The sequence below is a fragment of the Bubalus kerabau genome, chromosome 3, assembly GCF_029407905.1.
Source record: "Bubalus kerabau isolate K-KA32 ecotype Philippines breed swamp buffalo chromosome 3, PCC_UOA_SB_1v2, whole genome shotgun sequence".
Classification (NCBI taxonomy): domain Eukaryota; kingdom Metazoa; phylum Chordata; class Mammalia; order Artiodactyla; family Bovidae; genus Bubalus; species Bubalus kerabau.
In genome coordinates this window covers 3,759,158-3,831,246 of record NC_073626.1, presented here as the reverse complement: position 1 = coordinate 3,831,246, position 72,089 = coordinate 3,759,158, and the positions used below count along the sequence as shown (strand labels likewise).

Sequence of the window (72,089 nt, the reverse complement as noted above, 5' to 3'; positions counted from 1 at the left end):
TGGGAGAGTTGATTTTCAAACCGTAACGTTTCCCCCGAGAGCTGACATCCATGGGAGACAATAGACGAGGGTGTCACAGAGGAGCCGACAGAAGGTGGCCCTTGGGTCCTCTGCTGTGCTATGAGTTCTCCATCCTGCAGTCTTCGTCCTGAAGCCACAGGCTGCAAAGCCAAGGAGCAGCCGGTGCCCCGTGTCCTGCATTGCACGGACCTTCAACAGATTAATTACAGCCATTATTACAGGGCACACCAGCTACACAGGAGTTTTTCCCTTTAGGATGAAAGAGATGTTAAGAAACTTTAAATTCAGCTCTAATAAATGACTCAATTTGGGCATAGTGGAGATGAGAATGGAGGAGAATTTGTCTCTGTGCATTTCAGCCTTTTTCAGGGTTGAACTACAGGGAACAAAACAAAGGATCTTTCCGGACTGGCCTCTTTTTTCTTCCCAACCCTGTAGCATATCTGTCCAGTGCATTCTTCACCCTGAGCCATCCAGGTGCCCCCCAACTCCAACCACATTTACCCACCTGCATTTACCAAGGTGAGGACCCTCCCTGAGGGTGGGGGAGGCTGGCAGGTGGGCAGTGGGGAGGAGCCCATGCTCTGCCCAGGCCCCATACAGGACTAGAGATGAGTCCCCATGGGCAGGGTGAGAGGAAGGACCTGGCCAATCCTGCTCATGTAGGACACTTCATCCCTGCTTTTTTCAGAGAATGTTTAGAGTTTTCTCACACTTGGAGTTTTGGCTTTCCATGCGGTGCTGGAGGTAAAGAACCTGCCTGCCAAGGCAGGAGATGCAAGAGCTGCAGGTTTGATCCCTGGGTTGGGAAGACCTCCTGGAAGAGGAAAATGACAGCTCACTCCAGTATTCTTGCCTGAAAATTCCATGGACAAAAGAAGCCCAGCGGGCTACAGGACACGGGGTTGCCAAGAGTCAGGCATGACTGAGCGACTGAGTGTGCACACTTGGATGCTGCCAAGTCTGAACGAGGGAGAGAGTTCTGAAAGTGGGACGCAAGGCCAATTTAGCTCCATTGCTAAGAGGTGTGTGTAAAAAAAAAAAAAAAAAATTAGAGGTCTGGACCCATGGGGACGTGAGTTCTTGGGACAGGCAGACCCATTTCCAAGGCCCAGCTTTGACCTCCCTGAGCCTCAGTTTCCCTGTCTGTAAACAGTGAAGCCGGATAATGATAATCCCTTCTCCCTAGCTTGACCCGTCTGATGCTTTCATGGTTCATGTGTTTATCACAATAGCCCATAGGTCACACTGTGCCATTTGGCCATTGAAAGTGAAGGTGAAGTTGCTCAGTCACGTCCGACTCTTTGCAACCCCATGGACTGTAGCCTACCAGCCTCCTCCGTCCACGGGATATTCCAGGCAAGAGTCCTGGAGTGGGTTGCCGTTTCCTTCTCCAGGGGATCTTCCTGACCCAGGGATAGAACCCAGGTCTCCTGCATTGCAGGCAGATGCTTTACCGTCTGAGCCACCAGGGAAGCATTTTGGCCATTGGACCACGTCTAAGTCCTCTCTTTCCCCAAGCTCGCCTCTTCCAAGCGTGGCCACAGCCCCCTGCATCTGCACAAGTACAGCGGTTCTTCACACCTGTAGACCCTCAAGCTGACTTTGGGGCATCCCTGCTCAGCCCTCTGTAGGCTTCCCAGACTGGGGAGGGGGCACTTCAAGGACTAGCTAGACTCTCTTTTCTCTGTGCTCCTCCTCACGGAAGCACAGCTAGGAACCCTGGGAATACTGCAACAGAAAACTACAGGAAAACCCTGAAAGGAAGAAGAAGACAAATCTGTTCGGGGTCCTGTGACTGGAGGAGTAACAGGGGTAGACATCTTATGTCCCTTCCACCCAGACCTGGCATTTCCCATCTCAGCCCAGCAGTGAAGGCAGCCCTGGGAGGGCTGACCCCTCCCCTACACCCAACAGGGGTCCAAGTGACGACACCCACCATCCTCAGCGGACCCCTGGGAGTCCTTCCAAAAAGCAGTAGGGGAACACTTCCCTGACAGAGGAATCAGTGAACTTGAACACAGAATAATAAAACTCATCCATATAAATGACAGAAAGAAAAACAGGCAGAAAATAAATGAACAGAGCTTCAGGGACTACGGGGTAGTAAAAAGGATTCAACATCTGTATCATCAGAGTCTGAGAGAAGAGCAAGAGTGTGGGCTGAAAGAGGGTTTGAAGAAATAATGCCTGAAAACTCCTTCCATTTGGCATAAGACACAAAAATAACAGACCCATGAAGATAAGAGAACCCCAAACAAGATAAGCCCAAAGGAATCCATACAGAGATACGTCATAATTAAACTCTGAAAATGAAAGACAAACGCTTGGAAGCAGTCAGAGATGAACAGCATGTTATCTGTGGGGGAAACTTGGTTCAGATAAGAGTGGGTTTCTCCTCGGAAACCTCAGAGGCCAGAAGGAAGTGGCATCATATTTTTCAAGTGCTGAGTGAAAAGAACTGTCAATCAAATTCTTTATCAGGTGATACTGTCCTTCAGGGATGAAGAGGAAATAAAGACATTCTGAGACAAAGGAGCATGTTGCTACTGACCCACCCTTAAAGGCTGACTAATGGAAATGCTTTCAACAAAAATGATACAAAGGAGAATCAAAGACCAACAGGAAGGAAGTGGGAGTAATGGAAAGAGTAGAAATACAGATACATACATGGACTATCCTTTTCAATTTGCAAACTGTGGCGTGAAGAATGAAGCTCACGGAAAGAAAGGTCTGGCCTTTGCCCTTGGCTCCTGGGAGGTAAACTCTATGCTCTTGGAATAGCTTCTCTGATAGAAGCGGCTTGGTTTACTGGGGACCTTGAGTCACATCAGAGAGTCTATGCTGGCAGTGGCTTATGGTGGGGGCTCTGGGTCACCTGGGCTTCCCAGGTGGTGCTAGTGGGAAAGCACCCGCCTGCCAATGCAGGTTAGACATAAGAGAGGCAGGTTCAATCCCTGGGTCAGGAAGATCCCCTGGAGGAGGGCATGGCAACCCACTCCAGTATGCTTGCCTGGAGAATCCCATGGACAGAGGAGCCTGGTGGGTTACGGTCCATAGCGTTGCACAGAGTCAGACACGACAGAAGAGACTTAGCATGCAGACAAGCACTGGGTCACCTGCTCTCAGCGCAACAAAAGTGGCAAATTTAAACACTAACGTATCAGTAATTACCTCAGCTGTAAATGACCTGGATGCACCAGTCCGTAGGTCAGAGGCTGGTGAGGATATATATATATATATCCAATCTATATGTTACTTCCAAAAATAGCACTTCAAACTTGATGGCGTAGGGTGAAATGAAACCGATAGGAAAAAATATATCATAGAAATATTAGTAAAGAAATCACAAGTAGTTACATTACTTTCTGATAAAGTGAACTTCAGAGCAAGAAGAAATTACTAGAGAAAAAGAATACATTGCTTAATGATAAACGATCAATCCACCAGGGAGGCATTATGATCTCAAAGGGGTCTGCACCAAGAATAGCATTTCAAAATACGAGTCAAAACTGACAGAGCTGAATGGAGAAACAGAGAAATCTGCGATTATAGTTGAAGACTTCACCTTCTCAGCAACAGATAGAAATGAGTGGACAGAAAATCATCAGGGGAACAGAACATCTGGTCAATGCCATCAATCAACAGACCCACATACATGGAACACTCTATCCACAGACTAGAGATTACATATAGACTTTTAAATGCCCCTAGAATATTCACCAAGATATATCATACTCTGGGTCATGAACCAGACCTCAGAAAATTTGTTTCTAATTTTGGATGAGCCACACTGCTTGTGGGATCTTAGTTTCCTGACCAGGGATTGAGCCTGGGCCCTTGGCAGTCCTAACCTAACAGAGTACTAACCACTGGACTGTGAATTTAAAAGAATTGAAATTATACAGAGTGTGTTTTCTGACCCTAATAGAATCAAACCAGAAGTCGATACCTGAATGACAACAGGAAAATCTCTAGACACGTGGAGATGAAGCAACACCCTTCTAAATAATCCATTGTCAAAGAAGATGCCTCGGAGGAAGTTTAAGAAACAACACAGGACTGAATTAAAACGAAACCCAGGAACCAAAACACGTGACGTGCAGCTAAGGCAGTGCGGAGAGGGGAATTATAGCATGAAGCGTTCACAGGAGAAACGGGAAACGTCTCAAATCAGTGATCTACATGCACAGTGCAAGAAACCAGAAAAAGAGTAGAAAAATAAACCCAAGGATAACGAAGGAAATAACGAAGAACAGAAACGGAAAAGAGGACAATAGAGCACATCTGTGAAAGAAAAAACTTGTTCTTTGAAAAAAAATCAATGAAATGGAAAAACCTGTAGCAAGACTGACAAAAATAAAAAGAGTGAAGACACGCAGCACCGACACAAGGAACCGAATAGAGAGCGTTGCTGCGGATCCGCCAACCATTGGAAAGACAGCAAATGAGCACCATGAACAATGTTATGCTTGCACATTTGAAAACTTGAAAGAAACGCACGATTTCCTTGAAAATAATGAACCACCAAAACACAGGCAAGAAAAAATAGATAACTTGAATATACTTATAACCATTAAAAAAGCTGAGTTTCCCAAATTTTCTGGCATACTGAGTGCAGCACTTTCACGGCATCATCTTTCAGGATTTGGAATAGCTCAACTGGAATTCCACCACCTCCACTAGCTTTGTTCGTAGTGATGCTTCCTAAGGCCCACTTGACTACGCATTCCAGGATGTCTGGCTCTAGGTCAGTGATCCCATCATTGTGATTTCTGGGTCGTGAAGATTTTTTAGTATAGTTCTTCTGTGTATTCTTGCCACCTCTTCTTAATATCTTCTGCTTCTGTTAGGTCCATACCATTTCTGTCCTTTATTGTGCCCAACTTTGCATGAACAGTTTCCTTGGTATCTCTAATTTCCTTGAAAGAGATGGGCATCCCAGACTACCTGACCTGCCTCCTGAGAAATCTGTATGCAGATCAAGAAGCAACAGTTAGAACTGGACATGGAACAACAGACTGGTTCCAAATTGGGAAAGGAATATGTCGAGGCTGTATATTGTCATCCTGCTTATTTAACTTATATGTAGAGTACATCATGAGAAACCCTGGGCTGGATGGAGCACAAGCTGGAATCAAGATTGCCGGGAGAAATATCAATAACCTCAGATATGCAGATGACACCACAATTACGGCAGAAAGCTAAGAAGAACTAAAGAGCCTCTTGATTAAAGTAAAAGAAGAGAGTGAAAAAGTTGGCTTAAAACTCAACATTCAGAAAACTAAGATCATGGCATCTGGTCCCATCACTTCATGGCAAATAGATGGGGAAACAGTGGAAACAGTGTCAGACTTTATTTTTTGGGGCTCCAAAATCACTGCAGATGGTGAGAGCAGCCATGAAATTAAAAGACACTTACTCCTTGGAAAGAAAGTTATGACCAACCTAGACAGCATATTAAAAAGCAAAGATATTACTTTGCCAACAAAGGTCCATCTAGTCAAAGCTATGGTTTTTCCAGTGGTCATGTATGGATGTGAGAGTTGGACTATAAAGAAAGCTGAGTGCCAAAGAATTGATGCTTTTGAACTGTGGTGTTGGAGAAGACTCTTGAGAGTCCCTTGGACTGCAAGGAGATCCCACCAGTCCATCCTAAAGGAGACCAGTCCTGGGTGTTCATTGGAAGGACAGATGTTGAAGCTTAAACTCCAGTACTTTGGCCACCTGATGCAAAGAGCTGACTCATTGGAAAAGACCCTGGTGCTGGGCAAGGTTGAAGGGAGGAGGAGAAGGGGACGACAGAGGATGAGATGGTTGGATGGCATCACTGACTCAATAGACGTGAGTTTGAGTAAATTCCGGGAGTTGATGATGGACAGGGAAGCCTGACAAGCTGCAGTCGATGGGGTCGCAAAGAGTCAGACATGACTGAGTGACTGAACTGAACTGATTAAAGAAACTGAATTTGCCATAAAAACTATTCTGAAAAAGAATACATATGTCCTGTGGTAAGTTGCTTTGGTCGTGTCTGACTGTACTCAAAATGCAACAGTCAAAAAAACCCAAACAACCCAATTAGAAAATGGGCATAAGACAAGAAGAGTTACTTCACCAAAGAGGATTTACAATTAGATAGCGAGTGTTAGGCGCTCGGTCGTGTCTGACTCTTGGCGAACCCATTGACTGTAGCCCATGGGATTCTCCAGGCAAGAATACTGGAGCGGGTTGCCATTTCCTTCTCCAGGGGATTAGATAGGAAGCACGTGAAAATGTTCAACATCAGCAGCCAGCAGGGTGAACAACACTGCACCAACGGTCACGGAAACTTCATTTAAGGGCTGAATCTTAAATCAATCCAGATGTTCTTCGGTAGGTGAATGGTTTAAGCAGACTAGTGCATGCAAACTGTGACTTGGATAAATCTCCAGGGAATTATACTCAGCAAAAAAAAACAACAACAACCCAGTCCTCAAAATATACATACTATATTATTCCATTCATTTCATATTCTTTGAAATGACAAAATTTTAGAAACGAAGGACAGATTATCGGTTGCTGGAGGCTTGGGAGCGAGTTGATTTGGTTATAAAAGGGCCTGGTGTCTTGAGTGGTTGTGGATTTCTAAATCTACAGGTGATAAAATTGCATAAACATACACACACAGACACACAGGAGTACCAGCAAAATTGGGGAACTCTAAATAGGACCAGTAGGTTGTATTAAAGTCAGTATTCTGGTTGCTATATTGTACTACAGTTTAGAAAAATGTTACCATTAGGGAGACTCCATTAAGCAAATGTGAAACAGTCAACATTACTTCTCACAGCTGCGTGTGAATCTGCACTTACCGCAATAAAAATTTCAAAAGGAGAAGGAGGAGACCTAACCTTCCCGAGAGGAACGATGTTCTCGGGAGGCGCTAACGAGATTCCTGCATCTCCTAGGGCAGAGGCGCCCAGGACTCTCCGGTTCTGGGTCGAGGGGCCGCCCTCCTGCCTTTCTCCGGAGGTTCGCCCGCTGGGAGGTCCCTTGCTGCCACCCACCCACACCCCGGTGGCATACTGTGGGCAACAGTAAGTTCAGTTCCTTTCCAAAAGCAAATGAACGTTAAACGATGACTATTCCTCTTCGCTTGGCATCGTCACATTATTACTGCTTTCTAAACATCTGCAGAAGGAGAAAATAAACAGTTTGATAAATTCTGTGGAATTTACCAGAAATCGTCAGGGACTAAGCCCTCTGGCGCTGGCAGATGCCAACAGGGAGCCCCCTAGTGGCCATCAGGCTGCTCTGCAGCTTCTCACATGGCTCCTGGCTATGGGTTTTCCAGTAGTCGTGTATGGGTGAGAGAGTTGGATCATAAAGAAAGCTGAGCGCCGAAGAATTGATGCTTTTGAACTGTGGTGTTGGAGAAGACTTTTGAGAGTCCCTTGGACTGCAAGGAGATCCAACCAGTCCATCCTAAAGGAAATCAGTCCTGAATATTCACTGTTGAAGCTGAAACTCTAATACTTGGGCCACCTGATGTGAAGAGCGGATTCATTGGAAAAGACCCTGATGCTGGGAAAGATTGAAGGTGGGAGAGAAGGGGATGACAAGAGGATGAGATTGTTGGATGGCATCACTGACTCAATGGACATGAGTTTGAGTAAACTCCAGGAGTTGGTGATACACAGGGAGCCCCTGGAGTGCTGCAGTCCATGGGGTTGCAAAGAGTCTGACACGACTGAGCGACTGAACTGAACTGAAATGACTGAAGTCAAGAGGCTTCCCAAGTGGCACAGTGGTAAGGAGTCTGCCTGCCAATGCAGGAGACACAGGAGACGTGGGTTTGATTCCTGGGTCAGGAAGATCCCCTGGAGAAGGAAATGGCAACCCGCTCCAGTATGCCTGCCTGGAGAATCCCATTGACAGAGGAGCCTGGAGGGCTACAGGTCATGGGGGCGCAGAGAGTCGGACACGACTGAGCGCAGAGCATGCCTGAGTCAAGAGGCAGGTTTCCTGGGCTTCCCTCTGCACAGACATCATGAGGTGGAGCCTGCTCTGTTCTTTGGCACCTGGTCTGTGCAGGCTGGGCACTTCCAGACCCTGGGGCTCCAGGGTATAAGCGTCCTCAGTCGGGGGACCAGCGTGGGAATGAGAAGCCATGCAGCTATGCTCTTCGTGGGGGTGTCTCTTCACCATGCTGCATGGTGGCAATCCACTCAGCCTTGGAGAGGGGCGCTCGGGGAGGCAGGCTGAAGTCCCTGAGCAATGCCACATCTGTTGGACATACGGCAGAGTTTACTGTTACCAGAAAACAATGCACCTGGAAGGACTTGGCAGAGCAGATGGCGTGAGTGGAGGACCTTTGGTACCCAGGGTCAAGCAAAGGATGCCGGTGCAGAAAAGAACTGCTGATGCGTTCTGTTCCAGAAAATCATCCGAGGGCCTCTGGAGAGGCTTCGCCATCCTGTCTATCCATTCTGGTACGCGCTGGGACAGTCATCTCAGGATGCTATTTTGGCCCTGGGAAGCCAGATGGACGCAGCACAGGATGGCGAGCTGGAGGTGTTGGAGGGGAGCGGATGAGTCACTCCGTGTTTCCTCAGGAATAGTCAGGAGTGCTCACATCAAGGAGCCCTCCCTCAGAGCTGGTGTTTTTCTAACAGCTTGGGGCATAGCTGGCTGTGTCTGGTGCTGTGTGTGTGGGCCACAGTCTGCTGTTATGATGCTGAATGAATCATAATTAGTGTACTATAAATTTGAAGTGGAGACCAAATAGCCCAGAAACTTTAATACAAAAGTCTGGAATTACTTTTTTTTTTCCTAGTCACCAGGCAGTGCATCACATCCCCATGACTTATTTATTTTATAACCCAAAATTTGTACCTTTCAACACCCTTTCCCCATTTCACCCACACCCCATCTCCTGGAGTTACATTAAAAAATTTTTTTAAACAAGATTTCCACTCCTGCCCTGCCCTTCCATGAGCTCCCACAAGGATGAAACTGCACTCCATTGGGAAGCGCTTAGTAGAACCAGGTTCTACCATGGATTCCGCAGAAGTTAAAAAAAAAAAATCCAAAAGAAACAGGTGAGCCATGGGTTCTGCAATCAGACTGTTACAATGTACTTGAGATGAAGCATCAAGAAACAAGTTAGCTAAAAATACAGGGGTGTGGAAATTTGAGGTATATTGTTGGGTATTTGTTGAGATGCTGTTTTACAGAAACATTGAGCATTCCTTTCTCACAGCAGTTTTTTCCTCTGTTGGGGGAAACAAACATATCTCTCATTCATTTCAGTCTGATGTTGTGCTTGGCTCAACATGCTGAACTCAGCAGGCTTTGAATTAATGTTATTGATTGATTGATTGAAATGTTTGACTCAGTCTAAACAGTCTAACCCCTCTTATTCTGTTCCCTTGGTGGGCTGTCAGCTAGAACACAAGGGATGCTCCTTTACGGGCCCAGTTCCCTCCCTGGTGAGTTAATGTCACACAGACCCAAGATTCGTCACGTGACCACCTGCCTCCTCCTCCTCCTCCTCCTCCTCCTCCTCCTCCTGTGACCACCTTAAAGAAAGTCATCCTAGGAGCCTCAGCGGGGCGGGATGCGGGGAGTGCAATGGGACTCAGCCTAGACCCATTGCTCCCATTAGAAACATGCCTTAAATACATGGGGTGATGGATTTATGATGGTGGATTAGAAAGTGATATCTATAAACAGTGTATCAAAGAACATTGTGTAAGATAGACTGGACTGTTTCAGTAACACATGCATGCTGAAATCTTAAGGGGTAAAAACAGTAACAGCTTATTTCTCAATCACATAAGGAGCACTGGATGATGAGTGACTCTCAGGGTATCCACTCTCCCTGGGTTGACTCAGCAACCCAGGAGGCAGCCACCACCTTGGAATGCTCTTCTCCACAATCACCAAGGTTAGGGACAGAGGGCTGGCAAGTTGAACCCTGGTTCCTAAGTGCTTTCCTTCAGAAGGGACTCAAATCACTCCCACGCATAGCCTATTGGCCAGAATGTCACACGGACCTACCTGATTATAAGAGGTGGACATTTGGTGATGGGTAAATGTCATCCTCCAGATAAAATTTAGTGTCAAAGAATTAACATAGATTTCAAAGTCACCTAATTAACAATCTTGTCATGGCAAGGTAGTCTGAAACAGAACGCTGCTTATTTGGAATCTCCGTTGCTCACCCAAAGTACGACTAAGCTGATATGAATTTATGGTAAAGAATACTGGCTAAAGATAATAATTAGTTCCTGTCCAGTCAACTTTCCTTCCATAAATAAATCATGCCATTCAGGGCTGTCAAGCATTGCTTTACTCTGACAGTAATTGCATTTTCTTTTCATCATTACCATAAATTTGTGTGTACAATGCATACTCTATGAGACGTGAAGGGTTGGGGGTGGGGAGGTTTCCTTACATATGAAATCAAAAACTTGCTACATTTTGTTTTTTAAAGGAAAACGAATGATATGATTCACAAGAGCTTCTCACCCCAAAGGACACTGTCACTGCCCCACCCCATTTAGATCCCATTCCCTGTTCTAACTGTTCAGTTGTCTCCTTGAGGACAGAGCTTCAGACACACACATGCCCACCTTATACTGCTACATCTTGCTTTTCTCTCCTAGGTTTTAATTTATGTGTTGAATTTCTACCATGGAGGGATGAAGATGTGGAGCTCAAACTCACACCTGCCTATTTGACATGCCCCATCATCCCAATACAATTATATATATATTTTTTGTAAATTCATATTAGAAGTTTATATTATTCTGACCACAGACGCATAATTCACAGTTGAACCCAGTCAAGCCCAGTGATTTTATTTCCTTTATTGTCGAAACTTTTGCTTCTCCTGGAGTTCATAGTTGACGTATTTTCACATTGTGATCGCTCTCTTAGTTTTCCGTGTCACTATCAATAAGACTACTCTGTCACTATCAATAGGACTCTCAGACTCGGGAGAGTCCCTTGGATTGCAAGATCAAACCAGTCAATCCTTAAAGAAATCAACCCTGAATATTCATTGAAAGGACTGTGGCTGAAGCTGAAACTCCAGTACTTTGGCCTCCTGATGCTAAGAGCCAACTCATTGAAAAAGACCCTGATGCTGGGAAAGATTGAGGGCAGGAGGAGAAGTGGGTGGCAGAGGACAAGACGGCTGGATGGCATCACCGACTCAATGGACACGAATTTGAGCAAACTCTGGGAGATGCGAAGGATGGGGAAGCCTGTGTCCTGCCGTCCATGGGGTCTCAAAGAGTTGGACATGACTTATCGACTGAACAACAACAGCATCAGTGATTCATTCCCATTCAGCCAAAGACTTTCCTCCCAGCACATTCCATCACATTTGCCAGTTTCAGCTTCTGGAAGAGATTCTATAGGAAATCTCTGTGCCTTGGTCTACCTTCCTTTCCTTCTCACCTCCAGGACTGGAAGCTTGCAAACCACCTTTTTCAGACTGTGTTACCAGCTGAATGCTACTTAAGTCTGACAGTTGGAGGCATCTGCAGAAGCTAGAAGGAGTGAAAAGATGGAGGCCGTTATGTTTCTGGCAGGCCCTGTCTCGGCAACAGCATCAGGCCCTCCGGCTCAGCGATGGTGGAGGGTGCCTGCTGGCTGTTGCATTGCCAATGGCTGCCTCTCCAGCGTCTCCAGGTGGGCAGGCTCTGGCCCTGGGTGGCCTGAGCTTGACCGTGAGCTCTCAGGGCTGCTGAACAGCAGAGCGGGTGAGTGCAGTGGGCTCACCTGAGCTTTGGCTCCTGTAGAGGGGGGCGGCAGCTTTCTGCAGCTTTGAATTACAGGACCCACCACCTTCCTGCTTTGCTCTTCCGGTCTTTATAACAATCTGGCAACCAAACTCCCCATATCAAATCTCCAGCCTTTCAAAATACCTAATGTGATTTCTGTTTTCTATTTTGGATGCTGAAAGATACAGCCAGGGCCAAGCCTGCTGTCCTGAAGCCTTGTGATAAGAAAGAAAGAAACAAAACATAGAAGTAACTAGGTTAGTGACTGGCTCAGTAATAAATCTCTTTAGACCAGTGCCATCCAATAAAAATACAGCACGAGCTACGTTTACATGCTTTTCTAGCCACTACATGGTACAAGGGCTCCCGAGGTGGTGCTAGTGACGAAGAACCTGGCTGCCAATGCAGGGGATGTGAGAGACGCCAAGGGTTCCACCTCTGGGTCGGCGAGATCTGTTGGAAAAGGAAATGGCGACTCACTCCAGTGTTCTTGCCTGGGAAATCCCATGGACAGAGGAGCCTGGTGGGCTACAGTCCCTGGGCTCACAAAGAGTTGGATATGACTGAGCGACTGAACAGCAACAAGACTGCTGTGTTGGATAACTCAGCTTTGGGCCCCCAGGGCCGATATGGTGCTCTTGCCTTCCGCCAACCCCTAAACAGTCTAACAGGCAGTGGTCTCATGGTTCAGAGTTCTGATCAGAACTCCTCACATCACAGGTTCCTGAAATCCCTGAACTGAGGAACGGGGAAGGGTCCAGAGGACCGTGTCCACTGGGCCTGACCCAGGTCTGCTTTAACACTCTTGAAAATCCTAGTCACTTTTAAACAAGGGAACCCACATTATCATTTTGCACTGAGCCTTTCAAATCGTGTCGCTGATTTTGCCTCTGACTTATGTGGTTGCTATCTTTCTAATTTTTAATCATATATCTTTCTGTCTTTTTGTCCAACTTTCTGGGGCCTCCCTAGAGTTTGATTTGAACTCCTCCTTTGAATATGTCATTGTTTCAATCATACTTTTTAATTTCCAAGAGGCTTTTTTCCCCTTTCCTCCTAACATTCCTTTTCTTGTGGCATCCTTTTCTCAGGTATGCAATATCTTTTTTTCCCATGCACCTGGGAATATTACTGATAGTTTCTTAAAGTTTCCTTCAGCTTCTTGATTTTTTCTCTTTTGAGTTATTTTTCCTTCCTGTTTTGTTTGGGCTCAGTATTTTATGTTAGAGGTAAAAGTAGATATTTGGTTTGGAAAAAGACAAAGGACTTTTTTTCCCCCCTTGACATACAGGAGAAAGAGAAGATAGGAGATGACATAAATATTTTAAAGGCAAAAGAGGCACCATGGAGAAAGCTCCCATGCGGGGAACTTCATCTCTGGAAGATGGGAGAATTTGTTTTTCACATGGTGAAGTACTGTAAGGGCAAGAGCTGAAGATCAGAAGGAAACATTTGGCGTGTCTGCACTGCAGGAATCAACAGAACTGCAGGGAGGGCTCCCAAGTCCAATCACCTAAATTTGCCTCCGGCCAATCAGTCCCCATTCAGAAAACGAAGATCATGGCATCCGGTTCCATCACTTCATGGGAAATAGATGGGGAAACAGTGGAAACAGTGTCAGACTTTATTTTTCTGGGCTCCAAAATCACTACAGATGGTGACTGCAGCCATGAAATTAAAAGATGCTTACTCCTTGGAAGAAAAGTTATGACCAACCTAGACAGCATATTCAAAAGCAGAGACATTACTTTGCCAACAAAGGTCTGTCTAGTCAAGGCTATGGTTTTTCCAGTGGTCATGTATGGATGTGAGAGTTGGACTGTGAAGAAGGCTGAGCACTGAAGAATTGATGCTTTTGAACTGTGGTGTTGGAGAAGACTCTTGAGAGTCCCTTGGACTGCAAGGAGATCCAACCAGTCCATTCTGAAGGAGATCAGCCCTGGGTGTTCATTGGAAGGAATGATGCTAAAGCTGAAACTCCAGTACTTTGGCCACCTCATGCGAAGAGTTGACTCATTGGAAAAGACTCTGATGCTGGGAGGGATTGGGGGCAAGAGGAGAAGGGGACGACAGAGGATGAGATGGCTGGATGGCATCACTGACTCGTTGGACGTGAGTCTCAGTGAACTCCGGGAGTTGGTGATGGACAGGGAGGCCTGGCGTGCTGCGATTCATGGGGTCGCAAAGAGTCGGACACGACTGAGCGACTGATCTGATCTGATCTGAATCAGTCCCCAGAATGGTGGTGACCTTCTCATTGAATGAAAGTGAAAGTCGATCAGTCTTGTCAGACTCTTTGGAGACCCCATGGACTATACAGTCCACGGAATTCTCCAGGCCAGAATACTAGAATGGGTAGCCCACCCCTTCTCCAGTAGATCTTCCCAACCCAGGGTAGAACCCAGGTCTCCACATTGCACGTGGATTCTTTACTGTCTGAGCCACCACGGAAGCTCAAGAATACTGGAAAGTGCAAGTCACTCAGACGTGTCCAACTCTTTGCAACCCAATGGACTATATAGTCCATGGAATTCTCCATGCCAGAATACTAGAGTGGGTAGCCTTTCCCTTCTCCAGGGGATCTTCGCAACCAAGGGATCGATCTCAGGTCTCCTGCATTTCAGGCAGATTCTTTACCAGCTGAGCCACCAGGGAAGCCCAAGAATGCTGGAGTGGGTAGCCTATCCCTTCTGCAGGGGATCTTCCCTACCCAGGAATTGAGCCGGGTTCTCCTGCCTTGCAGAGGGATTCTTTACCAACTGAGCTACCAGGGAAGCTATTAGGGAAGACATTCTCCTTGAGCCTTGGCCGAATTGGGTGCCAGACATGAAGCAGCTGAGGATGTCAGCTGGGGTTCTGGTCAGGGGCAAAGAGGGGGAAAGCAGTGGAGGGGTCAGAATGCTCCGGAGGGAGACCCTGCCCCCAGCGTTTCAGGTGAGCTCCCTGCCCTGCAGTCCTGGGAGAAGGAAAAAACTGGCTGGGGTCAAGGGATCAGGATTCCCTGTGGTCTCTTCTCCTCTCCGCCCCTTCCCCCAGCCCCAGCTGACACCCTCAGCTGCTTCCTTTTCTGGCACCCGATTCGGCCCAGGCCCGATGAGAAGGTCACCACGCGGGGGACTGACAGGCCTGTGCCCGGGAGATCAGCGGGCTTCAGAGCTGTGAGTCAAGGTTAGTTTTTCATCTCTCTGTCCCTTTCAGTTTCAAATCCAGCAGCCCTAGAAGAGACTGCAGTCAAAGAGGGAAGTTTCAGTGGCGATATATATAACCTGGGTCCTATGGAGAAGCCTCTGGCACGATGACTCGTTTACAAGACAAACTGCGGTAAAACCTCCGGGCGACGCGGGCCCTGCCGCAGAGCCCGCTCCGGAGCAAACGCGGACCCTGACGTCACCCGGCCGGTCTCCCGGCAAGGCCCGCACATGCTGACCACGAGCACCAGATGGCGGTGTTGGTCCGCGAGCCAGCGCCCTGCGGGCCCGGAGGGGCCGGGCGAGCCCGACCAGAATCCGAAACATCCCGGATCGCCGCCGCGGATTCCACCGCGAAACGGCGGAGACACGTGGCGCATCCCACGGAGGCCAGGGAGTCGCATCCCACGGCGCTGCGCGGCCCGCAGCAGATCAGCAGTGTAAAGCCTGATTTTAGGAAATGACTTGAAAATGCCGAGTCTGGGGGGGCAGCGAGCCCGGAGAGGGGCCCCTCCCCGCATCCCCGACGTGGAGCCGGCCCGCAGCGCGCGGGGGAGGCCGGCGCCGGGGGCCCACGCAGCGGCTGTCCGCGCGGTGCGCAGATGGCAAGGGCAGCGGCGGCCTCCGGAAACCTGCGGCGCTGGGCCCCGCGCCCCCTCGCCACCCCGGCCCCGGGGGCTGCAGCACCCGCCGGGCTCCGGCCACCCCCGCGCCCCGAGGGGCCGTGCTCTCCGGCTGCGGGAGCTGGTGGCCAGCGAACAGGCCCTGGTCGGGGGCCCAGTTACACACTTCAGGGTCTTGGGGTGCAGGGAGCGCTTCCCACGGTCCTTTGAAGAAGAAACTGTCGGGTGGGCCTACACCTCCCCGCCCCCGCCCCCACCCTGAGCGTCGCGGGGCGCGGCCCGGGCCTGTGCTCCGCGCCAACCTGGGCCGGGACGAGCGGAGGCCGAGGATGCATTCTTCATCGCAGTCCACTTGGCTGCGGATCTGAAGGCGTCTCGGGTGGGGGCAGTTGGGGGGCGCTGGGACGTCGACTGCGGGTCCTCGACCCTGGACCGGGCCGCGCCAGCGGCTGCCGCTCTCCGCCCCGCCGCGCTGCTGCTGAGCCGGGAGAGCCACTGCGTTTCCTCGCCCCTTTCCTCCTCTGCTGTCCCGGGACAGCTGGGGGCCGGGGCTTCCCGGATCGGGGCGGCCGGGGGGCAGGCGGGTGGCCGGGGAGGGTGAGCAGGGGCGCGGGGAGCGGGGCGCCTGTCAGTTGAGTCGCGATGGCGCCAAGCGCATCCCAGGCGCACCTCGAGCTCGGCCTGGGGTCACACCCCCGCGCTGCGGGCGCTGCGGGCTGCAGGCGAGACCGGACCGCAAAGCAGGGGCCCGACAGGTGGGCGACAGTGTGCGAGGATGCCAGCAAAGGCCAGCTAAGTGCGGCTTGGGGGTTCAGGGGAGAGGCGGTGGGGTGCGTGGGGACGGAAGGAGGGGGAAGCAAGGGGCGGGATGAAGGGGGTCTCACCTGGAGAGGGGCGGGGGAGAACGCGGCAGATGCTCCTCAGACCCCCTGACGCGCAGGTAGACCCACCGGAGGCATGGAACCGGTGTTTTCCTGATGCACTCCCCCGCCTCCTATTACATAAAAATACAGATATATACGGAGAAATCACTATCCAGAGAACATCACCGTTTTTGAGGGCAGAAGTTCTGTCCGGGGTTGTTTTTTTTGCCATATGAATAATTTTTACATGATTGTGTATTAAAGATGCATACATACATAGCATTCATGGTGTATGGTAGATTTTTTTTTTTGTATTTAGATATTTAAAAACATGATTTCTAATTATAAAAACTTGTATGTACATGTTTTGGAAAATAAGGAAGTAAATGAAGACAAAAATAAAAATCCCCCAGACTCCAAGCACATTATAATCCTTTGCTATGATTTCTTAAAATATTTTTACTGTGCATGCTTCATTTAGTTGAAACCATATGATATGAATTTTTAGACACGGTCAATATACAAACATTTATGGAAGGCGATGTGGAAAGTGTTGCCTAATCTCAAGATAGGTGGCATCTCGGTGGTTTTGAGGGTTCCATTGAGCTCCCCCAATGACTCACACTTGAGGTGAGGAGTGTGGAACTCACACACTCCAAAGGCACCTCCCCCGACCCCTATCCCCCACACAAATGTCCTCCTTTCAATTCATCCCAACTTCCTATCCTGTTTGTGGGAGGCTCCAGTTGTGAAATTCCTTATTATCTACCCACTCGGAAAATCTATGCAGCCATTGCCTTGTAACTGATACCATTCTTTTTGATGTCTTGCCAGAAACATTAATTTAATTAATACTTGTTACAAAGGAACAAAAATCAGACTCACCTAAGCGTTTTCCTCTGACACATTAAATGCAAAAAGAATATGGAGCAACATCTACAGAATTTTGAGGAGAAGGTGTTTGTGAACCAAAAATTTTGTTCTGTGTCAAATTATCTTTCACGTTTAAAGCCAACAGAAAGACATTTCCATTAAGTAAGAAAATATGCCACCTGGTACATTTCTAGGGGGAAAAAAAATCCTTGAAGGGGATTTCCATTTTTGGCAGTGAAGAAGTATTTTATACCAGGATAACCTTGTGTGGGGAGGAACTGTGAAGCTGGATAAAATACGATGTAAAGGAGTCTAAGAGCCTTGGAGATTCAAAATTGCTAGGATTCGAAGGGCCAAGCGGTCAGGAGAGAAATGCACTGCCGAGTCCTTTCTCTCCAGCTGCTGTTTTCCCCCTGGGCTATCTGCTGACTCAGGCCCTGTCACCACGGGGTGCGGACGCCGACAGAAAGTGGCCGCTCAAGGCGTGCCACAGGCGGGACAGTTGGTGTTCAGAGTGCAGAGCTGGCTAGGACTTGAAGGGCCGTTAACGCAGAGAAAGCAGAACCAAAGGGAGTGGAAGCTGAGTTGGCATGCAGTTTCTCCTCAAGGTGTTTCCTCATTTCTGAGAAAAACATTGAGACTATCTCCACAGATGCAGATTCCCTCAAGATCTCTTCATGATTAACAGTATTGCGTGAGTACTCGGTAACTCAGTTGTGTCCAACTTTGCAACCCCATGGACTGTAGCCCGCCAGGCTCCTCTGTCCCTGGGGTTCTCCAGGCAAGAAGACTGGAGTGGGTTGCCATTTCCTCCTCCAGGGGATCGTCCCAACCCAGGAATTGAACCCGCGTCTCCTGTGTCTCCAGCATTAGCAGGCAGATTCTCTACCACTGAGCCATCTGGGAAGCCAAATTATTAGGAAACCAGAAGCCATTATTCTGATACAGTGGATCTACTGCAAATCTTCCACAAATGCGATATGGAATGGTGAAATATTAGAAGTGTCCTTCAACATCATGTTTCACACAGCGCTGCATATTGTAACCGCTTCTGGTCTTTAACCTCCTTCTGGAGATCCTGGCTGGTTCAGGAAAAGGAGTGGGGAGGGGGGAAGAGGGAGGGGCGGAGATGGCAAGACGAGAGAGGTGGATGAAAGGAGAAAGAGAAAACAGGAAGAGCCGAAAAGGAGGGAAGAAGTGACACCCGCATTATTTCCACATAGTATAATTTCTTACAGGGTAATTTGAAAAGAAACAACTGGGCAAATTATGAGATCTGAAAATATGTCAAAAACTGGGTAGATTTAAAATCAACATAAAGAAGCCAGTGGTAAACACCTTGAAGACACGTTAAAATGATAATACTTTTAATAGCTATAAAATCTTGTCAGCCAATGATTTTGTTGTTGTTGTTCAGTCGCTAAGTCTTGTCCAACTCTTTGCAACCCCATGGACTGCAGCACGCTAGGCTTCCCTGTCCTTCACCAACTCCCAGAGCTTGCTCAAACTCATGTCCATTGAGTCGGTGATGCCATCCAACCATCTCATCCTCTGTCACCTCCTTCTCCTCTTGCCTTCAGTCCTTCCCAACATCAAGGTCTTTTCCAATGAGTCAGCTCTAGTGATAAATCTGTCAAAAGATTATGGGAGAAATTATAAAACTATACAGAGAGTTATTAACTAGGAGAAGCAAATTGAGAGGTATACCATATTTATGAATAGGAAGACCCAATTTGTAAAGATACCAGCTTACAACCAATATAATTTGTAAATTCAATGCAGTCCTATGGTTTGAATCAGTGCTGATTTACAATCAATACCAATTCTGAAATGTGTGTGAAAAAGCAAAGATTCAACAATAACCAAGACATCCCTGCAGAAGAAAAAGATATGGGGGAAACTGCCTTATCATACTCCAGGGTTACTGTAAAGCTATCATCATTAATACAGCGCAGTGTTTGTTCAGATCAATAGAAGAGCAGACCAGTGAAACAGAATTGAGAGCCAGAAATGAACCCATTCACAGAAATGCGATTTCCAGTGGGGGTCAATACCAATTAATGGGATCGAGGTGATTTTCATCTATGCGGAAAAGACGAAGTTGAATACTTTCATCACACCATATGCCGAAATCAATTGCATTTGGATTAGAAAAAAATTGAAGAGGATGTCCATATGTTCTTGCAATAGGAAGAACTTATTAATCAAGGCTGTAAAGGAATACATAAAATAAAAACCGTAAAGGAAGAGATTGATATCTTTAATCACAAAGAGACAGGCAGGGGCCAATCAGGCAGAGCATCGTGGCCTCTAGAAGGAAAGCTGGTGGTTCTACTGAGCCTTGTGGGAAGATACTGAAGGGTTTTGAGTAGGAGATTATTACCATGTGATTTATATTGAAAAAATCCCACTGGCTGGTTTGTGGAAAATAGACCATAGAGGGCAGGAGTGGAGGAGGGGAGCTGGTGAGAAGATTATTAGAGCGGTCTTTGTCAGGAGTGACTGTGGGAGTGATGGGGTGACTGTGGTGGAGACAGAAGGGAAGAGATTCAGACATACTTAGGGAGAAAAGTGGAGAGAGTAGGCGTAGGTTATAATTGAATGAGCCAAACAGAAGCAAATTCTGAGGGTTCTGGGCCTGAGCAACTGGGCAGCTGTGATGCTATTTACTGAGACGGAGAACCCAAGGAAAGAACTATTTAAGGAGTGGCTGAGAAACAATTTGAGAGTTCTGTTTTGCCGATTAGTCAACCAGACAGCTGGGTAAAGAAGGCATTTAGGTGTACAAACACGGCGCTTGCCGCTGAGGTCAGGAGTGGAGAGACCGAAATTCAGAATCATCAGCATACAGACGGCATTTATAGCCAAGGGTAAGGGAAGGTAGTTCGGGGTCGCGACACAGGGTATCTAGATGCCCCAGGGATCGAATCTGGGTCTCATGCATTGCAGACAAATTCTTTACCGTCTGAGCCACCAGGGAAGCACCTATCTAGATGCCAGACAAAGACATTATACTCAGTCTTGGCTCCATCATGCCTGCGTTGATGTTTAGCACAAATGTGAGCTCAGAAATATTTGATGATGAAAAGTCTCTTGGACTGGTTTTGCATTAGTCATCCTACTTTCTTATAATGCATAAAACAAACAGGATTTTAGGCTTTCCCTACTGGTTAATATCAGCCAGTATTGGAAGGTTTTGTATTTGTATTTAGTAATAACAAACGTCAGACAGAATTCAGAAGAGTAGGGTTTCCCTGTTAACTCTGCTACTACTACTAAGATATAAGACCTTGGGGTTAAGTCATTTATTTAGTCTTTATTTTTTAGGTATTTCTCACCTTTTAAGACAAGGGTCTTGGCCCAACTGATTCCTAAGATTCTGTGATTACAATGAAGTTCAGTTCAGTTCAGTTGCTCAGTTGTGTCTGACTCTTTGCAACCCCATGGACTGCAGCATGCCAGGCTTCCCTGTCCATCACTACTCCCAGAGCTTGCTCAAACTCATGTCCATTGAGTCGGTGATGCCATCCAACCATCTCATCCTCTGTCACCCCTTCTCCTCCCGCCTTCAATCTTTCCTAGCATCAGGCACTTTTCCAATGAGTCAGTTCTTCGCATCAGGTGGCCAAAGTATTACAATGAACGTTGCATAAAGACATTTATTAATAGCAATAGCATTCCTGTTAGGGGCAAATGTCTTTGCTTTAAACAATAACATCATAAATCACATGGGGTTAGCAGGAGAAAAGGAGAGAGGGAGCTAAATGTGCTGTGCTAGAAATAAACCATTCTTGGTACCAATGCTGTGAGAGAGGGGCTGGGAGGAGGGGCGGAGGACGGGGGGAAGCTGGAGGGATGCTGAGGGTGGAGATTTGCTTGTGTTGCTGTGACTGGTGAGCTTTCCATAAGCAAGTGGTTTGGGAACAGGCTTATACTCGGTTTGGTTTCTGTTGTTTGCCTTGCTGTGGTGTAAATTTCTTTTAGCTTTCCTAACTTTGGGTAAAGTCTGCCGGGTTGAGTATTGTTGTGAGCCAGGCTTTCACTTTATTGCTTGCTTGGTGAATTTCATTTTTTTGTGAAAAGGAAGGAAGGCACCATTTCTATATCTGGAATAATTTCAGGCAGAACAGAAAGAGGATGTAGGACACTGTGATATGATTCACATTTACAACTAATTCAGTAGGAATGAGGGGCTTATGGCCAAGAGTAACCATGGGAAGACAGGGCTCCCCTGGGAAGTCACATAAATCTTTGGCAGAACATCACCGTCTACAAATCATGATATTGTTCAAGCCAAAGGAATGAAAAGATCAGGGTGACCCCAGGTTCTTGCCAGCTCTCACAGCCTCTCTATTCATCAAACTTGCTGATTTCTGGAGGATTACTCAGTAAACAGAAGAGTACTTCATATAATATTTATTTTGCGATGAAAAAACATTTTTGCAGTATTTGAAGCAATTCCACATATGTATTTTTAACATTTCTGATTGGTGTTAATAAAGAGATTTATAAAATCTTTCACGGGGTCATTTATGTTTTTGTATAGGTCTTAACGGAGTTTGTGGAGAAAAATAGCCTGAGTTTAAAATGCGTGCTTGTACGTACAAGTGAGTCAAATGTTAACACAAGTTTTCCAATACAGAGGAAGCAGCAGCAGCACTTGTGGTTTTTGCCATCCAAGGTGTTTCTTTGTTTTTCTCTCCAGCAAACAAAGACCTCTTCAGAATCAAGAGGAAAGAAGTGAAAAGGCTGACCTCGTTTGAAAGGTGCTCCCGTGTGACCTAAGTTGTTTTCGAATTTCCTCTTAGTAATTATATCTGCCATCCAATTTTCCCCTAATTACTCCAAAATGAAAAGGAAAAAAATAACTGACTTTTGAATTCATGTAAAAACAAAAATACTTCTGCTAGTAACTTCTACCCACTGATTCTGCGGAACAATGGAAGTTGAAAGAGGAGAGTGAAAAGTGATGATGGTGAGCAAGCTCTTAGCGGCTCCAGTGGCTGAGCCTCTGGGCTGGGAGCGCTCAGTCTGCAGGAGCTGAGGGGTGGGCATCAGGGTGAGGAGGGGCCAGAGACCGGAGCTGGGCAGGGGAATTCTTCAGAGTCCTCCCAAAAGGGGCGGAGACGGATGCCTAACCCTGCCAGTGAGCTCATCACAGTCCTTTCTCCTTCCATTTTGGAACACATTAGTCCATACCATGACATCCATGACTTTTAGAGTCTTTTCCCACATAGGTTATTATAGAGCTTGGAGCAGAGTTTCCTGTGCTACACAGCAGGTCCTTATGTTAAGCGTTAATCACTCACTTGTGCCCGACTCTGCGACCCCATGGACTGCAGCCCACCAGGTTCTTCTGTCCAGGGGATTCTCCAGGCAAGGATACTGGAGTGGCTTGCTATTTCCTTCTCCAGGGGATCTTCCCAACCCAGGAATCAAACCTGGGTCTCCTGCACTGCAGGCAGATTCCCTACCAACTGAGCCACCAGGGAAGCCCAGTTAGAGAGAAAGGGGGATAAACTGGGATCGACAAAGACACATACTATATCTCAAAAAGATAATAAAGACCTATTGTGTAGAACAAGGAGCTCTACTCAATACTCTGGTTTAGGCCTATATAGGAAAAGAATCTAAAAAAAGAGTGGATATACATATAACTAATTCACTTTCCTGTGCGCCTGAAATTAACACAACAGTGTCAACCAACTATGCTCCAAATAAAAAAAAAGCACCTGCGCTTTAAAAATGGATGAGGTAGGATTTCCACCTTCTTAAAAATACTACTAGAGTTACTAAAGAACTTGCATTTACAAAATAATTGATAAAAATATTCCTCTGGATTGTATGAGAGTATAGACAGGGACTGCTGATAGACTCGGGTGTGTGATATTAATCACACATAACTTCTTCCTTTCCTGCTCCATCAGAGGCTGGGCTCTCCTTGTTTTCAGTCTCTCCATTTGATGTAGGTAAATCTTTAGTCTCTTGGTTGGTTGGCCAAGAGTCTCTTGATCAAACCCAGGTCTCTGCCTTGCAGGCAGATTCTTTACCATCTGAACCACCAGGGAAGCCCAGTAAGTCCTTAATAGTTATCTATTTTATCAGGAAGATCCCCTGGGTAAGGGCATGGTAACCCACTCCAGTACTCCTGCCTGGAGAATCCCATGGACAGAGGAGCCTGGCGGGCTATAGTCCATAGGGTTGCAAAGAGTTGGACGTGACTGAGTGGCTGAGCACATCCGCAGGCACTCAGCGTGGTGGCTACGAGTGCAGAGGGGGGGCCGGGCTGATAATTGTGGAATTTTTGCTCTACCACGTGCTGTCTGTCAGACCTTAAGCAAAGCAACATCTTTGCACTTGAAGTTCTTCATTTATAAAATGTGGATAATAACATCCCCTTCATAGGGCTATGGAGGGGATTACACATGCTACGAGAAAAATATTTAGCAGTGTCCTGCTCATTGTAAATATTGTAATTATTAGTGTGTATGCATGCCTGCTGAGTCACTTCAGTCATGTCCGACTCTTTTTGAGCCCACGGACTGTAGGCTGCCAGGCTCCTCCGTCCATGGGATTCTCCAGGCAAGAATACTGGAGTGGGTTGCCATGCCCTCCTCCAGGGGATCTTCTCAACCCAGGGGTTGAACCCTTGGTTCTTATGTCTCCTGCATTGGCAGGCAAGTTCTTTACCACTAGCACCACCTGGGCAGCCCAATTATTAGTGTAGCTAACTCCAAGATTTTTATTGGGTACGTAGGTATTGCTGCAGTCCATGGGGTAGAAAAGAATCAGACACAACTGAGCGACTGAACAACAGCAACAAGATATTGCTTCCATTTTTCTGTGAGCATAATTAATATTCTGATGAACATTCATTTACAAAAGTCTTTGAAGACATTTCTGGTTATTTCCTCAAGGTAAATTCTTAGATATGAAAACATTTGGTTAAAAAAGTCTGTGCAGTTTCAAAGCTTTTGATTCTTATTTCCAAACTATGAGAAAAGCTTTTCTCACCTCTCCTACCAGCAAAACACTAGGCCTTTCCACTGAAAAATAAATATATGTGTGTGTATATCCCAGTTTGCCGAGGTACAGGAATGAGGAAATAGTATTTCACTGTTGTTTTTATTTGCATTTCTTTGACTAGGTCTCTTTTCTTGATTCACGGTCTAGCCCACTCTTCTATAATTCTAGTCCCACTTGCTAGTCATCCCTATTATTTCAGGTAGCTATCTTATTCCCTACCTGGTGGATATAGATCACCAGTTCTTTCAACCATTCATCATATGAAATAGTTTCCAGAATAGTTTGTCCTATTCGGAATATTCCAGTTTGTCCTTGTTCCTCTTAAAAGATGGCACCAGAATCAAGCACAATCTTCCACGTGTGGTCAGACTGGCTGCTACGTGTGCCAAGGAATAAGATGGTTCAATTACAATGTGCTTTTCTTTCACAAACCCCTTACTGTGAAGTTCCCTTTCAGTTCCTATCGAGTCTTGTTGTGACTTAGAATGAATCTGGACCAGAGTAGTTTTTGGCTGACGGATTACTTTTGAAAGTTGTTATTTTAAATGACTTTTTCTCCCGTTTTCTGCTGCTTTAAGATCATGTGGTGTAACTGTTATCTTTAAGGCTCTGGATTCTATGCCTCTTCTAGGGTAGCACTGGGTTGTATTAGCTATGTTAGCATCCTTCCTATATTTTGCATCATCTTGTAAAGTGGATAGTCAATGCATTCTTTGTAGAATGACTGAGGCATGCATTGGAGAAGGAAATGGCAACCCACTCCAGTATTCTTGCCTGGAGAATCCCAGGGACGGGGGAGCCAGTGGGCTGCTGTCTATGGGGTCGCACAGAGTCAGACACGACTGAAGTGACTTAGCAGCAGCAGCAGCAGAGGCAGGCATGAGATGAATGGAGGTAGGTGGATCTGATTCTGAGAGATTTGATTCAGCCAACAAACCACCTTGGAAAGGGGGAGAGGAGACTTTCTGAAGTTTCTCTTATTGCTCTTTGGGCTTATCAAAGAGGCTTTTCAAAATGCATATTCAGTTCAGTTCAGTCACTCAGTTGTGTCCAACTCTGCAACCCCGTGAACCACAGCCTGCCAGGCCTCCCTGTCCATCAACAACTCCCAGAGTCCACCCAAACCCATGTCCATTGAGTCGATGATGCCATCAAACCATCTCATCCTCTGTCGCCCCTTCTCCTCCTGCCTTCAATCTTTCCCAGCATCAGGGTCTTTTCCAATGAGTCAGCTCTTTGCACCAGGTGGCCAAAGTATTGGCGTTTCAGCTTCAGCATCATTCCTTCCAATGAACACCCAGGACTGATCTCCTATAGGATGGACTAGTTGGATCTCCTTGCAGTTCAAGGGACTCTCAGGAGTCTTCTCCAACACCACAGTTCAAAAGCATCAATTCTTCAGTGCTCAGCTTTCTTTATAGTCCAACTCTCACATCCATACCTGACCACTGGAAAAACTGCAGTCTTGACTAGACGGACCTTTGTTGGCAAAGTAATGTCTCTGCTTTTGAATATGCTATCTAGGTTATAACTTTCCTTCCAAGGAGTAAGTGTCTTTTAATTTCATGGCTGCAATCACCATCTGCAGTGATTTTGGAGCCCAGAAAAATAAAGTCTGACACTGTTTCCACTGTTTCCCTATCAATTTGCCATGAAGTGATGGGACCGGATGCCATGATCTTTGTTTTCTGAATGTTGAGCTTTAAGCCAACTTTTGTACTCTCCTCTTTCACTTTCATCGAGAAGCTCTTTAGTTCTTCTTCACTTTCTGCCATAAGGGTAGTGTCAGCTGCATATCTGAGGTTATTGATATTTCTCCCAGCAATCTTGATTGCAGCTTATGCTTCTTCCAGCCCAGCGTTTCTCATGATGTACTCTGCCTATAAGTTAAATAAGCAAGGTGACAATATACAGCCTTGACGTACTCCTTTTCCTATTTGGAACCAGTCTGTTGTTCCATGTCCAGTTCTCACTGTCGCTTCCTGACCTGCATACAGGTTTCTCTGTGAAATTAATGTCTTATGCTCATTCATTTTACTACCTGCAAAGCGTAAGGAAGGAAGTGGTGGGTTACTGAAATCTTGAGAGAAGGTAACATTGCACGTTTATGTGTGAAGGTGCTTTACAAATTCCAATAGGTTTTATCCTATTCATTCTAAGGTCTGGGAGTTATTATGACCTCTGTGACTGTGTTAAAGGAAGAGCCCATGTGTCAGAACCAAGAACTGACTGTTTCATTTGAGTGTTGTTTTGGGAACTGAATAATGAGACACAAGATACCAAACATGGGGTAGTGTAAAGGTAGGGATTGTGGAGTGACAGGCTATTTACTCAACTGAGTATCTGGCTTGATTCCGAAAACTAAGGTTTTAAGAGCTGTCTGGACTGTTGAATCTCAAAGGGGAAGAAGAAATAGAGAGAGAGCCCAGTGGGCTCAAGTGCTGAAGAATAAGAGAAACACACACAGGCATTTGAAACACAGATTCTCTCACCAAGGTTTTCCGTGGTCAACTGGTGTCAGTCTCCTAAGACCATGCCCTCCTCTACCTTAAAGCCGTGGAGTCACGTGGTGGTTTTGTGATTTTATGAGATGACTGAGGTATAACAGGTTCAGACCTGGAATGAGAGACGTCAAGAAGCCTAGGATAGGGGAGGGAAGAGGGACGAGCGTGATAAGGGAGAACTGTGATTGAATTCAGCCGTGGGACCAAAACTCACCAAGTGAGGTCCAGTGGGGTTACTTACGTATCATGTACATAGGGATTATTTCATAACATGATATACTTATGACTTTATATAATCAGTTCCGCGGCAAAAAATCCTAATCCAAATGGTTATTTGTGACTGGGAATAGAAACAGCCTGGTACTTTGAACTAAAATACAAAAAAATAATTTTAACTTTTAAGAAATGCAATTTTAATTTCTATTAAACGCTGCAGTAACCATGCTCTCTGGTGAGAACTTTAATAACATGGCGTGCTCTTGCATCTGCTTCCTCCACTGCATGCTTTCTAGTTGATGCTAATATTTTAAACTTTTTAGTGTGAACAAAATGTCTTACCAATAAAACCAATTTTTTTTTTTTAGCACCTGCAAATGCCATTTTGCTGGTAGAATTTGGACTTTAAGTCCTCAGCTTTCGGTGGAGTCCTAAAAAGTATAATGGCTTGTCCATTGTTACAGTGCTTTACCTTAATTTTGCAAACTCATAGATCTAAACTATGCTATCGTACGAAAAGAACTCCATTAAGAACAGTAGAGGAAAAGGAAATCTAATCTCATTGCCTCAGCCTTGGTGACACGCTCACTCTGGGGAGACTCTTGCTAACACACTGTGCCTTTCGAAGGCAGATCTGCTTGGAGATGCATCTCCTGGTGCTGGGTTTGCCAGAACATTCTTATAAAAGGAGCAAGCTTCCCCGCTGAACAGGGGTGTTAATTTTTCATGGACTTACACTGTGGTGAGGAGCTTGAAAAAGATGAGAGAGCTTTAGGAAACCAGTGTTGAAACAAAATAAAGGGAGTCTTGCTCTGGCCCAAGAAAGAACATGGACACTGCCTCGAAAGTTTGCTTGTTAGCAGAGATGGAAGTTAAATACAGAACATTTTAATGCAATTAGCTCTTCGGTGAGAATTTCCTGGGAAAGGCAGGAAGGCTGTGCCAAGTCTAGCCCACTTAGGATCAGACCAGCAGCTCCTTGGAGATGGGAATGATCACTTTTATACTCTGGCAGGAGAATCTGCTGGATAGAGTTTGTTGACCAAAGGCAGAGGTGCCTGCCATGCCCTGAGCTAAGTCACTGGCCATCCGGGCCTCTGATCACCCACCTGTTAAGTGAGGACATGTTGAAAGTCTTCTCCTATTTTAAAATTACCCAAACCTACATCAGAGAAGTTTAGCACACAGTATTTTTTTACTTTAAATCTAAATCGGAGCTGTTTTGTTAAATAGAGTCTATATTATTATTCATCTAAAAAAAAGCCATGATTTTTCCTGTTTCTTAATATTTGCATGTGCGCTCTAAGTCACTTCAATCATGTCCGACTCTTTGCAACCCCATGCACTGTAGCCTTCCAGGCTCCTCTGCCCATGGAATTTCCCAGGCAAGAATACTGGAGTGAGTTGGCATTTCCTCCTCCAGGGCATCTTCCCAACTCAGGGGTTGAACCCACATCTCCTGTGGCTTCTGCATTGCAGGCAGATTCTTTACCACTGCGCCACTGGGAAGCCCTAATATTTACATACTTAAAAGAGAAAAAAGTGGCCTACATAATTGTCTGTTAGTATTATTTACTGTCAATTAACTACCACTTGACCAACGAATAAAAAAATACTTGGTGGCTCAGATGGTAAAGCGTCTGTCTACAATGCAGGAGACTCAGGTTTGATCCCTGGGTCGGGAAGATTTCCTTGGAGAAGGAAATGGCAATCCACTCCAGTACTATTGCCTGGAAAATCCCATGGACAGAGGAGCCTGGTAGGCTACAGTCCATAGGGTTGAAAAGAGTCGGACACGACTGAGAGACTTCATTTTCACTTTGACCAACAAATACGTAATGGTGAAAGGTGTATGGGTACTCCTTGCCACTTGGTCTTATTTTCAAGTTTTGGACCTCTGTTATGTATAGTCTGTTACACAAGGTTGAATTAATGGTACTGCTCGCCTGGTGGTAACTGACCGTTGTGGGTCATGGTGTTGATGACAACGTGGAAGGGCACTTCTAAGATGCTCCCCACCCACCTCCTGGGCCTCACGCCCTTGTGGACTGGACCTAGTGAAGCCTAATCCCTAACAAATAGGATGTGCAAAAGTGACTGCCGACGGTAGACACTCTCTGTCCCTCTGCTCCGAGGGGATCAAGTTGCCGTGCCGTAAGCTGTCCTGGAGAGCGCCCCGAGTGGAAGGAGCTGGGGGGGCCCCTGTGGCCAGCAGCCAGGGAAGAGCTGAGACCCTCAGTCCAACATCCCGCAAGGAGCTGACCCTGCTGGTCACCACGTGAAGGAGCTTGAAAGTGGACCCCCCGCCTGAGCACGTGCAGTGACGCTGTCGGCACTTTCCCTTGGATATGTGTGAGTTGTTGGAAAATTTTCCAGTTGGCCAAACCAGATCTTATGGCCATGTTTAAAGGCCAGGGGCAGGGAAGGGCCCAGGAAGCCACTGTGAGACCAAACTGAGTCACATGGCCAAGTCCAAGGGGAGACAAAACATATCTGCTTGTGGAAGTGGTGGAGAGGCGGCAGATACGTTGGAGTGATGGTCTGGCATGGGCTCCCTGGCAGCCTGCTGCAGCGTTCCTGCCTGGGAAAGCCATGGACAGAGGTGCCTGGTGGGCTACAGTCCATGCGGTGGAAAAGAGCCGGGCGATACCGAGCAACCAAACCACCATCACCACCAGTCTAACACTAAAATCAATATTCTCTCACACCGGTACTGCATGAGTTTCTTATATGGCAACATACTAACACTTGATGGCCACATTTTTGCCAACAGAATGGGCATAAATTCATTTTAATGTTATGTGTCTCTGATTATTGGTGAATGAAGTTGAATATTTCTTAATATTCTTATTAGATTTTGAGTTTCCTCCTCTAATTACCTGTTTATATCCATTGGGCATTTCAAAATTGTTTCCTATATTTTTCTTGTTAATTTGTAGGAATTGCTTCTATACTACTGGTACTAACCCCAATTCATTTTAGATGCTGCCTTTCTCTTCTCCCATCCTGTCCCCTGTAAATATACTTTGTGGTATTCCACATTGAACAGAAATCTTCAATTTTCTTGTCTTTGCCATCTTTTTCACCTTATGTCTTTGGAGTGTGAGTGTTAGAACTTCTCCCACACACCCTAATGTCACAATATTTTTAAAAATATTGCTCTACTGTTTTGCTTTTCGCATCTAGCTTTTCAATGAATTTAGGTTTGTATTTTTACATTTCATTACGTAGACATATTTCTTCATGCTGTGAACCAGTTTTCTTGACATCAGTTACTAAAAATCCCATCCTTCCCTACAGATTTATAAGGCTATCTCTATCATAGAATGAGTTCCCACACTTCTTCTGGTTTGTTTCTGAGATCCTTATTCTATTTCATTGATCTGTCTTTTCTGATACCAATATTACCCTTTTTCTTTCCAAGTACTTCATCTTTGAGGTAAAACAATATCTGGTTGCGCAAGTTCCCCTGCTTTGTTCTGCCAGATAACTTTTCAGATGAATTTGTCAAGGTCATCCAAAATCCTATTGGAATTTTGATTGGAACTGAACTTGATTTATAAATTTAATTTATAGATCGATTTGGGAAGAATTGTTTTGTTGAAACAAACTCTTTGAAAACAACAACAGCAACAGCAAACAAGTCTGTTGAAAATGTGTGAAGAATGAACAGTATCTGAAATCAACATATTGGAGCAAACTTCTTTGGGTTGAATTGGATAGTCTTTCCTATTTGTCTGGAATAAGCCTGAGACCTCTCAATGGACTTGACTTGGATTACCTTGATAGAAGCAAAACACCCAAGAAGGCATGTATATATTTTGGAATTGTTCATTAGTGGTTCAGTTCAGTTCAGTTGCTCAGTCATGTCTGACTCTTTGCGACCCCATGAATCGCAGCACGCCAGGCCTCCCTGTCCATCACCATCTCCCAGAGTTCACTCAAACTCATGTCCATGGAGTCGGTGATGCCATCCAGCCATCTCATCCTCTGTCATCCCCTTCTCCTCCTGTCCCCAATCCCTCCCAGCATCAGAGTCTTTTCCAATGAGTCAACTCTTCACATGAGGTGGCCACAGTACTGGAGTTTCAGTTTCAGCATCATTCCTTCCAAAGAACACCCAGGACTGATCTTTAGAATGGATTGGTTGGATCTCCTTGCAGTTCAAGGGACTCTCAGGAGTCTTCTCCAACACCACAGTTCAAAAGCATCAATTCTTCAGTGCTCAGCTTTTTTCACAGTCCAACTCTCACATCCATACATGACCACAGGAAAAACTAAACTTGACTAGATGGACCTTTGTTGACAAAATAATGTCTCTGTTTTTTAATATGCTATCTAGGTTGGTCATAACTTTTCTTCCAAGGAGTAAGCGTCTTTTAATTTCATGGCTGCAATCTCCATCTGCAGTGATTTTGGAGCCCAGAAAAATAAAGTCTGACATCGTTTCCACTGTTTCCCCATCTATTTCCCATGAAGTGATGGGACCAGATGCCATGATCTTCGTTTTCTGAATGTTGAGCTTTAAGCCAACTTTTTCACTCTCCTCTTTCACTCTCATCAAGAGGCTCTTTAGCTCCTCTTCACTTTCTGCCGTAAGGGTGGTGTCATTGGTGGTAGGTGGCAATAATTCCTTAGCACGGACACTCGCTGTCTTTACAGTCTCTGATTATGAGTGAAGTGCTTATCCCGTTCAATGGTTTGTTTAGTTCTTCAAAGCTGGATACCACATCTAGTTTTGTATTTATCATTTAGTGGAGCTGGTTATATCTCTTCAGACTTGCTCAGTGTTGCCTGTGCCTGGTGAGGTTACTGAATTATCTCGCCGTGTTAATGAGACCAAAGCTCATTAGAATCATCTCTTCTGGAATCTCTTCACTTCCCACTAACCCTGGCCAACCATCTTGCAAATGTGCTTTCTGAGGACCAGGGAAACTTAAAGTGTGTGCTTGAAAAAGTTCAAATTCTTCACCAGTCTTGGAAAACACCTCAAGAGTCACAGGCTCACTAATGGCCTAATTTTCATATGTAAAGGACAGGACCTGATCATTAGCTGTAGCTCATTTAAGGGAGTTAATGAGGAGTAGAAAAATGAAGAAGCTAGAAAAATATAGCACAAGGGTAGTCGTAAATTGGCTTACTCATCTTTGTCCAGTAAGAGTCTATTCATTTTCTTTAACCCTCCAAAGAGTGTCAAAGGAGTGAACCATTTGAATATTTAGCAACATGTTAAATTCAGTTCACATTCAGTATTGTAGGTTTAAAAAAAAAAAACTGTTTAATGAGTGCATTTTGAACATATAACTCACTGAGAGGATAAACATGCCTATTCAATGTGCTATTTAAGAAAGAAATGTCTTAAATGAGCCCAGAATTGTTAAACTTAGCTCCATAAATGTTCAGCAGTTTTATACTTTTCCCTTGCTTTGTCTGCATATCTCCCTTTTCTTTCCAGACTCAGTAGGGTTCTTTTTAAAGTCACTGTCTCCTAAATCATGTAATTTTAAGTAACAAGACAGCTAGGTGACATATTGCAATACAGGAATTGTTGAGTCAGGTCTTCTTCATAATTTCACAACTGTTAAAGTCCCCATTGGAAATATGACTAATTCTCTCTAATTCTCAAAATTCTTCTCCAGAGAAAAATCACATTTCGTGCTACTCAGATGTCAAAAACAGCTCCCTCGTGGCTCATAACTTCGCTCATTGTGGCCTAGTCTAATAGTACATTGATGCTCCAAACCTACGGAACTAAAAGCTCTCCTTATAATTGTGTTTGAGAGATGAACAGGGCAGAAAGCACCGTACAGACCCAAAGGTGAATTTTAGCTAAAGGAATGCTTTGTGTGCAATCCAAACAAGTGGGTTTCTTCTTTTCAATGTGCTTTTAAAACTCCTCATAGAGGTTGTCCACGTTCATTTCACCTAATGCTGCTGCTAAATCACTTCAGTCGTGTCCGACTCTGTGTGACCCCATGGACTGCAGCCCACCAGGCTCCCCTGTCCCTGGGATTCTCCAGGTAAGAACAATGGAGTGGGTTGCCATTGCCTTCTCCAGGGCATGAAAGTGAAAAGTGAAAGTGAAGTCACTCAGTCATGTCCGACTCTTAGTGACCCCATGGACTGCAGCCCACCAGGCTCCTCTGTCCACGGGATTTTCCAGGCAAGAGCACTGGAGTGGGGTGCCATTGCCTTCACCTAATGGAGACCTATAATTTCCAGGTGAGTCAGATTCCATTGCCACGTTGCTGAGAGATGGCAGAGATCTCTGAGACCTTTGGATACACATGTTTTAGTTGTTTTTTTTTTTTTTTTTTTTTTTTGCAAAACCTAACCAGAGCCACATGCCCAGTTAGAATTACTGTTATACTTGTCTCTAAATAATTGCAATAGCTGATCTTTCTCAATGCCTGGTATGTGTTGTCTATTTCATCCTTACAATAACCCAATAAAGCAGGTATGATAACATTCCCTATTTTACAGGTAAGGAATCAGGGGTGCAGAGCAGTTGAGTAGCCTAATTTTGGGTATTGGGAGCCAAGTCTCTAACTAGAGTCTCTGCTCCTTGTGGCAAATGATGTCAAGGCTTCGCTCAGATCACCCCTACTCTTTCTGGTGTGTCTGTTGGTTACAGGGTGCTTCCTGGCCCACACAGTTTGGAACCAGGAAGTGCTGGGGGGATTTGTGGCCTCACTGAGGGGCAGGTGGGTACAGAAGAATAAAAGCGCAAGCTCCCTCGTCTTGTTGACTGATCCCTGCTCCCAAGCTCCCTGCAGGACCCTGCCCGCATCTGCCTTAACTGCCCTCTTCCCTTCCTGTCCTGGTTCTACACCCAACCCCCTACCAGCCTCCACCGGGAGCCCTTTCTCAGAGTCATCTGTACCTGAATCCTCATCTCAGGGTCTGTTTCTGGGAAGCTCAGTTAGAACTCTCCTCTTTCCCATGGTTTCACAGAACAAACTTTTCTTGGAGTATGAAAATGGAATTTAGGTTAGTATGTGCTCAGTCGTGTCCATCTCTTTGCAGCCCCATGGACTGTAGCCCACCAAGCTTCTCTGTCCATGGAATTCTCCAGGCAAGAATACTAGAGTGGGTTGACATTCCCTACTCAAGGAGATCTTCCCAACCCAAACAATAAACCCGCATCTCTTGTGTCTCCTGCCTTGGTAGGAGGATTCTTTACTACCAGCACCACCTGGGATGCCCAGGTTAATATGTTCAAACTGAATTACAGAGTGTGAGTTTCAACTTGGAAAAAAGAGAGAAAACTAATCTTGATCTTTAGATACCTTTCCATCAGTGTGTAGCTTACATGGAGACACCAGATGGTTTTGTCTAACCTCCCACGTCCGTCATTCCAGGAAATAGTCAGGTACCATGTGGTTCTCAGTTGAATTGTTCAGGAAAGGAAAGCCAGATCTCTGTATTCTTAGGGCATCTTTTTCTTCAGTTCAGCCAGCTCATCCTTTAATACTCTGTCACCCAAACTCTGCTCCATCCTTTCAGGCCTTCTGATGTTTCTCTCTGATGTAAAAGACCTGTCTACCTTTGAAAGCAGGATGAAACCTGTTAGAATGTGGAGCTTTTCCTGAGAGAAATATGACTTATCCTAGGGCAAGAAGTGGTTAACTTTCAATGTTAGAAGGAAAAAGCCTCAGCTTCTGAAATTCTGGAGATGTGGAAGCTGGGGGACAGGGAGGCAGGTCTTGGGGAAAAATGTGTGTGTCTGAGTCTGTGTATATTAACACAGCCCTAACATTGTGAGCCCAAATCAGCTTGGTGTGGAGTAAAGAGAGAGCGAGCATCTGTCCTCTTCCACCCAACCCTGGGGAAGAGTGATGCTGGAGCGGTTTCTTGATGGCCAGGGACAGGACCTGCAAGGGTTCATTCTGGTGGGAATATCTGCCCAGGGACTGGTGATCACAGATCCTAACAGTGAGGCAAGAAGATTCAAGAACAGATGCTCTGTGATTCAAGACCTACTCCATGCAGTAGCCACAACAAGGGCCCCACGAGCAAACCGTGCTCCCTTCTGAGGATGCTGAGGGAGGCGGGGTGAAATTTTAGGTTTTGACGTTTGAACAGGTTCAGTTCAGTTCAGTCACTCAGTCATGTCCGACTCTTCTCGACCCCATGAATCGCAGCACACCAGGCCTCCCTATCCATTACCAACTCCCGGAGTTTACTCAAACTCATGTCCATCGAGTCAGTGATGCCATCCAGCCATCTCATCCTCTGTCATCCCCTTCTCCTCCTGCCCCCAATCCCTCCCAGCATCAGGGTCTTTTCCAATGAGTCAACTCTTCACATGAGGTGGCCAAAGTACTGGAGTTTCAGCTTCAACATCAGTCCTTCCAATGAACACCCAGACTGATCTCCTTTAGGATGGACTGGTTGGATCTCCTTGCAGTCCAAGGGACTCTCAAGAGTCTTCTCCAACACCACAGTTCAATTCTTCGGCGCTCAGCTTTCTTCACAGTCCAACTCTCACATCCATACATGACCACAGGAAAAACCATAGCCTTGACTAGACGAACCTTTGTTGGCAAAGTAATGTCTCTGCTTTTGAATATGCTGTCTAGGTTGGTCATAACTTTCCTTCCAAGGAGTAAGCGTCTTTTAATTTCCTGGCTACAATCACCATCTGCAGTAATATTGGAGCCCCCCAAAATAGAGTCTGACACTGTTTCCCCTGTTTCCCCATCTATTTCCCATGAAGTGATGGGACCAGATGCCATGATCTTCGTTTTCTGAATGTTGAGCTTTAAGCCAACTGTTTCACTCTCTTCTTTCATCAAGAGGCTTTTTAGTTCCTCTTCACTTTCTGCCATAAGGGTGGTGTCATCTGCATATCTGAGGTTACTGATATTTCTCCCAGCAATCTTGATTCTAGCTTGTGCTTCTTCCAGCCCAGCATTTCTCATGATGTACTCTGCATAGAAGTTAAATAAGCAGGGTGACAATATACAGCCTTGACGTACTTCTTTTCCTATTTGGAACCAGTCTGTTGTTCCATGTCCAGTTCTAACTGTTGCTTCCTGACCTGCATATAGGTTTCTCAAGAGGCAGGTCAGGTGGTCTGGTATTCCCATCTTTCAGAATTTTCCACAGTTTATTGTGATCCACACAGTCAAAGGCTTTGGCATAGTCAATAAAGCAGAAATAGATGTTTTTCTGGAACTCTTTTGCCTTTTCGATGATCCAGCAGATGTTGTTAATTTGACATATGGTTCCTCTGCCTTTTCTAAAACCAGCCTGAACATCTGGAAGTTCATGGTTCATGTACTGCTGAAGCCTGGCTTGGAGAATTTTGAGCATTACTTTACTAGCATGTGAGATGAGTGAAATTGTGCAGTAGTTTGAACATTCTTTGGCATTGATTTCTTTTGGATTGGAATGAAAACTGACCTTTTTCAGTCCTGTGGCCACTGCTGAGTTTTCCAAATTTGCTGGCATATTGAGTGCAGCACTTTCACAGCATCATCTTCCAGGATTTGAAAAAGCTCCACTGGAATTCCATCACCTCCACTAGCTTTGTTCGTAGTGATGCTTTCTAAGGCCCACTTGACTTCACATTCCAGAATGTCTGGCTATAGGTGAGTGATCACACCATCATGATTGTCTGGGTCATGAAGATCTTTTTTGTATAGCTCTTCTGTGTATTCTTGCCACCTCTTCTTAATATCTTCTGCTTCTGTTAGGTCCATACCATTTCTGTCCTTTATCAAGCCCATCTTTGCATGAAATGTTCCCTTGGTATCTCTAATTTTCTTGAAGAGATCTCTAGTCTTTCCCATTCTGTTGTTTTCCTCTATTTCTTTGCATTGATCGCTGAGGAAGGCTTTCTTATCTCTCCTTGTTATTCTTTGGAACTCTGCATTCAGATGCTTATATCTTTCCTTTTCTCCTTTGCTTTTCGCTTCTCTTCTTTTCACAGCTATTTGTAAGGCCTCCCCAGACAGCCATTTTGCTTTTTTGCATTTCTTTTCCATGGGGATGGTCTTGATCCCTATCTCCTGTACAGTGTCACAAACCTCCATCCACAGTTCATCAGGCACTCTTATCTATCAGATCTAGTCCCTTAAATCTATTTCTCACTTCCACTGTATAATCATAAGGGATTTGATTTAGGTCATACCTGAATGGTCTAGTGGTTTTCCCTACTTTCTTCAATTTCAGTCTGAATTTGGCAATAAGGAGTTCATGGTCTGAGCCACAGTCAGCTCCTGGTCTTGTTTTTGCTGACTGTATAGAGCTTCTCCATCTTTGGCTGCAAAGAATATAATCAATCTGATTTCAGTGTTGACCATCTGTTGATGTCCATGTGTGGAGTCTTCTCTTGTGTTGTTGGAAGAGGGTGTTTGCTATGTCCAGTGTGTTCTCTTGGCAAACTCTATTAGCCTTTGTCCTGCTTCATTCCGTACTCCAAGGCCAAATTTGCCTGTTACTCCAGGTGTTTCTTGACTTCTTACTTTTGCAGTCCAGTACCCTATAATGAAAAGGACATCTTTTTTGGGTGTTAGTTCTAAAAGGTCTTGTAGGTCTTCCTAGAACCGTTCAACTTCAGCTTCTTCAGCGTTAGTGGTTGGGGTATAGGCTTGGATTACTGTGATATTGAATGGTTTGCCTTGGAAACGAACAGAGATAATTCTGTCGTTTTTGAGATTGCATCCAAGTACTGCATTTCAGACTTTTTTGTTGACCATGGTGGCTACTCCATTTCTCCTAAGGGATTCCTGCCCACAGTAGTAGATATAATGGTCATCTGAGTTAAATTCACCCATTCCAGTCCATTTTAGTTCCCTGATTCCTAGAATGTCAATGTTCACTCTTGCCATCTCCTGTTTGACCACTTTCAGTTTGCCTTGATTCATGGACCTAACATTCCAGGTTCCTATGCAATATTGCTCTTTACAGCATCGGACCTTGCTTCTATCACCAGTCACACCCACAACTGGGTATTGTTTTTGCTTTGGCTCCTTCCCTTCATTCTTTCTGGAGTTATTTCTTCACTGATCTCCAGTAGCATACTGGGCACCTACCAACCTGGGGAGTTCCTCTTTCAATATCCTATCATTTTGCCTTTTCATTCAGTTCATGGGGTTCTCAAGGCAAGAATACTGAAGTGGTTTGCCATTCCCTTCTCCAGTGGACCACATTATGTCCGACCTCTCCACCATGACCCGTCCGTCTTGGGTGGCCCCACATGGCATGTCTTAGTTTCATTGAGTTAGACAAGGCTGTGGTCCATGTGATCAAATTGGCTAGTTTTCTGTTATTATGGTTTCAGTGTGTCTACCCTCTGATGCCCTCTAGCAACACCTACCTTCTTTCTTGGATTTCTCTTACTTTGAATGTGGAGTAGCTCCTCTTGGCCCTCCTGAGTCCACACAGCCACTGCTGCTTACCTTGGACGAGGGATATCTCCTCGCAGCCACCCTTCCTGAGCTCCTCGAACAGGTTAGGGCTTATCGTCTGTCTGTAACCTGTACCTTGCTCACCACTGTCGTGGTGGAGTCTCTGATTTCTCTGACCTTTTTACGTAGAGTGTATAAGTAAAATGCCAAAGGCAGGACCGCCTTGCTCCACCGGACTGGAGTTTCCCTGTCCTCAGCACACTCTGTGTAAAAAGGAATGATTGTCAGCCTGTAGCACAGAGGCAGTTCCATAAGTATTTTTAAAATTTTAAAAAGGAGGAGATGCAAATGAAGCAATGGGGCTGGTCTTCCACTCGTGGGAATTCCACGGAAGTTGGCGATATGTGCAGAAGCAAGAGGAGAGCCTCAGGATCTGTTTGGGCAGGCGAAGTGATGCGGCAGCTCCCAGAACCCGGGCACAAGGCAGAAAGCATTGTGCCTCCAAAAAAAGCCACTTTTGGAGTCTCTTGGAAAAGACATCAAGAAAGGTGAACAGGAAGAGCTGCTGCTTGCCTGAAGGACCTTCCCCTGTTGCCTCCTGTGTGTGGCAGGAGAAGGCACTCTGGCTGGGCTCAGGCAGAGCTGGTTGCAGTGTGGGGACCAGTGATTGGAGCCCAAGGACTGCAGAGACCAGGCCAGCCAGCAGGCATCATGCAGACCTAAGCAGGGATGGCATTGGGCCTGGGGAGACTTCCCAGAGGTTCCCGGGGAAGGTGACTTTGCCTGGAATCCTGACGCCTTTGCCCCTAACACTCTAAGGCAAGACTCACATTCAGAGGGGTCGCACCCTGGTAAAAACTGAATCTGTGCTGTATTCCCTGAGATAAAATGTTGGAAACCACAGACTTTCCTGGTGGCTCATGGAAAATAATCTGCCTGCAATGCAGGAGATGCAAGGTTGATCCCTGGGTTAGGAAGGTTCTCAGGAGAAGGGAATGGCAACCCACTCCAGTATTTTGCCTGGAGAATCCCCTGGACAGAGGAGCCTTGTGGGCTACAGTCCATGGTGTTGCAACGAATCAGACATGATGGAGTGACTAACAGCTACAAACCCAAATCTAAAAAACCCAAAGTTAGACAGGGGAAGCAAGCATGGTCTCTACGATCTTTGGCTGATGAGCTGGGCTTGTGAAATTTCTCACATCTTGAAGAGTCAAAGGCTGCCCACAGCTCTCCTGGCAACCCAACAGGTATGAGAAGGAGCAGAGCGAGAGCAGGGGCAGTGGGCTGACCTTGTGAATCCCCGAGGCAGGGCAGAGATGCTCCTGGTTTCCAGCCCCTTGCTCTGTTCCCTGCCAGACCTGCTGAAGCCTTCAGATCTTCTAAACCCTCTCTGCTAAGTGAGCAGGACCACCCGTTCCCATTTAGAGATGAGGAAACAGAGAGGAGAAGAACTGATCCTGGATCTCCCCACTCGCTGCCCAAACTCTTCACTGCGTCTCCCAGGGTTTTATCAGGAGCAGAGGGCTGTGAGTTACAAAAGTTGAGACATCCACTGAGGGATGCAGTGGAAAGTAGGCTGGTTTTGATGCTCAGTTTCACTGCTGGAGGGGAGAGAACTGCTTCCTGAGCTGGTCTCCCCGAGATGTTGACCCTCTTTTCTTCCCTGGGACATGGACATTCTGGATTTCTAGGGTTTGGAGATGGGTGGGAGGGAGGTGCCCTCTTCTGTTGGGTGTTGCGAGGGAATCTATGGCTCTGACCTGGATGCTGTGTGTTCTCCTTCATCAATGTGGGGTCCCTAGTCTCTGCAGGCACAGCTCACGGCCTGAGAGTTTGTGTTTCTCTAGAGCTCATTCAGGAATGGACTCAGGTTTGGAGAGGCAGCACCCTGGTAAAACTGCTAAGATCAATTTTGCAGAGCCAAACCGTAGCACCATCTCAGGCTGTGAAGTTTCTCAGCTGCTTCTAATCCAAAATTCTTCTGCTAATGACATCAGTCTTAGGCAAAGGTTTTGTGTGGTTTGATATTACAGATAAATATCACAGTGAAAACAAAGGATGATTTTAGAACTTTTTTTTTTCTGATCAGCAAGCTCCCCCCCATTCTCTTAGGCCTTGCCAAGCAAATTTCTTTCTTGTGCAACTATTGAAAATACCTGGATATTTCTTACAGAGCATGAGTGGAATGCTTGAAGGCAGTGATTCCTGAAGAAAGGGTCTTTGAATAGGATGCCCAGTGAGACTGTTGAAAATCAGATCCCTGGGTACTCTTTCCTGAGGTTCTAATTGAGTTGGGCTGGCTGGTCTAAGCAATCTGTTTAAGAAAAGAGCTTCCCAAGGTGATCTGCCCAGATGTGAGAGCCAGTGGTCTCAGTAGTGCAGAGAACTCTGGAGAAAATGTGACCTTCGCTCCCAGGGGCCCTTCCTCGGTTTGCCTCCTGTAGGCCCAGCCTTGCCCTCTAGGGAAAGTCCGCCCTGGTACCAGCCATTCTCCTCCACCTGGCAGAGTCCCTGTTAGTGAAATAAAATGTAGCACTTTAAGAAAAAGTTCATTTTGCAGAAGCCCAGCAGAGGAGAATTGAATTAATGTGAAAGTGTGTTCATGTGACTCACCATCCATTTTACTAAGCTGCTTCCAGACCTGTCATCTGAGGCCGGAAGAGCTTCTGGCAGGCAGAGAGAAACTGGGTCACCAGGTGTGAGAGCTTAGTGGCTTCTCCAGCACCTCTTAGCTCCCATCTGCAGGGAGGAAACTGCTGGAAAATCACCCACATGCTGCTGGGATCCTGCAGAGTGCATTGGCCTTTGGGAGACACACTCGGTCTTGGGTGAGCTGTTCCCCTTGTGGTCGGCTCACCAGGGTGAGGTCCTGCCGTCCCCAGACCAACAGTAGCACCGGTTAGAGAGGGGATGGGAGGCTGAAGTCGGACCTGAGGTTCCCTACTCTCTCCTCTCATTGTCGCATGGTCGGGACTCATCTCTTCCTGGGTCGTGATAACCCTTGAGTCTCTGGCCTTCATCCGTTTGGAGAGCCCCCTGCCCCCCACCTGAATTTCTCACTGCCTGCTGCCGCTACTGCTGCTGCTAAGTCACTTCAGTCGTGTCCGACTCTGTGTGACCCCAGAGACAGCAGCCCACCAGGCTCCCCCAACCCTGGGATTCTCCAGGCAAGAACACTGGAGTGGGATGCCATTTCCTTCTCCAATGCATGAAAGTTAAAAAGTGAAAGTGAAGTTGCTCAGTTATGTCCGACCCTTAGTGACCCCATGGACTGCAGCCCACCAGGCTCCTCCATCCATGGGATTTTCCAGGCAAGAGTACTGGAGTGGGGTGCCATTGCCTTCTCCGCACTGCCTACTGAACACATCTTAAAGTAGAACACGTAGCCTGCAGCCCTAAACTGTTCTTCACTCTGAACTTTCTTCTCCCACCATGCTTCCTTCCCCTGCCACCTTCCTCTCCAGCTCGGCTCCCATCACAATTATTCCCAGACTGCAGAGAATCCTCCCGTCACAGGCACGGGCCCCTGTCTGCCCTCAGCGCCATCCTCACGGTCAGAATCTTCACCCTCGACTACCGACACGAGGGTTGACTGTCGCTGCTCCAGCCAGCCCCATCCCTTCTCACAGATGCTGCTTTCCTCCCAGGAAAGCTCCCCTCTGCCTGCTCCTCATTTCCATGTTCACAACGTGGCTCTTCAAGATGTCAGATGTCCTCAGTATTTCTCAAGCCTTATCCCCCTCTTCTCCTGGGCGTCTCTATGACCAGTCATGCATCCCGTAACCCTCCAGCTCTGTGCTTCTGTGAGTGCTGCCTCTTTCTTTTGGGGTGCCCTTCCTCCAGTCTTTGCTTCCTGAAACCTAACAAATGCCACTGGAGATTTCCCCAATGTCCTTTTTTTTTTTTTTTTTTCATCTGAATAAAGGATTGCCACCTCCTTGGTTAAATCTGACAAACAGAATTTAAGGGGGAAATGTGATGAACTGTTTGCAGAATTGCACATGAGCCCACAGACATACTAATCTAACCTACGCATAAATCCATACAGCATCCCATTCTTCAAATCCACACTTCTCCTTGATTGCTGGGACAGGGTGGCAGAGATGTAGTGATGATTTCAGCTAGTTGGCAAGGCCATCGAGAACATGCGGGGTGGTTAATAGGGGGGAGGGAGGGGGCGGCAGATCGAACATTTCTAGATTTAATCTCGTTCTTGTTGCCTTAACAACTTGATGTAGATTTCAGAGATGGCCTTTTTTCCCCCCTTCCCAATAATCCTTTTGGAAGTCAGTTGTCATAACAATAGCACTGAAAATAGCCAACCCTCTGTCAAGTGGCTTTTGTTGCTGGTTTTTCTTTTCATGAAAGGCCAGTAGAACTTTCGGATTAAGATCCAATAAGGCAAAAGAGAAGAGGTCACTTGTGCTAAATGGAAAGATCGCATGTCTGTGTGTATAATCTAATTCCAAACCCTGAACATGGAGATGGATTTATACTGCTCACACTTCTTCAGTCTATTCCACCAGCAGCTTTTCACAATGAAGCAGAGTCTTGGAGGTGTTTTTTTCACTTATATATCATGCTTAAACAAAAGGTTAACTGTATGGAAATGATTTTTTTCTTAAAAGTAAATTTTTAGTCCTGTGTTTCCCACCCACCCACTGGTCCCTGGGCCGATGAGATAAATTTGCAGTACCCTGCTTGCCTAGACACCTCACTTCCTAGCTGTAACACAGTCCTTCTTGGCTTCCCTCCCTGTTTTCCTCAGCTCCCATGGTCTTCAGTAAGGGATTTATACTGTTACAAGAGTGCGAGTGTGATTTGTTTTGCAATTTGCTGGATTATAAATGCTCCGTGATCCAAACGTCTCTCTTCCTCCTGCCCTTGCTGTTATGTGCTCCGTCTTAGTCTGTTCTGGCTGCTACAACAAAACACCACAGACCAGGGAGCTTGTAAACAGCAGAGATGTGTTGCTCCCGGTTCTGGAGTCTGAGATCAGGGTGCGGGCACAGCACCCTGAGGGCTCTCTTCTGGGCCACGGGCTTCTGGTCTGTCCTCCCATGGAAGGAGGGCCTGTTCCCGGACAGCACTGATTCCGTTCAGGAGGGCTCCACCTTCATGACCTGATCACCTCCCAAAGGCCCCGCCTCCTCATCCCATCACATCGGAGGTCAGGCTTTCAACAGGAGAATGTGGGCAGGGGACACGCACATTCAGACAGCAGCTGGCTCAGTCAAGGCAGAGTGAGCGGTAATCATGCAGGGTGTGCACAGAGTGTGCTCAGCGCTGCAGTGTGCTTGCCCCGACCACTTCCCCTGCAGGGCGCATCATTTTTTGTGGATCGTTTCTCAGGGAAACAGTGATGGAATATATTCTGCCATGTCCTTGACATTCAACCAGTGTTGACTTGGATCCTGTTTCAGAGCAGTTAAGCCAGTTGGCTGGGGTGTGGAAAACCTTTGGTGGTGCTTGCGCTAGGAGGAACGGCATAGTGTGTTCCCCTGTGCTCTGGGCAGACGCCCGATCCCATTAGCTGTCTCCACAGGAGTGTAAGCACATCTCAGACCCCTGCATCCTCCAGACCGTGGGTGCTGACGTCCTCGTGGGCTGTGAATATAGAGAGGAAACGCTCTTGCATTAAGAAACCCCCATGAATCTTCCCTGTTTCTCAGATTCCCCTTGGGAGTCATTGTTGGTCATTTCATTTTTCTTACTCGACTTTTAAGATACTTGGGGAAGGAAAAAAAGAAATTTTTTTTTTCCTTCCTTTTTGGGTTACTTCCCAGTGGCAAAGCTTACAAGGAAATAATGGGGCTGAAAAATGTGGAGTGGGGCATAAATTCTGAAACACCCCAGAAGGTGCTGAGTTCAGAGTCAGTGTTGGCAAAATCCATCTAAAGCATAACTCCCCCAAAAGGGGAAAGCACCCTTCTCATGAAAAAAAAGATACAAAATTTCTGCACACATTCAAATTTATGGTTCTTAAATGATTTTGTTGAATGCTGACATGTAATATACATCATCAGTGTTTTTGGTTTCTTATGGGAAGTGAGAAATGGTGTGCTAATGAATTATAGGTTTGGTGCAATGTGAAAAAAAAGCTTTTTAGTCAGTTTTCTTTTGTTTGTTTTAAATTTGGTTATTGTCCTGCCCTGTTACAAAATGTAACATTTGTCATTGCTTTATAGGTTTGGATTTGCAAGGCCAGCACTCAGGAGGTAGTTCAATGGCTACTGCCTACCTCCCCTGTAATTAGGAGGTGGGGACAAGTGGGCAATAGAGCCTTACCACTCAGTGATACAAATGTTAACAAAAAGAAAGCCAGAGTGCTTTCCATTAGATTTTGCTTCTACATTGTCATTTAGCCCCAAAGTAGGTTATCACAAAAGTTGTAACATAATAACTTTCTCTAATACTACTAGTTCAGTTCAGTTCAGTTCAGTCACTCAGTCCTGTCTGACTCTTTGCGACCCCATGAATCGCAGCACGCCAGGCCTCCCTGTCCATCACCATCTCCCGGAGTTCACTCAGACTCGCGTCCATCGCGTCGGTGATGCCATCCAGCCATCTCATCCTTTGTCGTCCCCTTATCCTCCTGCCCCCAATCTCCCCCAGCGTCAGAATCTTTTCCAATGAGTCAACTCTTCGTATGAGGTGGCCAAAGTACTGGAGTTTCAGCTTTAGCATCATTCCTTCCAAAGAACACACAGGGCTGCTCTCCTTTAAAATGGACTGGTTGGATCTCCTTGCAGTCCAAGGGACTCTTAAGAGTCTTCTCCAACACCACAGTTCAAAAGCATCAATTCTTCGGCACTCGGCTTTCTTCACAGTCCAACTCTCGCATCCAAACATGACCACAGGAAAAACTATAGCTTTGACTAGATGGACCTTTGTTGACAAAGTAATGTTTATGCTTTTGAATATGCCATCTAGGTTGGTCATAACTTTTCTTCCAAGGAGTAAGCGTCTTCTAATTTCATGGCTGAAGTCACCATCTGCAGTGATTTTGGAGCCCCCAAAAATAAAATCTGACATTGTTTCCACTGTTTCCCCATCTATTCCCCATGAAGTGATGGGACCGGATGCCATGATCTTCGTTTTCTGAATGTTGGGCTTTAAGCCAACTTTTTCGCTCTCCTTGTTCACTTTCATCAAGAGGCTTTTTAGTTCCTCTTCACTTTCTGCCATAAGGGTGGTGTCATCTGCATATCTGAGGTTATTGATATTTCTCCCAGCAATCTTGATTCCAGCTTGTGCTTCTTCCAGCCCAGCATTTCTCATGATGTACTCTGCATAGAAGTTAAATAAGCAGGGTGACAATATACAGCCTTGATGTACTCTTTTTCCTATTTGGAACCAGTCTGTTGTTCCATGTCCAGTTCTAACTGTTGCTTCCTGACCTGCATATAGGTTTCTCAAGAGGCAGGTCAGGTGGTATGGTATTCCCGTCTCTTTCAGAATTTTCCACAGTTTATTGTGATCCACACAGTCAAAGGCTTTGGCATAGTCAATAAAGCAGAAATAGATGTTTTTCTGGAACTCTTTTGCTTTTTCGATGATCCAGCAGATGTTGGCAATTTGATCTCTGGTTCCTCTGCCTTTTGTAAAACCAGCTTGAACATCTGGAAGTTCACGGTTCACATATTGCTGAAGCCTGGCTTGGAGAATTTTGAGCATGACTTTACCAGCGTGTGAGAGGAGTGCAATGCTACTAGTTACCATGCTACAAAAGGGTGATTTTTTTCTAGAGTGCTGTAATAAGGAATATAAAATTCCTACCTGGGATTCTTTCTCATTGTCTGGGTTTCCCCTTTGTGCTACTACTTTATCAAAGAGTAAACTCAGAGCAAGGGCTTCCCTGGTGGCTCAGACGGTAAAGAATTCACCTGCCAATGCAAGAGATGTGGATTTAATCCCGGGTCTGGAAGATCGCCTGGAGAAGAAAATAGCAACCCCTTCAGTACTCTTGCCTGGGAAATTCCATGCACAGAGGAGCCTGGCAGGTTACAGTTTATGGGTTCACAAAAGAGTTGGACATGACTGAGTGACTTAACAACAATGACAAACTCAGCACACGAGTAAGGGACCAGCTGCAGGAGCAAGAAAGAAGGGGGAGCTAGAAGGAGACACCCTAGAGAGCTGGCCACAGCTCTGTGGGACTGTATCTGTGTCTCCTTCAAATTCATATGTTTGGGGTTGGGGGGAGATTCAAGGGGGAAGGAACATTGTTGTACGGGAGAAGCCAGCACAATATTGGAAAGCAGTTGTCCTCCAAGCTAGAACATGGAAGCAACCTAGATGTCCATTGACAGATGAACGGATAAAGAAGCTGTGGTACATATACACAGTGGAATATTACTCAGCCATAAAAAGGAACACATTTGAGTCAGTTCTAATGAGGTGGGTGAACCTAGAGCCTATTATACAGAGTGAAGTGAGTCAGAAAGAGAAAGAGAAATATTGTATATTAACTCATATATACGGAATCTAGAAAAATGGTACTGAAGAATTATTTACAGGGCAGCAATGGAGAAACAGACATAGAGAACAGACTTATGGACACGGGAGAGGGGAGGAGAGCGTGACATGTATGGAGAGAGTAACATGGAAACTTACATTACCATAGGCAAAATAGAGAGCCAACGGGAATTTGCTGTATGACACAGGGAGCCCAAATGGGGCTCTGTATCAGCCTAGAGGGGTGGGATGTGGAGGGAGTTGGGAGGGAGGTTCAAGAGGGAGGGGACATATGCACACCTATAGCTGGTTCATGTTGAGGTTTGACAGAAAATGACAAAATTCTGTAAAGAAATTGTTCTTCAATTAAAAAGCATAATTTTTAAAAAGTGAATTAAAAAACATAAAAATAAATAAAAAAAGAAGAGAGAGACCAGAACTCACTCTCTCCCACCTGAGGACCCAGTGAGAAGAAGAGACCAGAACTCACTCTCTCCCACCTGAGGACCCAGTGAGAAGGCAAGGTCTGCAGACCCGGAAGAGCGCCCTCACCGGGTGCTGACGCTGTTGGCACTGTGGTCTCGGGCTTCCCCGCCTGCAGAAGCCTTAGGGATAGATGTATGCTAAGTCCCCCAGTCTGTGGGACTTTGCAGCCTGAGCTGAGAGAGTGGGAGCAGAGTGGCCTTTGCACTTTGCCCCGCTGCAGAGGTAACTCCACTCCGTGCAACGCATATTCACAGAGCCAATGGGGTGCAAATAACTTCCGTCCCAGGGAGTGTTTCACCTGCTTCCTTTCAGTGTTTTGCCCTCTGACATCGGTAGCTACTTTACATGCATGCCTACATTAATACAGTTAGGCACTTATGAAGACTCTGAAGATTTCCTGAGTCTCTCTCTGTCCCCTCAGTACCCTGCCCTGAGAAATTTAGCAGCTTTGGACTCACCAAATATTGAACTTTATTCCCCCACTCAGGAAGTCCACTGGGCTCTGAGGCTCCCCTTCTCTGTACCTCTGGCTGCAAGCGTACCGCAAACATTAAGCTGGCTGTTGCTTTGTCTCCCTTCTCCCAGAGGTAACTCTTCTAGGATGTCTACCAGTCAGTGACTGAAAACCACCGTCTCATATATTTTGTCCAGCTGTTTAAGGTAGAAAGGTAAGTCAGGTTCCTGTTAATCCACTGTGTGGAAGTGGAAGCCTGCATCCCACACTGAAGGCGTCCATGCACTTGCGAAGCCAGGCACACTACCGGAGCTGGGTTCCGGAGAAAGTGCCCACTGCAGAGCTGGGCCACCAAGTGCTCCAGACCAGGAAGCAAAGTCCTTTCCTCCTGTAAGTTCTCTCCAATGCCCTCTGCTGACAAAGCTTAATATCATGCCGTCTGGTAGAGAAATATTTTAAGGGGCCCATATCCATTTTCCTAGAGCAGATAATGAAGTATGAATTTAGAGCTAAGAGGCGATAAATTGACAACTGGTGTACATATTGTGGAAGGTTGCTGTCTATCAGTATTTCAAAATTATGTGGCCATCTGATAAAGTTTAGATCTATAACATCAATTAAATGCTTTCCATGAAAAATTCTGAGCTCTAGTTTTAGGTAACTAAGATTTATTTCCATGGAATTCTCCATGTGAGAATATTGGAGTGGGCAGTCATTCCCTACTCCAGAGGATTTTCTCAACCCAGGGACCGAAATCTGGTCTCCCACATTGCAGGTCATGTCTTTACCATCTGAGCCACTAGGGAAGCCCAAGGTTTATTCAGTTCTAAGAAGGGAATAGCAGCTCCATGCTTTCCTAGTAAAGAACAAAGCAAAACTTTACAATAGACTACTATATTTGTCTCCAGTTTTCCTTGTTATTTGGTAGAACAGAAGGAAAGGAGAGGAAGGCACCCAGTGTCACTCAGTTGCTTCTCTGCCCGGTGCTCTGCACATGTGATTATCTGAAACCCTCAAAACTGCCCTGTGATAAAGTTTGGCCCGTGTGCCATTTTATAGATGAACAAAACAGATTGTAACAGTATGCGTGCATAAGAATCTCCTGAGAAGTTTGCTGCTGATGAAGGTGACTTGACCAGCCAATGGTGGTGTTAGGAATGAGGCCCAGGAATATAAACTAACACCCAAGAGATTCTGTTGCATGTGGTTCACGGACCACAGTGTCAGAAACACATATTTCAATAACTTGTTCAAGGCTAAAGGGTTTAGGGACAGGCTTCAGATTGAGCAGACTATTGTCTCTAACAATGTCCTTTTCCCTCTGCCACATCAAACTACAGATTAGTAGTGAGAATAGGAGCCTAATTTGGGGACTTTAGTTAGTTAGCTTCAGGCCCACCTTGAAACTGTGTACAGCTGTGCCTCGGGATCCATCAGGGATTGATTTAAGGACCCTCTGGGGATGCCAATGGCCACAGATGCTCAAGTGCCTTACAGCTGGCCCTTGGTATCCGTGGGTTCTGTGTCTGATAATCCAAGTTCTGTGGATCAAACAGTGTTCAATCTAGGGTTGTTTGAATCTGCGGATGCAGAACCCGTGGACACAGAAGGCCAACTGTATCAGGGAGATAACAGCTGATGAATAAGCAGTGAGCCCAGAACTAACAAACTGTGCTTCAGGAACAACATTTTATCGGAAGAGCACTGGGTACGTTAGCTCACTAGTGTGATAATGTAGTATGTTTCCTCTTTTACTCTCAACTCACTGATAGACCCTCAGTGTGACATTAGAAAAAGCAGTTAATAGTCACTGGGTGATCTCCTTCTTTATCTACGAAGTTGATGGCAATTGATTAAAATTATACTATTAAATTATCAGATAGTGTGAATATTCAATAATGAAAATTTCTGAGACCACCAGTTCTCAAAGAAACTTATCTTTCAAAGTTAATTGTCAGATGTTAGTCAATAATGCTTACTTTCTGAAGCAGTCATTTCCAAATGAAATAACTTTAGGTGTTTTCTTGTTGAGTGACATATCATGCAGTATTAGAGATGAGAGCATGGAGCTAAGCTGTGTTTTGGGTTGGGTAGGCATACCTAATTTTAGAGCATTTGGACATTGATGCATTATTAAAGGATGCATTCCACGTGTGGGTGACTCATTTTGTCTTGGTTCTGCCCTTGGTGTGCAAATGTGACATTTGGAGACAGTTTGTGTAAGTGATGGAGTATCTTTTTCTACAAAAATGGAAACAGAGCATCTAAGACAAAGAAACATTTTCAAATAAATGGGCCTGAATAAAATTCTCTATTAGGATTATGACATCCCTGACACATAAAGGCTGATTTTTATTTACCTTCATTTGATAAAGAACTCTACTTGAAAAAAGCATGGTCTTTTCATGAGCAGAATAACTCAATTTCATAAAGGTTAATCCATAAATGTAATGCAATTTTAACAATCGCTTAACCAGATAAATTGATTGTAAGCATCATGTGAAAAAAAAAATAGACTGTCCAGGAACACTGATTTTAAAAAAAAAAGTGGGGGAACTATTTCTATCAGATATCAAAACATGTTCTAAAGCTACAAAATTAAAACAATGTGATGTTGGTGCATAGCTAGAAAAACAGATGACTGAAACGGAATAGGAAGCCCTTTTATACACACATGTATACACATATGTAGTACACATATAGATACACACATGCAGTGCAAACTCATACAGGACAGAGGAGGAGCAAATAGGGGGACAGAGTAAATGGCGTGGGGTCACCGTGGTAATCATCTGGGAAAAAATTGCATTCCCATTCTTCATATTATATACACAGAAATCTACAGATTGATTAAAATTTAGATGTTACAAATGGGAATTAAGCATTTTAGAAAAATATATAAAATTTTAAAAAGTAAATAGGGAAATACTCCCTAAGAATGAAAAATGCCATAGAGGAAAGACTGATAAATTCAAGTCCATAGGAAAACTAACTTCCCAACAGGAAAATGCACAAAAGATGGGAAAGGAGAAATCTTAGTAAAGGAAATAGTTCTCACACAAACAAAATGGCATTCAATTTTATTTATAACGAGGGAAACAGTAATTAAACCCATAATGACACGTCGTTTTTTGTACCTATTACATTAATAACACATGCTGCATTGGCCACAAAGTGCAGAAGTAGACTTTGCCTCCATTGCTGGTGGGACTGTAATTTGAGTGCAGTCTCTGAGGAGTGCAGTTTGGCAATACCTTTTAAAATGTAAAATGTTTGTACCTTTTGACTTTCTCTGTATTTACCTCACATATACTCACATGTGGGCTTCCCTCGTAGCTCAGTCGGTAAAGAATCTGCCTGCAATGCAGGAGACCCAGGTTCAATTCCTGGGTTGGGAAGATCCCCTGGAGAAGGAAATGTCAACCCACTCCAGTATTCTTGACTGGAGAATCCCATGGACAGAGGAGCCTGGCAGGGTACCGTCCAGGGGTTTGCAAGAGTTGGACATGACTTAGTGACTAAAACCACCAATATACCCACATGTATGTATCTAGCAGAGCATCCTGTGTTGGAAACAATTTATAATCCGGTCAAGATTATAAAGAAAGCAGTATTATATCCATATTAGGGAATGCTACACAGTTGTTGAAGAGAATGGGGCAGCTCTTTACATATTGATACAAGAAATATATTGTTTAGAAAAAGACACAGATCAATGAGCACAGCATGTTACTGTTGAAATGTATGCCTGTGTGTGTGTGCCTGCATGTACAGTGTGTATATGTATGTGCACATACGTGTTGACATATGATGTGTCTCTGGAAGAAGAAATTGGTTACAGTGGTTGCCTCATGGAAGGTAAACTAGGAGTCTGGAGGAGACAGAGGGAGCACTGTGACTCTGATGGCTTTCTTTTTGATCTCTTTTGGGTGTTTTGCCGTGAGAATGGATTACTTATTTTTTAAATGGCTTTGATTAAGTGAAGAGGAACTAAAAAGCCTTTTGATGAAGGTGAAAGTGGAGAGTCAAAAAGTTGGCTTAAAGCTCAACATTCAGAAAATGAAGATCATGGCATCCGGTCCCATCACTTCATGGGAAATAGATGGGGAAACAGTGGAAACAGTGTCAGACTTTATTTTTCTGGGCTCCAAAATCACTACAGATGGTGACTGCAGCCATGAAATTAAAAGACACTTACTCCTTGGAAGAAAAGTTATGACTAACCTAGATGGCATATTCAAAAGCAGAGACATTACTTTGCCAACAAAGGTTTGTCTAGTCAAGGCTATGGTTTTTCCTGTGGTCATGTATGGATGTGAGAGTTGGACTGTGAAGAAGGCTGAGTGCTGAAGAATTGATGCTTTTGAGCTGTGGTGTTGGAGAAGACTCTTGAGAGTCCCTTGGACTGCAAGGAGATCCAACCAGTCCATTCTGAAGGAGAGCAGCCCTGTGTGTTCTTTGGAAGGAATGATGCTAAAGCTGAAACTCCAGTACTTTGGCCACCTCATCAAAGAGTTGACTCATTGGAAAAGACTCTGATGCTGGGAGGGATTGGGGGCAAGAGGAGAAGGGGACGACAGAGGATGGGATGGCTGGATGGCATCACTGACTCAATGGACGTGAGTCTGAGTGAACTCTGGGAGTTGGTGATGGACAGGGAGGCCTGGCGTGCTTCGATTCATGGGGTAGCAAAGAGTCGGACACGACTTAGCGACTGATCTGATCTGATCTGAATGATGGCTTTGGAGAACTTCTAAGATGACCTGGTCTCAAAATGGCTTCCCCAGAACTCCTACTCTCCTTTGCCCAGAAGTAGGAAAGACTATACTAGAAATGAGTATACCTTTGTTCTTTTCGTTTTTGTTGTCCAGTCGTGTCTGACTCTTCGCGACCCCCTGCACTGCAGCACGCCAGGCTTCCTTGTCCTTCACCATCTCTTGGAGTTTGCTCAGACTCATGCCCATTGAGTTGATGATGCCATACAACCATCTCAGCCTCTGCCACCCCCTTCTCCCGCCTTCAATCTTTCCCAGCATCAACATATTTTCTAATGAGTCAGCTCTTTACATCAGGTGGCCATAGTATTGGGGCTTCAGCTTCAGCATCAGTCCTTCCAATGAATATTAAGGGTGAATCGCCTTTAGGATTGAGTAGTTTGATCTCCTTGCTATCCAAGGGACTCTCGAGTCTTCTCCAGCACCACAATTCAAAAGCATCAAATTCTTCAGTGCTCAGCCTTCTTTATTGTCCAACTCTCACATCTGTACATGACTCCTGGAAAAACCATAGCTTTGATTGACTATACAGACTTTTTATCTTGGTTCCTAAAGGACAACCATAAGTATTTCAGAAACAATCCTCCCATTCATGCAAAGTACATCCTCACGAACATCCCATTTTGGTCTCAGTGCAGTGTTGAGAAAGATATGAGAAATGATCCAGGCACAGTTCCAGGTGTGGTAAGCCCAGAGTCCCACAGTGAGTCATTGCTGAAACCAGCGTCAGAACACAAGTCTGTGTTCCCCTTCCCTTACTATTTTATCCAATATGACGGATAATGTGCTCATAACAGTGACATCGGAGCACCTACTACCTGTGCTGCGCTTAGTTGCTCAGTCGTGTTTGACTCTTTGTGACTCCAAGGCCTGCAGCCCGCCAGGCTCCTCTGTCCATGGGGAGTCTCCAGGCAAGAGTGGGTTGCCATGCCCTCCTCCAGGGGATCTTCCCAGCCTAGGAATCCCAGGTCTCCCACATTGCAGGTGGCTTCTTTACCATCTGAGCCACCAGGGAAGCCCAAGAATACTCGAGTGGGTAGCCTATCCCTTCTCCAGGGGATCTTCCTGACCCAGGAATCGAATTGGGATCTCCTGCATTGCAGGTGGATTCTTCATCAGCTGAGCTACCAGGGAAGCCCTCACCAACTATATACCAGACACTTAAATACACTCTGCCACTCAATCTACTTGTTTTATCACTGAGTTATGTTTTACCATCTTTACCTCTTTTGTATATGTATCATCTTTCATTTCTCTAATGAGAAATGTGAGTCTCAGAGAGTTAAATAAGTTGCACAAGTTCAAGTGGTAAGAATCTAGAGCAGGGATTTGAGCCCCGGCTTGCTTAGCACTGGGTCTCTTTCCTTTTCTGCAGGTGTCCCACACGATTCTTCAAACGAGCGCCTGGCGGCGTGTCCGTGTCCCTGTCCCACAGGGGAAACAGTCTGTTAGATATCTGCCAGTCCAGCGCCTCTTCTCGAGTGAGGTTCAGTGCACAGAGCTGGGCTACAGCAGCTGTTCCTATCGCCAGAGGACGAATGCTCACGGGAGCCGCCCCCACACTGGGGCCTGTGCTGTCCCCCTCTTCTCTGCCCTGGACCGCCGGGGGGACCGGGCTGATGCTGCACATGTGTCTCTGTCTTACTTATTCACCTCATGATATGCTTTTGCTTTTTCAAAATGAAAATGGCTTCATCTTTTCCATTCTAAAGATAATATGTTTTCTTAAAGTGTAAGAGGCAGACAATAGAGAGTGATAAAGTGGAGAAAATGAAAATAATCTGAAAGCCCATCGCTAAGACCTAAGTACTGTTCACATTTTGACAAGTGAACTATCAGACTGCCTGCCAAGCACAGAGAACAGATAGGTAGGACTCATGTATACAGACCGAATCATTTTTGGATATTCTACTTTTCTCACTTAATAAATCACAGCCACTTATGTTATTAAATCATTGACTTTCATAAATGTATGGTGGTTTGGTCCCATACAAACCACCAAAGTTTTGCTACTATGAACAAGGCTGAAAGGTAACATTTTAGCATAACTATACACTCTAGTCCTGTTATTTCTGAAGGACTGATTCCTATAAGTGAAATTGCTGAATCTATAGCTTCCCTGAATGAACTCAGAGAAAGAAACTTGAACTTGGGGTCCCATTATAGACGCTGCCAGTAAAAAGGACTTCCTGCTCTTTTCAAATGCTTCTTACTTTTCTTAGTAGTTTCTGCACCCGTGTTGTGAATGCCCACATTTTCATTACAGTTTTTCTTGCCTTGCCTGTGCCCCTGTTTCTTCACTTCTATTTTCCTTTATGTAGCATTTATCTTCTGGAAAAAACAACAGTGGTTACCTTGGACTCTGTTTTACCGTAACTTTTCTTTTTAAACGAATTTCCGTTTGTGGTGTCTGATTTTCCTTCGTGAAGACAGCAGGGGTCTGCAGAGCAGCTCAGCGCAGCCATCTGTGTGTACGGAAAAGCAGAGACAATTAAAACCTGTTGACAACTTTGGGCAAAGCTGCAGGCCTCATGTTCTGTAATTTATGTGAAAAGCTGAAGAACAATCAGTTCAAGCTGGTTCTTCAAAGAGACACAGCCTGTTACATGCTTTTGGCAGGGGAGCCTCTCTGCACCACAGCAAAGGGTATCTGAGTCCAAGGAATTCTGAGATGTGCTGGAGGGGCTCGTGAGCAGGGCCTGTGACAACAAACACACACTGTGCCACGAGTGGGGCTGGGAGCTGCTGCTTTTTCCGGTTTTCGTCTAACTCCGCTTCTGACTAACAGATGAGCACGTGCTCAGTACCTCTACCTCATTGCTTGGTGTTTGTCTCCATCAGAAGTAGGAAGAATCCTTGCCAGTATTTGCCAGTGGATGTGCTGATGTGGTTATGGACACATGGCTGAGCGGGATGCTTGGGAAGACAGTGGTGTGTGTCTAGATTTCAGCTCTGCTGTCTCCTCGCTGGGCTTCCTTGCTTTATTCTGTTTCCTATGCTTTAAAATGTAGAAAAGAACACTTAGCTTACAGATCAATATGATGGCCGAGGTCCTTTTTTTTTATCATCACTTTTTTTTTGAATGCATGGTGTAGCATGCAGGATCTCAGTTCCCCAACTAGGGATTGAACCCTCACCCCACATAGCAGGAGGAGGCAGTCTTAACCACTGGACTGCCAGGGAAGTCCCCAGCGGCTGAGGTTATGCAGAACATGCTGGTCGCCTTTGCATCTCTGCTGTCTCATCTCCCTGTTACCTTCCACATCTGCTTCTGTGGGTCCCACCCCCATCCTTCCCCTGAAGCGCTGTGCCCAGATCACAGCACCATCTCTGTTTCTGGATCACTCTTTGTCTTAGGAGGCGTCTCAGGAACACTGACCGCTTTCACTACCGTAGAGCGTCTCTTCCTTTGGCTGTCAAGAACACTTTGATAGTTTCTTCTCCCTCTGTGGGTGCTTCTTCTCAGTCTCTGGTGTCTTGTCTCCTTCCTCCCCTCTGTTTGAAAGTTGATGCTACTCAACTTGGTTCTTCTTCTTCTCCACTATGAGACAAAGGACATTGTTATACTGCCTGGTCCTTTTCTGTCAAGTGGGGTTATGTGACTAGTTTTGACCAATGGTGTGTGAGCAGAAGTCCCACTAGGGATTACTTCTAGGGGTGGGTCCTTGGGTCCTGGGTCCTCCAGAGCTCTCTCTTCCCTGTCGTGGGCAGTGACAAGGTTAGTAATGTGCTTGCTCTGTTGCTATGGGTATTTGAGAGCAGAGCCCTCTGCTGACCTATAATAGACATACAGCCAGAGTGAAACAGAGTCTTTGCTGGCTTTATTCCCTACTTGTTACCACAGCAGAGCCTAGCTTATCCTGACTAATACAGACCCTTCCCACTCGGGCACATACTGTTTTGAATAGTGTAGGCAAGTTTAAAAAGACATTTAAACACAGAGGATGTATTATACCCCTCTAATAAGATGGCCATCTAGTCAAGGCTATGGTTTTTCCAGTGGTCATGTATGGATGTGAGAGTTGGACTGTGAAGAAGGCTGAGCACTGAAGAATTGATGCTTTTGAACTGTGGTGTTGGAGAAGACTCTTGAGAGTCCCTTGGACTGCAAGGAGATCCAACCAGTCCATTCTGAAGGAGATCAGCCCTGGGATTTCTTTGGAAGGAATGATGCTAAAGCTGAAACTCCAGTACTTTGGCCACCTCATCAAAGAGTTGACTCATTGGAAAAGACTCTGATTCTGGGAGGAATTGGGGGCAGGAGGAGAAGGGGACGACAGAGGATGAGATGGCTGGATGGCATCACTGACTCGATGGATGTGAGTCTGAGTGAACTCCGGGAGTTGGTGATGGACAGGGAGGCCTGGCGTGCTGCAATTCATGGGGTCGCAGAGTCGGACACAACTGAGCAACTGAACTGAACTGAACTGAATAAGATGGTGAGGTCCACACTAACCTAACTAAAGAGGGAACCAACCAAAATATTCTCCACTGCACAGGTAAGATCTGCATTAAGATGACTTTCTCTTTGTCCCAGGACCATGAAGTTGCTGGCAACTTGTCTCATCAAGGAAAAGAAAAGCCTCTGGTGACTGACGCTGTTAGGGTGTCTCTTGTCTCCAACTTAGATCTCTCTTGGACTTTGAACACATCTTTGATTGCCTGCTTTACTTGGCTGTCTCTGGCACCCCAGACACCAGAGTTGCAAATTTAAAATCACTGCTTTCCCCTGCAAACATGCCCATCTTACTGTGTTGTCTGTCTCAATGAATATCTCCTTGTCCACCTAATTGAATCATCCCGACTCCTTTGTCTTCTTCGCCCTCACACTAAATCTTTCACCAGACCTGTAGTTTCTCCCTCCCTGTGTCTCCACTAATACACTTTGTACCTGCCACAATTTATTTTTTTTTCTAGATCAGTATAAGCCTTCTCAGGAGTCTCCTCGTGTCAAGCCTCTCCCACTTTCCTGTCCACGGTTTGCATTGCAACCTGAGTGGTATTTCTACAAGCAGATCTGATCAAACTACTTCCCCGTTGAGTGCCCTTTCATGGTTCCCTGTGGCTCTTAGAAGAAAGATAAACCTTTAGAGTGTCTACAGGCTCTGATTCGGTTCCTGCGTCTTTTTCTGGCTAGTCTTTGACTCGCGGCCCATGTGCAACCACGATGACTGCAATTGAAAGCTTCATATTTTAAGAAACCCTCTGGGCCCTATTCTCTCCAGCTGGAATATTCTCCTCGCGTTTCTCACCTAATAGTCATCCTCGTGTATCCAGCCTTCTCTTACATCCTGCTTCTTCTGGGACGCCTTCTTTGACTCACCCAGACCAAAACAGGTGGACTCTGCAGATCCCGTTTACGACCTGTTCTCGTGCTCATCGCTGTAGAACTCTGTCCTAACAGACAGTTCCTGACCCTTGCTGAAATGGTGCGCACCAACTGTTTACATCTGTGTCATCTAATCCTCACAACAATCCCTTGAGATAAATAATATTCCCATTTCAGAACAAGGACACCGAAGAAGTGAGGTAAGTGGTTTAAAAGTCAGTCAGCTCATTAGCAACAGTGTGGGTCTTGGACGCACGTGTCTCCATCTTGCGGTCTCAGGCGTAACCACGGGGGTGTCCTGCACAACTGCGGTGCTCACAGGGGGTCAGTGTGTGCTGCTCGTTGCTGCGTTCCCAGGACTTAGCACACTGCCTGGCTCACAGCAGGGGCTCAGTAACGTGGCTGAATAAATGAATAAAGGAAAGAAAGGATGAAAAGTTGCCTGGGTGGTGATGGCTCACGAGAAATCTAGCTATGACTTTTTTTACAGCTCTAACGCACAGCAAAGCAGAAAAATGGGAAGAAAAATCGGATAGCATCAGTTTGGTTTCTAAATAGACTCTTTGGAAACGTATCAGGGAAGATGCAGGAAGCAGGAAGTGGTCTGCACTGCTTTTGAAGCTGGGAGACAGCTTTCCACGGAGCAGAGCTTGCTGGGCTCACCGCCCTGTTCTTGTAGGTCAGGGGCTCGTGCTACTTCAATAAGCTGCTGACTCACGAAAGAACCTTCCCAGCTTCAGCACCATTTGCCAGAATGCCGTACACTCACCTGTATTTCCTTCAGGACAACAGGATACGCAAAATTCTCCTGAAATAAAAGAAAATCGGCATTTATGGGAGAAGAGAAGGTTTCTGATAAGTTCAATACCAGCTTGCATTTGGGTAATGTTTAAATATAAGAAAACTTTTTTTTTTTTTTTTAAGTAGGAATTTGTGTGTGGCACTTAACACTGGTAGGGTTTTGGGTACTTTTGAATTTATATCATCATTGAAGTGAATTTATATCAAGGGTGAGGTTTAACATTATAAGTTAAGTTCTTCATCCAAATGACACATGCATATGTGAAATAAAATCAAGGGACTTCCCTAGTGGTCCAGGGGTTAAGACTTCGCCTTCCAATGCAGGGGGTGTCAGTCTGACTCTTGGTCAGGGAGATAAGATCCCACAAGCCCCACAGCCAAAACAACAAAACACAAACCAGAAGCAATATTGTAACAAATTCAATAAAGACTTTTAAAAAGATGGATGTTTTAAGGGTTTTTCTTAGTAGCTCAGATGGTGAAAGAATCCACCTGCAATGCAGGAGACCCGGGTTTGATCCCTGGGTTGTGAAAATGCCCTGGAGAAGGAAATGGCAACCCACTCCAGGATCCTTGCCTGGGAAATCCATGGACAGAGGAGCCGGGCAGGCTACAGTCCATGAGGTCGCAAAGAGTCAAACACGACTGAATGACTAAACAACAACAAGTACTAATCACAGCTCCTGTGCCGCACACCGGCTCCCAGAGCCTACTCATCTTATAAGTGAGTCTGTACCCTTTGATCAATATGGCCCCCACCACCAGCTCTCTCATCAATGTTATCTCTTGATTCAGCACTCCCACCATTCTCTCTTCATACTGTTCATGAGATTCTCAAGGCAGGAATACTGAAGTCGTTTGCCATGCCCTTCTCCAGTGGACCACATTTTGTCAGAACTCTCCACCATCACCCATCCGTCTTGGGTGGCCCTACACAGCATGGCTCACAGTTTCATTGAGTTAGACAAGGCTATGGTCCATGTGATCAGTTTGATTAGTTTTCTGTGATTGTGGTTTTCATTCCCTCTGATGGATAAGGATAAGAGTGGGAGAGACTGATTGAGGGGGAAACTGAGTCTTCTGATGGGTGGGGCCATGCTCAGTAAATCTTTAATCCAATTTTCTATTGATGGGTGGGACTGTGTTCCCTCCCTGTTGTTTGACCTGAGGCCAAACTATGGTGGAGGTAATGAAGATAATGGAGACCTCCTTCAAAAGGTCCCGTGCACACACTGCACTCCACGCCCCCGACCCTGCACCAGGCCACTGCTGACCCACATCTCTGCTGGAGGCTCCTGGACACTCACGGGCAAGTCTGGGTCAGTCTGGTGATGGACAGGGAAGCCTGGCGTGCTGCAGTCCATGGGGTCACAAGGAGTCAGACACGACTGAGTGACTGAACTGAAATGACCCTTCCCTTTGTCTCTTATCACCCTTTTTACCTCCCATCTTCCCTCAGCTGCAGCTGTGTTTTTACTTTGTCCAAGCTGATATTTCAGTTCTATTCTATAATCAGAATTAAATCTGTGTGCTTTATCTCTCGGTGGATTCTAAAACTGGAAAGCTAATAAGCAGCATTGACATTATTAAGACTCTATAAATGTTGACTTCAGAGATGAGGGGAAAGCTAATGATTGCATTTTCTGCCCTGTAGGTCCAGTGTCATGCTTTCTGTGCACTTGAAACAGAATGTTCCCAGCTTCAAGGTCATATGGATTTTTCTGTTCTTACACCTTATTATTCAAAATGAAGTCACATTTTTCTTGCCCTCAGTTTGGGACTTTTGACTTTTTTTCTTTATGTCTACCAGGTGCTTCTAATTGGAGTTCTTTTTTTCTTACTTCAAAAGAATCTTGGGTCTCCACCATAACTTCATAGGTATCCAGCTTTTCGGTAGTCACTAGTGTTTGGAATCCCTTCCCTCCCTCTACCCCCACCATAAGGTACCTGCCATGATGCCCTGGGCTTCCCTGCTGGCTCATATGGTAAAGAGTCTGCCTGCAGTGCGGGAGACCCTGAGAAAATCCCCTGGAGAAGGAAACAGCAACCCACTCCAGTATTCTGGTCTGGAAAATCCCATGGATGGAGGAGCCTGGTCAGCTACAGTCCATGGGGTTGTAAAGAGTCAGACACGACTGAGCGACTTCTCTTTCTTTCTTTTTCTTTGTTTCAGGGTGCCCTAATCTGGGCCTGTTGCTTTCCAGACCTGTGTACCTTCATCATCCTTGGGCTTCTCTTCACTGACCTCCTGGATGAAAGGCCAGTCTGACTCCGTGTCATCTTTTTGGTCTTGTTGATTTTATAGGAAAATACACTCAGAAGACTTTAGACAGACAAAATGGTATATAAAGCAGGTCTTTGTATGTCTGAAAATATTTTTATTTTACTTTCAAAATGCATTGCTAGTTTGCCTGGGTATAGAATTATGGGCTCAGAATGTTCTTTTTTTTTTTTTTTTTTTGCTTCTTTTAGAGCATTGATTTATTATCTTCTGAATCTAATGTGACTAATGGAAAGTTTGGGTGGCTTCTTTTGGAAGCCTCTGTGATTTTTTTCTGTTGACTTGGCTTTCTGAGATTTCAAGAGGATCTGCTGCTAGCCGTGCAGCTATTTTCAAGTTCATCCTGCTCAGAACTTGATAGACTTATCAAAATGTGAGGATTTGTCTTTCTGCAGTTCAAGGAAATGTTCTATTGTTTCTTAAAAAAAAAAAAAAACAACTCCATCCATATTCTCTAGTCCCTTTTCCTGCAATTTCTCTTAGCTAACTGGTAGATTTCCACAACTTCTGCCACTAATCATCTATAAATCATATCCCTCAAATTAGCTATTTCTTTGCCATTTGCTTTAAACATTAAGGGGGTTTGGGGGCTTTGTATTTTATCCCTTCTATTAAACTTTGTATTTTAAGTATTATATTTTTAATTCATAAGAATTTTTTCCTGTTCTCTAGCTATTCCCTTTCCAATCACACTAATTGTGTTTTATGAATAAGACATCTTCTCAAATATCTTTGAATATATTCATTAAATACTTCAAAATATTTTCTGTTCTTGAATTATTTCTGTTCTCATGAGACTTTATATGTTTTGACCTTTTAATTTCCTTCTGGGTGTTGCCCTCAAATGTCTGGTGATCATATTTGTATGTTCACACTGGTAAGTGGGAATTAGTTTCATAATGATAATTGTCCAGCATTGGTTTCTTCTGGATTTGAATCGACATCCTTTTGGACAGGCTTGTCCCCTGAATGAGAAAGCAGACAAGGAACTCCATGTAAGTGCTCAGGACTAACTCACTGGCAGCTTTTGTTTACGACCAGCCTAGGGTTGGGCATTTCACTTCATCTCCTCTGAAAAATGCAGAACAAGGAGGCCGACACTCAGAAGAGTCCAAACAAGATCCCCCTTCAGCTGGTTCATTTCCTCTACGGAACAGTCCCCGGTTATTTTTCCTCTGTCTTCTGGAACTAACAGCCTGCGTGGAAGGGGGACCTCACAACCTACTCTAGATGGTCAGTGCATCCGGGGAGGGCAACTGGCAGTCGCTCCCCTGAGGGTCCCAAACTCACATCTGTGGTTTGGCTTCCTCTGCTCTGTATCATCCACTAACACATTTCCGTCTGCTTTCATATGCAAGAAATGTGTTGAAGTCTTTCATCTACAAAAGACCTTCCTTCCCAGTTTCTTCACTGCTACAGATTTATTGCTTTCCTCACGCCAACACTGGCATTATAGTGGAATCTCTGGCAACGAGGCCAACAGACACACTTCTGAGCGGTCGTCTCACACCAGTCATGTCCTCAACCCCGGGATGGCGTTTTTGAAAATGAATTTCCTTGTTAAAAGTTGACTCATCTCTTATCTACATTCTTCTGCTTAACATAAGAATTCTAGAGACAAGAATAGAATCTTGTTTAGAAAGAAAGCAGAACCGAGGAAGGAAGGAAGGAGGAAGGGAAAGAGGGAAGGAGGAAGGGAAAGAGGGAAGGAAGGAGAGAGGAAGAATTAAAAGGAAACAAGCAAATGAAAGGGACGTGGACAAAACCCAGGGTCCCAACCATCTCTTCAACATTTCTCACAAGCAGTTAAAATAACCCACATTATTAATCTCACTGAAAGACTTCAATCTCACTGACTACCTTACCATGTTCTGTTTTTAAAAGTGTACCTTCTACTGTATTTATTTCCTTTCCATGAACAAAATTTTGACCCTAAAACTCTAGTTAGGATCCAGTGAACTGAACCTCACTCGTTACTGTTGCCTTCTTTGGGCTGTGGCAGAAGCGGAGAGCCCAGAATCTAAGGAGAAGCCAGTGTATCCATTACACAAATGTTGACATTTTCCTTATTTTTAAAAAAATTTTAAGCATCTGTGTTAAGTGGACCACTTTTTTTTTTGTCTTTACTAAGTTTGTTACAATTTTGCTTCTGTTTCCGGTTTTGTTTTTTTGGCCCTAAGGCATGTGGGATCTTATCTCTCCCACCAGGATCGAACCTACACCCTCGACTGTGGGTATTTGTCGAGAAAGGAAGTTCAGAGCTTCAGGTACTGTTTTCCTCCAAGATGCAGTTAGCTCTTTGACGCCTTGCCTTGCACTTCAATGGGGTTTCTTTTTCTTGAGAGAGCTATAGACCTTTCATCTCGCCCTAAAACACTCTGTTGAGATGCTTTGGAATAATCTCCTCAATTGGCAGAAGCTTTAGGGACTGTAGCCTGCCAGGCTCCTCTGTGCGTGAGATTATCCCGGCAAGACTACTAGAGTGGATTGCCATTTCCTCCTCCAGTCTATATGCAGAGACACGTCAGTAAACACGGGCCACCATTTTCTCTGTGCTATTTTAACTGCTGCCATTTTTGCTTTTCAGCACAGGAGCTGTTCTTAGCCAGAAAATGCCAGATGGCCACGAGGAGTCACATGTGTACTACTCCAGAGCAGTGTCATCCACAGAGGAGAGCCAACAGCTAATTGACAGGGCACCCTTACTGTTTCTACAGACGTCAAGATGCTCTACCTCCATGCCTAGGACTTTCCTTTTACAGTTGGCTTGGATCTCAAGATCTCGTTGGAACTTTACGCTGGCCAGAATCTGGCCCCTAAATTCTGTCTTCAGATGCTGCTCTTAAACTGATTTCTCTTTACTTCTTCTAGCTTTGGCTAGCCATCCCACTCACCCTCCAAGTTACTTCAGCGTCCCCTGTCTATTATACATACTTGGACAATTTTCATTTGTTATTTGGAAATTTTAGCTATTTTTAAAAAATATATCTACTTATGTTCCCAACCAGCTGATAAGATCCCTCTGGATGACAAGTAAATATTTTGCTTCTTTTCCTCTGTTGGGGCCTCCATGGTCGTTTTCACTTGTTTTTTTGTTGCTAAATCGTGTCCAACTCTTTGGCCCCATGGACTGTAGCCCGCCAGGCTCCTCTGTCCATTGGATTTCCCAGACAAGAATACTGGAGAGGGTTGCCATTCCCTTCTCCAGGGAATCTTCCTGACTCAGAGATCAAACCCCGTGTCCTACACTGCAGGCAGATTCTTTGCCACTGAGCCTCTGGGGAAGCCCGGTTTTCACTTAGTAGATACCTAATTAGTATCTGTTGACTGAGAGATTGATACTGTGAGACTTTCTGTATTCAGATTAGGGTGTTCCACAAGAGGGAAGTCACCGGAAAGCATGAAGCTTTTGCGTTAAGTCCTTCCACTGGGGAAAGATGAGCTTCCTAATATTCTCACAGTATCTGTGCCTTTCGTGACACCTCTTCAGAGCACTGAGCAAAAAGGGAGAGAGTCTTGGAATTATGCTTCCCATGCTATTCCCTCCTGGGAATGAAGCGTAAGTCCTGGCTCCCTGATGGGACTGCGGAGTTAAGCATCTTCCACCAGAAGCCAGAGGTTTGTAGGAAGATGGATAGAAGGGAAGGAGCATTTCAGATGAAGAGCATGGCATGTACAAAGGTCCTGGGGCTAAAATAACGTGGAAAGTTTGTAGCAGTCAGGTCTGGGATTTGGTTGGTTAATGTTTTGGCTTTCCTTTTTAGTTAAATTTAGGAGACTAAATTTTTATTTTAAACATTTAGAACGCTTTGATTTATAACTGAAAACCCTGAAAAGATTCCACAGAAGACTGATAAACTATGGTTGTCATATCATGAAATAAAAAGCATTCATATTGTAGATGCTAAAGCTGAAACTCCAGTACTTTGGCCACCTCATGCCAAGAGTTGACTCATTGGAAAAGACTCTGATGCTGGGAGGGATTGGGGGGGGAGAGGAGAAGGGGACGACAGAGGATGAGATGGCTGGATGGCATCACTGACTCGATGGATGTGAGTCTGAGTGAACTCTGGGAGTTGGAGGTGGACAGGGAGGCCTGGTGTGCTGCGATTCATGGGGTCGCAAAGAGTCGGACACGACTGAGTGACGGATCTGATCTGAACTGAACTGAACTGATTGTAGAGCTTTATACTTATTTACATTTTTTCTTATTTATAGTCACATATAATTTATATTTAAAACTTCTTTATTTGATTGATATATGAACTAGAAAAATATGGAAAGGCACTTCCCCGATTTTAACAAAGAATATCTCTGGAATGTGAAATTATTGACTATTTTAATTTTATTTGCTTTGTGATTTTTTTTTTTTTTTCTATGTTTTGGGGAGTGGGCCTGTTGGCTTTTACAACTGAAAAAAAAGTCAGGGTAGATTTTATTGATGACCAGCTGTCAAGATGAGTAGAGCGACTGGAGGAGGGCCGTTTGCCGAATGTTCCACTAATTGCAGTTTTTATTACTCACCATTTTATCTGCTTTCTGTAAACTCCGGGTTTTTTAAAAAATTTAATGGATCTGATTTGAAAATTAAATTCTAAGCAAAGTAAGTGTAGCAACTCTTTCTAAACCTTTTATTGAATATTTCGGGATTGTTAAAAGCCACACATTTCCTTACAGACCCTTTAGTGAGAAAGCGGTTTGGATTCATTCTTTCACCTCCTTTTATGCATCTGTTTAGATAGTTTATGAAAGAGATATTAATGTTTCCCTTCCTTTTTGTTCTGCTGAAATGAACCTTAAAAGTGAAGTCTCAGTAAGAATTCTTCCCCTTCTCTTTTCTTTGTTCACATTTCCTGAATTAATTTCTCTTTAATTCGGAAATGTTGCGGATGTCTGCAACTTTTCCCTTGCTTTTAAAATGACAGCTTTGTACTCACTCTAGGACCTCTCTGCTTAGTCTAATCTGATCCTCACATACATTGCTGTGCCCACCGAGGCATGAACCTTGGGGGCCGGGGGACTGACAAGGTCTTCCATAGCAGTGCTCTCCTCGGTCCGCCACGCATGGACATGTCACTCAGGGTATTCAGTCGGGACGGGAACACCCAGCAGCTGGGTGTTTAGCTGCCAGTTCATCAACTTGAGAAGTGGATCTGTTTCCGCTCAAGTCATTGCACGCAAGGCACGGGGTGGAGGGTGCGGGTTCTATGCCCACGCTGACTTCCTCCAGAGTCTCTCTTTCAAACTCCCCGACCCTGGCCGGTGGCTGGAGGCCAAAGAACTGTCATTGACATCACCTTCTCAGGCGGATCTCTCACCCGGCGGGGCAAAGCAGAGACCACGTGGGGAGTGGGGGGCCAGAGACCCTGCCTAGGAGACGAGACTCTGCCCCTGGAATTTCGGGGGAAAGTGGACAGGTCATTCCACCCATCCCTCTGCCTAAGACACTCCCCTTGGAGATCGCACATCCATCCATGTGGAGGTGGTAAGGCTTGAGTGAACTCTTGGGAAAACACTGACAGGAACCACCTCTCTCCCTCGTGGCCCAAATACTGGCCTCCAAAACAGACTGGTCAGTGAATGCCACCCACCCAGGACAGCTTGTGGACACAAGTCAGACAACCAGGCAGGGTCAGACAGAGCAGAGAGGATGGCCAGGTAGAGTCTGGAGTGTTTGTGTGAAGCCGAGTGAAGAGATGGGGAAAGCCACACAGAAACGGGCAGTGTTAGTTCATTTCAGCTCCATCATGACCATATGAGGTAGCCATTATGATCCCATTTCACAGATGAATTAGCTGAGACTCATAGAGACTAAGTGCTTTCAAGGTGGCACAGTGGTAAAGAATCTGCCTGCGATGCAGAAGAACTAGGTTCAATCCCTGGGTTGGGAAAACCCCCTGGAGAAGGAAATGACAACCCACTCCAGTATTCTTGCCTGGAAAATCCCATGGACAGAGGAGTCTGGTGGGCTACAGTCCATGTGGTCACAAAGAGTCGGACAGGACCAAGAGATTAAGGCCACAGAAACGACATGATCCAAACAAACAGCCGTCACTGCCATGACTGCTGACTTGAGGATGTCTGACTCTGAAGCTGTACTCTGCATATAACATGAGATGCCGTGTGTGTTTAATGCATATAGCTAGGCAAAGTATTATACACGGAAACCATGATTAATATTTGCATGTGTTTCCCAGGTTTAAATGAAAAGGGGTATAAGGGAAGCACTGTTTGCAGGTGTGGGCGCAGAGCTGAGGAAGCCAAAGGTATCGGCTAGTGCTCAGGGGCTCGTATACGAGCAGAAAGCAGTTTCCAGCCCCAGGCCTGAAGGACCTGCAGAGACCTAGACTGGAGAGAGGTGATGGAGCAGGAGCTGTGACTGTAGAAACACTGAGCTGTGGCCCAGTAGAGGCCTGGCGGGCCCTCGGGGAGGGAGTGAAGACCCTGAGCTGCCTTCTCCCTGCTCCCACCCTGCATCCTCCCCCCGACGTAAACACAAGCTCCAGCAACAAGGACTTGGCTGATGCAACCCACGGTAGGAGATGCCCGGGAGCCCAGGAGGAGGGCCAAGAGCAGAGGGGTAAGTGGACAAGAAGAAGAAGAAGAATCAGCAACTGTGCCCAAATCAGGCTTGCAGAGCGATGAAGCAAATAGCATGGTGTTGGAAAGAAAGCAGGAAGAGCAGCCCGGATGCAGAGTCCACAGCTTCACCGGCAGTAAACACAGAAGAGAGCAACCTCCGCGGTGTCATTCAACACTCGGGATGAACGATATCCCGACCCTTACCCGGGCAGGGCGCCCCGAAGCAGAGCGAGGCTGACCGACTCCTTCCAGGTGACACTCTGCCCTGGGTGTTGAGACACACGCTTTGTCCACGTCCTCTTCCTCCTTGCCCTCCTCCAGCCCCTCAGGAAATGGAGATGCCTCATTCTCACTAGACCCCCTGCCTCCCTTGTGCAGGCAGCCCTCCCCCCGCTCTGACACAGAACGGTGAACGGGTCCCAAGCTGTTAGGTTCTACCCCGGATGGATGGCTGGTTGACCCAAGGCTTGTGCTTGCACCCACACCATTGCCGAGATCAGTCATGGCGCGCCCTAGCAGGGCCCTGCTTGACACAGATGAGAGTAACACACGCGTCCCTGTGGTGTTGGGCGCCCGTCTCCTGTTGCGGGTAATCAATCAGTGACTTTTGCGGGAATGAGCGGTTTGGAAACAGAGTGCTGGGTCTGATTAGCAGGCGCACCAATCTCAGCCTGACTGTTCCAGATTCTGAGTTCCGTGCTCATTCTACTTGAAACGCCCCGGTTGCAAAATTTAAAACAGGAAGCGTGAAGTGCTGGGTCTTCACTTTGAGACAAGACCACAGTGTGTGTATCGTGGTGCTGAGCAGATTCATTGAGATGATTTGTTCCGCAAGCAGTACTTATTGAGCTCCTGCTGTATAAACTAGGTGAAGAACGTGAGCGTGTTATCAGATTCCAAGAACTGCTGTAACATCCTGCTACAAACTGTGGCTGACAACAAAGGAAACGTTTCCTCACAAGTCTGGAGGCTAGAAATCTGAGAACTAGGTGGTGTTGACAGGGCCACACGGTGGGTGTGGTCCACCGGGTGGCGAAGACTCAGACGTGGCTGAGCGACTAAGTTTTCACTACTTTTCTTCCAGAGGTTTGCAGTTCCCTGTTCCCTGGAAGTTGCTCCGATCTTTGCTTTCACCTTCCCATGGCCGTGTGTCAACGTGTGTCTCTGTGTCCCCTTGTCCGAAATCTCCCTCTCCTTTCTCCTGTGTGGGTACCTAAATCCAGGAAGATTTCATCTTGAGATGCTGAACTGACTACATCTGCAAAGACCCCATTTCCAAATAAGGACACGTTCTGGGGTTCTGAGTAGACATGAATTTTGGGGAATCCTATTTAATACAAAGCTTTCCCGGTGGCACAGTGGTAAAGAATCTGCTTGCCAGTGCAGGAGACGTGGGTTCAATCCCTGGGTTGGGAAGATTCCCTGGAGGAGGAAAGGGCAACCCACTGCAGTATTCCTGCCTGGAGAATCCCATGGACAGAGGAGCCTGGTGGGCTACAGTCCATGGGGTTGCAACGAGCTGGACCCAGCTGTGCACCCACACACACTATTTAATACACTACAAAGTGATTTGATTTTGGTCCTGCTCTTAGAAACGTAAGTGGCCATTGTTTTCCTGAATATTCCTTCTTTGTTCCCAGTTTTCTTAGAAAGTTATGTGCACAGCATTTCCGTGTTTGTATGTGTGTGTGTGTATATGTATGTGCGTGTGTATGTGTGTATATGTGTGTGTACGTGTGTGTGTATTTGTGTGTATGTGTGTGTGTGTATCTGTGTATGTGTGTGTGTATTTGTGTGTGTGTATGTGTGTATTTGTGTGAGTGTGTGTGTTTTCATGTGCTTTGGAATAAGCTGAGTGCTCTGCCCACCCTCTGTCTTTCTTAAATTGTCTTATTTCATTATGGAATTCTCATTTCCTTGCTGACACTTTACTTGGTACTGTAAATCTAAATGTACCTTTTTTCTTTTAATGGGAAAAGAAATCTTTCTTGCTCTTAATGTGCAGACTCCTTGCTTATGCAGCCCCTGGGGATGTTCTTAGTGGTGCCTTTTCATGCAAGGTCTGCAGATAGGTCACACGCCATTAAATCCGAAAAAGGAAAACATTTATCTTGAGTTCAGAATTGTTTCCATTTTGTTGCCGATTGATTTCTTATATATTTCAGCAGCCTAGTACCAAAAGGAGGTGGGCCTTAGCCCTCTGGTGTAGGTATGTGTGTGTGTTGGGGGTGGTTCCTGCATATCTACAAAGATATGCAAAAATAACCACCACGTCCCATTTTCTTGTTGTTTAGTCACTCAGTCTTGTCCAACTCATTTGCGACCCCACAGACTATAGCCTGCCAGGCTCCTCCATCCATGGGATTTTCCAGGCAAGAACACTGGAGTGGGTTGCCATGCCCCTCTCCAGGGGATCTTCCTGACCCAGGGATGGACCTCCATTCCTGGCATGTCTTGCCTTGACAAGCAGATTCTTTCCTACCAGTGTCACCTGGGAAGACCCTTCACTTAACCTGCCCCCAAACGGACATCAGACTTAACCACTAAATCTCAAAACATAGAGATTGTTAAGGGTATTACTCAAAGCCCTAACATACAATAATAAGGAAACAGTGATTGGTGTATGGTTGAAGTTTAAATCTCCCTCCTCCTGGTTGGACCTGTTATGAAGAACAGTGCCTTAAATGACAATGCAAAAATTTGCTGAGTGCTTTTGATATGCTAACAAACAGCCCTAAGCAAATATTCTTAGTTGCTTCTTATAACAGCCCTGAGAGCTGGCCTTAGTTTCTTAGATGGAAAACTGAGGCTTATAGATGTTCATTTTCTCTGCATATTATTGATTCCTCATAATGCTTATTTTTTATACTTTGCTTTTCCCGCCTCATGTCAGAGTCCCAATGGAAATTAGTGGCTTCCTCTTCTCTGTAAGGAGATCAAACCAGTCAGTCCTAAAGGAAATCAACCCTGAACACTTATTGGAAGGACTGATTCTGAAGCTGAAGCTCCAATACTTTGGCCCCCTGATGCAAAGAGCCGACTCACTGGAAAAGATCCTGATGCTGGGAGAGATTGAAGGCAGGGGGAGAAGGGGGTGGCAGAGGCCGAGATGCTTAGATAGCATCACTGACTCAAGGAACATGAATTTGAGCAAACTCTGGAAGACAGTGAAGGACAGGAAAGCCGGGGGTGCTGCAGTCCATGGTGTGGCAAAGAGTCAGACGTGACTTAGCGGCTGAACAACAACAACTTGAGATAATTCGGGGAGGGTTAATTTCTGAAAGTACAGTTAAGGTGTGGGTGGGGGATATGGGGGAAGAATATTGGCTAGAGGTTATTCAGGATTAGCAGCATCACAGCACCAATGAAAACAGAAGTGATGACTGAAAACCACAAGGAAAGAGGTGAGTATCATAGATCTTGAAAAGAGCAATGACCTTCAGTCAGGCAACAAGCCAGTCGGAGGTGACCTTGAAAGGGTAAACACTGACTTCACGCTCCTTTCATGTAAACTCTGACTTTTAGGAGTCTCTAGTTAGACTGACCAACGTATCCCAGTTTGCTTAGGGCTTTCTCAGCTTTAGCACTGAAGGTCTTGCCTCCCAAGAAGCTGCACAGCCCTGGGCAAACCAGATCCGTGGTTTATCCCAGCTCCAGGGCTCTGGGCCCAGCAGGTGCTTCCCTGGGAGCTGGTATCAAGGCAGGTGGCTTGCAGAAACCAGACTCCACCCATCCACCTGCTCCATCATTTACTCCTGAACTCAGTGAGTATTTACTGAGCACCACACCCAGGTACTGGTCCAGCCACTGGGGAGTCGGCAGTAAACCAGCAAAAGACTCTACCTCATAGACAGTGAGGGAGACAGATAAGAAAAAGGAAAAGAAAGACAAGACACAATTTCAGGCAGTGATAAGTGCCAAGACAAAGAAGAAATTGGAGTCTCCAGGGTGGAGAGTGAAGGCTGTGGCCGCGTGGGCAAGCGCTCCTCCAGGAGGCGCCTGGGAGCACATCCCTGGAGGGGGAGGCCCGGCTCCTTCCGGAACAGGAGCGGCTACAGCCACGTGGACACCTGTTCGCACTCCTCCACTTTGGTGGCTTCCTTTCAGCTTTTCACTCTCCCCTGCAAGCCTTCTCTTTTCTCCCCTCTGCCCCTCTCCCTTCTCCTTCAATTCCAAAGATAGAAATGGCTTTGCTTCCCTGCTGTGGTTAGAATCCCCAGCGAGGGGCCATGTTCGAAGCTGTTACAGTCATTGATAGCTTTGGGCCGTGAGAAGGCACGAGGCAGGTGTAGACAGAGCCGGGAGGTTGGGCCTAAAGTCCTGGGAGCCGATGATGGAAGCAGTGGTAATGGGAAGAAAGAAGGGGAAGAATTAAGTGCCAGTCTCTGAATGTCACTTTCTAAAATTCCAGCTCTTTCTCCCCAAGATGCTCACTGTAGCCCCTGGGTTCTGCCCTGTCTGCATGAAATGAGAGTT

General features: G+C 45.7%; 1 long non-coding RNA gene across 1 annotated transcript; it reads left to right on the top strand.

Annotated features, from left to right (window-relative positions):
- Window positions 1-20,154: 20,154 nt before the first annotated feature.
- Window positions 20,155-48,051, top strand: LOC129647397 (uncharacterized). The gene is made up of 3 exons (XR_008712300.1): window positions 20,155-20,212; window positions 22,048-22,108; window positions 47,977-48,051. It is a non-coding gene; the product is annotated as an uncharacterized LOC129647397 (long non-coding RNA).
- Window positions 48,052-72,089: the final 24,038 nt, after the last annotated feature.